Source organism: Schistocerca nitens, chromosome 2 (genome assembly GCF_023898315.1).
Source record: "Schistocerca nitens isolate TAMUIC-IGC-003100 chromosome 2, iqSchNite1.1, whole genome shotgun sequence".
Lineage (NCBI taxonomy): Eukaryota > Metazoa > Arthropoda > Insecta > Orthoptera > Acrididae > Schistocerca > Schistocerca nitens.
In genome coordinates, this window is record NC_064615.1 from 1,160,563,557 (window position 1) to 1,160,635,645 (window position 72,089).

A 72,089-nucleotide genomic window follows, 5' to 3' on the forward strand; every position below is an offset into this window, starting at 1 on the left:
TATGTCTGTAACCTGCTGTCACTCTTCAGTTGCACACAAGGAAAGAGTGGATTTGCTTATCTTGTTTTGAAAAAAATTATAGTGACATCCACACAGTTACCTTGAACCGTTCATTGGTAACACCTGCCATGATCAAGATGGTGAAACAGCTGATTGGTACAGGAAATAACAACAGTGTTTTAGTTTTGATGGTGGGAGAGATAAATGTTTTGTTTTAACATAGCATCCTGTACCATAGTAGATATCATTGTTTGAATCTGTGTTGTTCTACGAAAATTCTGTTTCTCCACATTAACCCATACTAAATGATTTAACACAAAGTTTTATCATTATTATATTACTGAAAATGTGGTCTGTGTATTATCAAAAATTTTTGAATGCTATGTATCACCATGCAGTGATCTTCTTATGGCTGACCAGATGCCTTTGAAATGGGTGCACATAGAAACAGATGTCAGAGTCCATGAATATCACTTTGTTCCAGGTCAGACAAGTGAACAGTGAATGATTTAAATGTATGACTCTAAATTACAGTGAGGAATCACTGTAGTTTGTAGTGCCTGGAATGATGTTTTCTTTTTATGACTCTTGTTAGCACCATCTTTGTACTCCTCAGAATAGCTCAGTCTATTTAAGAAATAACGCCATCATAGTCAGGTTTTTCAGTTTGTTTCAAACAAATTTTGGTATAAATATCTCTTCAGAAATTCTTCTAGTCCACTGCTGTTTCCTCTGTTTGATGCAGTTTATCTGTGATAAGGTTCCCGCATCTTTTTAGCTGCTTATAGGTTATCAAAAATTTTTGACATGGCTCAATTTTCTTTTCAGAAACCAACAACTTCTATGAATAAGGCAATTCATTTGCTGGCTATTCTTTTTACAGCTCCACAGCACACAGTCTGCACTTCTCTATTATGAGCAATAAGGGTCATAACTACACCACCCTTACAACCCTTTGTAGTGCTGGCTACAAATTAGTTTGCCATGCACCACTTGGCAACATTGGCCTCATGGTCCATAAGGACAAGGTTACATGGGTGAATTCATTCACATGTTGCAGTTGATGATGCTTAGCTCAGAAAACTTTAAGATATTATAAAAGCTTTCACAAAAATGTTGTTTTGGTTGATGATACATGACCCCCTTGACACCCCTTTCGATCTGCTCCATTGAGAACCATCTTTACAGGAAGTATATTAATGGGGTTTAGATAACTACACCCTTGTCACAGCCAATGCCTAACAGGTGGTAAGACATCAGTTACATAGACATCAGGCTGTGATAATAGTCAAAAATTGAAATGACAGTATGCTGTAATAGCAGAAACTGAAGAAAGGGTCATCCACCCAACACAGTAATTTGTGACTGTGTCGTCAGCACCATAATTCCACATTTTATACATAAATGTTTCTCCTTTCAACTAATTTTTCATGCACCATTCCAAAGCATTCTAGTGTTCACAAGCTCAATTACTTTTTCTCATATAACAGATAAACTATTATTCTAACTCTAATTTACATAATTCTTACTTTTGCTGATAAACCAGTGAGCAAGTATGTTATGTACCGGCAGTTTGAAGAGTGTACAGGTCTTGTATTTTGTGCAGACTGCAACTGCCACAAGCCAAGCAGAACTATACAGCACTATAAGCCTGTACACTTATAGTCATAATGCCGTGGAGTTCTCATTTGTGATGTTTTCTATCTACTGAAGGATTTTTTTGTGCTTTCAATTCATTTAATGAATGTAGTTGTGGGTTTAGGGTCTTATTTCAGAATGTTAGGTAATGGGTTGATAGCATATGTATAGCCTTTTCTGGACAATACAATATAGACTGTGTCAGATTATGTGAGCTGTTCCATGATGGTAGCTGGGAGACAGAATGCCTTGCCCACTATGTCACAGTTTCTACCGTTAATTAGCAATCTGATATCCTGTGAATCCATTCTGGTCATGCTCTTTGGCTTTCATTTCTTGCAACAATTTACTATCACCATTTCCTTAGAAAATATGAAGTAACTTAAATGAATGTCCATGTTCTGAAAATAAGGGTGTGGCAACACCACTTCTCTCAGGTATTCAGTTGCTTGTGCCTGCCTAGGAACAGTTATACATAACATGATTGTGTCTTAGTCTGAATCATCCACAGAGACAAACTTCTAACAATGGAAAATCCAAGATGGAATGTAAAAATACCAGAGAAGGAAACTTGCTACTCATCATATAGCGGAGATGCTGAGTCGCGATAGGCACAAAAAAAGGATTCACTCAATTATAGCTTTCGGACACTAAGGCCTTGGTCAGCAGTAGACACACATACAACCATGCACTCACACTCATGCAAACACAACTTGCACACCGTCTACAGTCTCAGAGAACTGAAACGTCTACAGTCTCAGAGAACTGAAACCACACTGCGAGCAGTAGCACCAGTGCATGATGGGAGTATGGACTGTGTGGCTGTAAAGAGGAGGCTGGGGCAGGTAGGGGGAGGGATAGTATGGTGGGAATGGCAGACAGTGATGTGTTGCATTTTAGACGGAGGACAGGAGAGAAGGTGTGGAGGTGGGGAGGGGCTAAGTAGCGTAAAGGAGAGAAAGAAAAAGAAATTAAAAGCCTGGGTGTGGCAGCGAAATGATAGCTGTGTAGTGCTGGAATGGGAACAGGGAGGGGATGGATGGGTGAGGACAGTGACTAATGACTAATGAAGGTTGAGGCCAGAAGGGTTACAGGAACATAGGATGTATTGCAGGGAAAGTTCCCACCCGCACAGTTAGGAAAAGCTGGTGTTGGTGGGAAGGATCCATATGGCACAGGCTGTGAAGCAGTCATTGAGATGAGGGATATCATGTTTGGCAGTGTGTTCAGCAACAGGGTGGTCCACTTGTTTTTTGGCCAAAGTTTATCAGTGGCCATTCATGCAGACAGACAGCTTGTTGGTTGTGATGCCTACATAGAATGCAGCACAGTGGTTGCAGCTTAGCTTGTACATCACATGACTTGTTTCACAGGTAGCCCTGCCTTCGACAGGATAGGTGATGTTAGTGACCAGACTGGAGTAGTTGGTGGTGGAGGATGTATGGGACTGGTGTTGCATCTGGGTCTATTACAGGGGTATGAGCCATGAGGTAAGGGATTGGGAGCAGGGGTTGTGTAAGGATGGACGAGTATATTGTGTAGGTTTGGCGGACAGCGGAATACCATGGGAGGAGGAGTGGGAAGGATAGCGGGTAGGACAGTCTAAACTGCAGCACTTCACTGTCCACCACTCCCACCATACTATCCCTCCCCCTCCCAGCACCAGCCTCCTCCTTACTCCCACCCAGTCACCACTCCCATGTTGCACTGGTGCTGCTGCTCACAGTGTGGTTTCAGTTCTCTAAGACTGCAGATGTGCGTGGAACTTGCACTTGAGTGAGTGTGTGAGTGCATGTGTGTATGTGTGTCTACTGCTGACAAAGGCCTTAATAGCTGAAAGCCATAATTGTGTGAATCTTTTTGTTGTGCCTATCGCGACTCAGCATCTCTGCTATATGGTAAGTGGCAACTTCCTTCTCTGGATTTGTTACATAAGGCAAACTGTGAGACTCCCTCACAATGTGGTAACTCTTCTGCTGACATCATCACATAGGTCTCCTTTCCTTCCTATATTTGCAGCACTTCTTGTGTATTTACTCAAACCAGTTTTCACATAGCTTTTTACTTCTCTGTAAAGGATGTAACATGAAGTATTGGAGGTGAGCATCTATACTCACTACTGTGAATTGCACCAAGTATGGAATGAACACAGATGAAGCAAGATTACTTCAGTTCACAAGTGGTGGAATAGCCAAAACCTTCATCCTGCAAGCTCACCTATGTGCTGCAAATCAACTGTTCAGCCATGCTGTAGTTTTTGTGGCTAGGAACTGTTGTGGTGGTAGCAGCTCAGAACCTAATCATCAGTTATTTGCATGGTGAACTGTTTTTTGTAACATTGCTACTTCAGTTCTTGTATCACTCAAACTGTCCCCCAACAAGTGTAGTAATGTAGTTATAATCAGTCTTTCATCCAAGAAATTTAGTAAAGTTTGCACCCAATCCAATTTGTTATTCAATATGCCACAACCATCTGCAAGGGTGAGGTGAAGGGTGGATGGAGCTGGGTGGGGAAAGGGGGGGGGGGGTGCAGCACTACTCCCCTCAAGGAATTTGAGAGTACAAATCTTTGCAATATAGCTGAGTTGTGAAACATACAGTAAGAAGAATTCAAAACATCTCAGTAAAGAGAAACAGAGCAAAAAAATTGCATTCCTTGTTATAGGAAATTCTTTGCTACAAAACACTGTTGTGCCCAATTCCACAATAGAAGTTTGTCCAGAAATCAAGACCCACCCCAGTTGAAGAAACACTTTAATAACATATATGGCCCATAGGATTGTTCAGCAGAAGCATCTCGTAAGAATTACAATGTTTCCATCCACATAGGTATAAATTCCCTTAGAAGCAACACTAAAAAGGAAATTGTAAGCGAAACAAGAAACTGAGTTCAAGTTGCCAGTAACCTCTACAAAATGACAAGAATCATGGTAAGTAGTGTTGTCCACAGAAGATCAGTCAGTAATCAATATATACAGAGAATAAACTGGGATAAGAACAAAAACCAACAATCGACAGGCTGTGTTTACAAATCTGAATAAGTTGTTAAGAATAAATTTTTGGGTAAGATAGTGTTCATTTCAATAGGTTATGATCCAAAATCTTCGAAAAATGTTCGCAGATACATGAAAAAAATCTGTAAAAAAGGGGAACTTATAAGAAAAGATCTGGATGAGAAAAATATTTGGTAACAAAAATCACAAGACTGAAATGGTACCCAAGAAAAAGTATGCTTGAGACCATAAGTAGGAAAGACTGTCCCTACATAATGCTCTTGAATACAAATGGTCTGAGTGTTGACATTTCAAACAAAAGTCATAAAGTGGACAAATTACAAATTATTCTGTCTGAATGCAGAAATACCAAAGTTATTTGCTTCAATGAACATTCACTTACATTTGACAATATTAAAATTCTTAAAAATGTCGAAGACTTTAAATTAGACAACAGCTTTTACTGATGCAAGAAATCACATGGAGGCTCTACCATACTTACTCATACTGATATGAAATATGAAATAAGAAATGATTTTAAGCTTTTGAATGAAGAGTGTATATCTGAAATCTGCTATAATGAGTTGAGGGAACAGAATGTCATATTAGTTTCTTTTTATAGAGCACGAGAGGAAACTACTACTGAAGCTTTTCTGGTGAAATTTCATTACCTGCCTGAAGAGCTCAGTAATGAAAAAAGGAAAAAGATAGTAACAGCTGCTGACTTCAATATTAATATCATAGCTGAAATCAATGATGTGTCCAAATTCACTGACTTTCTAAAAACTTTGGCTTCAAAGTAATCTTCATGTAACTCACTAGAGTAAACACACAGTCCATAAAGTCTACTGATAATATTCTAATAAATTATCTATTTGAAGACTTTTGTAAATTTTGCATAGATTTAATAATATATAACCACTCTGCTTTTTTCATTGAAATACCAAAAATTTACAGAAAAATTTCATCCAATAAAAGCCACATGAAAGCAACTTCTATGAAAAAATTCAGTTCCATTTAGAAATAAGTTAAGAGGGGTTGAATGGCCTTACAATGGCTGTGGTTTGAGTAATAGTAATTTTAACAAATTCCTAATTAGCTTTCTAGGAATATTTAGTGAAAATTTTGACTTATAATCACATGTGACAAAATGGCTAATCAACTCATATGGAGAACTCAGGGCATAAAAATTTCAAGTGCCAGCAAGAGGAAACTCCACTATGAACTCATATATAATAAAAAAGTTTTACGCCATATGTTCATCAACATCATTATAAAGCTATATTTAAAGAAGTTGTGAAGGCAGACACACAAATGGAGAACAGTAAGTTCATTGTACAATATAAAAGTAAGACAAAAGCAGTGTGGTCTATCATAAAGTCAGTTATGTGTTAGAGTTAGTAGTAATAAAATATCTAGGATTAACAATATTAACCCTAGCATTACCAACGTATTTTTTGTTACATGTAATACCAACGGGGGGGCCTCAAAGGCCCATAAAGAATACCACAATTTATTTTATCATAAATCAAGTTTATTTACTTCTGATACCTCTAATAACAATTCAAAATGCTTAGACATTGTTTTTGTATACCGGATAATAAAAGATGTTATTATAATAGGAATAAAATGAACAAATCAGTTTATATATTTTTTGGAATAATGTTTCAAAATAGTGTTTTCTTATAAAAACGACTTTTTTAATTCGATACACTACATGAAGCAAACAAAATTTACTGTCTCATTCTGCAACGCATTTTTCACACAACACTGTCTTCCTGCAGTGTTTCCCACAGACGTGTTTGTGGCACTGAGAGCAGGTAACAGTTGACTTTCCCAGCTTGTTGTACTTGATCTTTTTAGATGCAGCTTCTTGGCAGCATAGGTGGCACCATCCACATGTTCCTGGTTCTGCTGTTGAGGATGATGGTTCTACAGAACAGCTGAGCTTCCGTTGTGTGATGCTTTCCATTGCCATTATTACTGGCTTCTGAAGTCCATATAAATTTTGTGCCCGTTTATCTACTTGAGATCTTATTAGTTCGAGACCTAAGTTAGTGATAAAAACTCTTCTGCAGTTTAGCAAATTCTTTTTCCAATTCGGAAAGTTGAGGAGGAAGAGTGAATATGCATTTATTGCTGCTATGTCAATGAGTGTGTAGAAGAGGGACAAAGGCCATCTTCTTGTTCCTCTCTTTGTGCTGTAGTGTCTTGCCATCTGGTCTATGGTGTCCACGCCTCCCTTTGTAGAATTATAAAAAAGATTTATGTTAGTCTTTTTTGAGTCTTCATTCAACACCCCTTCTGAGTGATAAGTTGAAAGCATCAACAGCAGTCGTTTTGGCTTCTCGCGGACTAGCGTTGATGCAAGAGTAACTGGTGGCCTCTGTGTCTGAGGGTCAGTATAAGCAAAGATGAAAGAGTGTAAACTGCGGCCAGTTGTAGTCTTCAGCTCTTCAGGTATGTGTCGTCTATTAGACTGTAGGGTGCCAACAAGTGTGAGGTGAAAATCATTCCATAGAGTCTCAGCAAGCTCCACTGAAGTATAGTACCGATCTGTGGTAACATTACGGCCTGATTTTTCAATAGGTTTTATTAGTCTCTTTACAATTTCCATCGGTCCATTTGAATGCTGTGTATTTCCTGACTTGCCTGTATAGATGTCCATGCTGATCACATATCTAGTCTCAGAATCAGACAGCATTCGAATTAGAATGCCGTATTTTCCAGGTTTTTCTTTTAGAAACACCTTGAATGGACAACGACCACGGAACAAAGACAACATCTCATCCACTGTTGTATGTAGACCAGGAATGAAATACAATGGAAGTGAAGAATTGAAGCTTTCAAAAATTTGCCTCATTGGAGCAAACTTGTCAGTCTGGCAACGAATTTCTCTTGTGTTCTTATCATCAAACCTCAATATTTTAGTCAATTTGAAAAATCGGGTCCGACTCATTGATCCATAGTACACTTGTCGGCCCTGAAGCAAAGACCATAAATCTTGGACAGGTATCTTATTGTCATGATTTGAACCCATGATTAGCAAGAGTCCTATATAACAAAATAACTCATCTTCATCTGTGTGCTGAATACCTAGTCGAGAAGCCTCTTCATTTGAGTGTAGTTTTATTAGATTCATAATTTGAGGTGTAAAAAAGAGCTCTATAGCCTCTTTCGGAGACACAATTCTTCCTTGTTGTCCTAGCCCCATTCTTTCTCGCACTATATTTTGTACAGAACGCCGATATTGTCGAGATGGCTTCGTAATATACTCTCGTCCACTTTTTGCAATGAATTTATCACATTCCGTATCATTATCATCTGGTGGATTGGCTTCAACCTCATCTTCATTCTCAGACAATGAATCAGTTCTAATTTCTTCCACATCATCATCCACTTCACTTTCCTCTAAATCTGATTCGTTCAAAACTTCTTCTAGCACTCTTTCAATGGAACTATCACGTAAACGATGTCTACTCATGTTGCTGGTTCAACAGCAGCAGAAACACTGAAAATAACAATGGTCCGCTTCATAATAATATGTCTGAAGGCAACAATGGCAAAATTCGTTTCATGGTAAGAATTTGAAACGAGAGACTCAACCTCGTAAATCTTTCCTTGCTATTACCAACGGGTGGGCTTCTAAGGCCCACAGAAAATTAAATCAAGTAAATGAATTTTAATTACATTTTTATTCTGAAATTCTGTAATGACTCAATAGTACATTCAATAATGAACAATTACCTTTGCTTTCAAGTTCATATATCAAAGGGTGTGGATACAACGTAGAAAAACTGAGTCAGTGGGCCTACGAGGCCCCCCCTTGGTACTGCTAGGGTTAAGAGAAAGAAAGTTGCTACTCACCATACAGCAGAGATGCTGAGTTGCACATAGGCACAACAAAAAGACAGTGGTTTCAGTTGCCTGAGGTTAGAGTCACGTGTGTGTGTGTGTGTGTGTGTGTGTGTGTGTGTGTGTGTGTGTGTGTGTGTGTGTGTGTGTGTGTGTGTGTGTCAGTGCACATGTATTCATGTGTATGTGTGTCTATTGTTGATGATGGCCAATTATTCTAATTCTAGTTATTCTAATTATTATTCTTCAGTATCACAAGTTGTGGCTCAAGGGCCCATTTTGGGATAATCCTGATCCTGTTCTACGAAAATGACTTACCCATAAATAATAAATTCTCCATCATTTCTGTTTGCAGAGAATACATCTGTTTTAATTGAAAATGCTAATGTAGAAAAAATTCCAAGCTCCACTCTAAGCGTACTGGATAGCTTATAAAACTGGTTCCAGTCAATTGGATTTAAACTAAACATTGCAGATATTCATACACTACATTTCAAAACCAAACATTCAAAATGTATAGAACTTAAAATAAAACATAATAATCATCTTATGGAAGCTGTTGACACAGTCAAATTCCTAGGACTAACTGTGGACAAAAACGTAGACAGGATTACACATACTGACTTCCTATCAAATAACCTACGCAGTATTTGCATGTCCAATGCAAATACTAGCAAATTCCACTGACTTGAGTACACAGAAAATTGCTTGTCATAGCTATTTTGAATCTGATATTAGATGTGGTATAATTTTCTGCGGAAGTTCAAGTGGTGTATGCAAAAAAGCAGTACGTATGTACTGCAAAGCAAACAGAGTCTCATCACTCATCTTTTGGAAACTACAAATTCTAAAGGTTCCTTCCATATACATATATGAAATTATAATCTTCCTACACAGCAGACAAAATTATTGAAAGTGAATCATTTTAACGACACTTATAAAAAGAGAAGTAAAAATAATTTTTTGCTACCCACCTACCGGTTGCAATTATATGCACAGCCTTCACAGTATATGGGGATGGCAATAAATACCAAGTTAAAAGTCAAAAACATGTTTAATATGAAGTCACAAATTTTAAAACGAGGCTTCAGCAGATTCTTTGGGAGAAATGCTGCTATTTGGCAGAAGACTTCATAGAGGATGAAGTGATAATTTGAGCAATTTTATTGTACCTATATATAACAAAATTGTATTATTATTATGTTGATTGTTAATGTTAGCTATTCTATGTTTATGGTGAAATTTTACTGAAATATTGATGAGTCTCCTTTTCTCTGAATCAAATTCTTTAAATTATGTACATTATGAGACAAAGAAAGCACAATTCACTGTCACATGTTCCTACCAATGATTGCCTGTGATTCTACTACATCACAGATTTAACATTAAGAAATCACAGAAATTCCCATTATGTTGGGTAAAGTTCAACTACATCTCTACATTTAAGGTAAATAGAATACTAGTTTTTATAATTTTATTTTATTTACAATTTACACACTTTCGATTGTAATAATTTCCTTAAATTTTAGTTTTTGCTATCATACAACTGGATTTTTTTCAATTGTAGCTTGAAATACATTTTCTGTTACTGTAAGCACATTAAGCTATAATAATAATAAGTAAATCACAAGTCAATGTGACAATGACAAATATGTTTGTCATTTAAAAAAGTATATACATTTGTGTGACAGGCATAGATAATGGAGTACTGTAGTGCTCACGGTTATTATCTATGTCAATGCATTATAAAAATTATGTGTTCAGTTAATAAGTACTTAAAAACAAAGTAAAATGATATTTGTAATAAGATAATATCAAAAGGGAGTTGTTTATTCCGGATTAATAATGTAGCTTCACGAAATATAGGTACGAGGAAACACAAAAATTTGCCTATGATAGTTAAGTCTCCTTTATGATAAAAATTTTCTACAAATAGTGAGTTTTAGTGCAAAATCAGCATGAAAAATCAGAAGGTGGTTAAAAAACTGTTCAAATGACATCTCATTTTACCTATATGATTACGGCGTGTTGAGAAAAAGGGATGTTGATTTGAGAAATAATTTATGTGAATATAAATGGATTGTTTTGAGAGATAAAATAGTAAAGACTGTAGAGGATCAAATAGGTAACAAGAGTGAGGCCTAGTGGAAGTCCTTAGGTATCTCTGGAGATATTGAATTTAATTTATTAACAGAGGAAATACAAAAATGCAGCAAATGAAGCATCCAAAAGGGAACAAAAATGACTAAAAAGTGGAAGTGACAGAAAATGCAAAATGACTAGGCAGCAATAATTACATAACAAAGGCAAGTCTATAGAAATATGTATAACTAGGTGACAAATAGATACTGTTTATAGAAATTTAAAGAGGCCTTTGGAGTGAGGAGATGCAACTGTGCTTAGGCACACCTACATTTACAGTATTTTTAGATTTAAAGAAAGTTTTGATAATGTTGGCTGGAATACACCTTCTGAAATTCCCAAGGTAGCAGAGGTAAAATACTTGGAGCAAAAGGTTGTGTGCAGCTTGTACAGAAACCAGAGTAGGATATTAGATTGAAGCTTGCTTGTCTGAATTGCCCACATTTCACGTGCTGACAATGCTACACTCCAGACATGGCTACAGAAAAGACTTGCTAACACTTAAATTTATATTCGCTATTAACTAATTTCTCTTCCTCAGAAATGCTTTCTTGCATTGCTAGTGTATATTTTATATCCTCTCCACTTTCCCTATTACAGTTATTTTACCTCTGATTTTTTGTTGCCTCTGTTGTAGAATCTAATACTCCTATTTTGTTTTTGCTCTGATAAAGATGATGGGAAACTATAGTTGCAAATATTGTCTTTTACCACTCAATAGTAAGTGTAAAAGTTGTATTCAAGGAAGAAATGAATGAGCACTTATCTCTGATAAAGAATTTGGTGAGGCTCGAACATCAGTATTACTCATTCGAGTCATTCTAATTACTGTAGAAATTTTCTGTTACAGTATGTCAATGTGGAATTGGAGAGATGCTTGGGAGATTGGCGAATGAACCTGTAAATAAACAGGGCAACTTTACCAGGCTTGAGAGCGAGCAACAAAAAATGAGCCACAGCTCTTTACCAACATATTATCAGACAATAAAACACACATAAGGCAAGTTAGGTTTCAATGGACTTTCAGTACATCTTTTGAGAACCAAGAATACATGGTAATCTTGTCTATAAAACCATAAATTACAGTAAAAATAACATTCTACTGGCCAATATCAGATGTCCTATTAACACATCCCACATGCTCAATGGAGGTTGTTCTTCGGCAGTTGACATTGACAGTTGTCATCTCAATGACCTGATAAGGTTCCTGATATTGAGTTCAGAACCTCTTTGTACACTATTAGGTTTATAGGGATTCATCAATAAAATGCATTGTCCGACTTTATACTGACACGAGTTACTGACATGATGTTCCATCTGTTCCTGATGCTTCAGCTCTTTTGAATTTTGTTTTCCACCTTCAGTGACAGATTAGTGTAGTATGTTTGCAAATTTATTTACTGAATCAATATTTTCCACAAGTAGAGCTTTACTACCTCAAACACTGAAGGCATCATCCTAATGTACAGGGTAAGAGCACAATACTCCTGTATACTTTACAGTAGAATTTTATGATGGACACACATACAATTTGATGACAGTGGAAAGGTTTAGTCCTTAACTTGTGAATGTGTGTCAAATGGCATCATGGCTTCATTCTCATTGTGTCAGGAACATTGCCAGTTGTTCAGCAGGCGAACACATGGCCTCATTCAATGGTGATCTGGTACTGCAACCATTGTGACAAAATCTAAAATGTGACATATCTTGGTCAAGATTCATGGTTACCTCTGGATGTTCAATTGAAGTGTCAAATCCATTTAAAGTAGAGGAAATGGATGTTCTTGGACCAATCTCTGCAAAGGCAATTATCAGTGGATGAAATTGGCAAGTTGCATGCATGACATACAGTATTTAATATATTGTTGAGCATCCTCTCACCTTATCCTCCACCAAAATGTTTCACTTGTTGGTCAGTTGTTCTCCCACATCTATTGGCAGCCAAAACAGTGCCATATGCTTGCCTTAGTACTTCCTTTGAAAACTGCAGGTACGACAATGCATGGTTCACAGGTTGTCATTCTGCACAACAAGCTTTCATGTGTCATAAACAGCCATTGTCCTAAATACTCAGCTGTCAGTGTCAGCTGACCATGCCTCTTGCCACTCTGCAATGCTCTTATCCACCAGTCTTAATACTCCAACATTTCTACTTACTTGTGTTAAACTACTAGAAGGATATTTTGAGCCATTCAACCACTTTAGCACAGCATGGTCTGTAACAGCTTAAAATTTTCTTCTATACAGGTAACAAAGTAAGTACATCTCTTGCTGCCAAATACTTCTGTTGTGCTTCATTGAACGGCCTCGCAGCATATGCCGCCAGATTTTCCTTGCCATCCATATCACAGCTGAGAATACATCCAATAGTGAAACAGCTTACATCACATTCTGGTGGTTGCCAATGATTAAGGGTGGTAGTGTGGTACTAATGAGCAAGACTCACACTCCCCCTATGGCTGTCGAACTTACTCGGAGATACATCACCAATCTTTTCTCAGCATACTCAAAATTACTTTGAACACTGTATTTTCATAGTATATATGACACACAGCCATTTTCATACACTAAACATTTCTCATAAGATTGACACCTTGCAGACTGACAGACTCTATTACAATCATCTTTCAATCCATACAGTTTATAAATCTCTCCAAGCTTAACGAAACAACTGTCCAGACTGTATGGCAGTAAATGAGAGAGAGAGAGAATAAAAGTCTCTTTATTCAACAACTTTCAGACGTTTATGGGAACAATGTTTTTTTTTTTTTATTTCACAGAGTACAATGTGTTTACTTCTTGGGCAGAATGTGTAACTTCTCAGAGGGGCTCATTGACTGCATGCTAATGCTGATCATCCGCCCAATACACATCCATCCTGTACACACATAATTGTGGGGCAGTAGACATAGTTCTGCTTTACCACCCTTATCTCTAAAATAATGTCTGTTAGAGACAGTGAAAATATGAGTGTGTCTAGAATTTGCTCCAAATTCTCGAGGCACTACAACATGATGAATTTACTATTTTTCAAAGTTGGAACACCAGTACTGGGTTTGTTGTTAATGTTTGTTTCAAACTGTCAATCTCAGCCCAACAGTCAGTAAACTACTTCATATTTTTGCTCCTTTCCTTAATTCATGGTATACCAGATCAGTAATTTCAACGTAACACTTCACAAATTTTCCTATAATAATTAGTAAGTCCTAGAAATGGTAGAAGTAGCCTTGCTTTCTCTGGCTACAGCAGAAATTAATGTGTAATGTAATGTAATGTAGATGTGTTGATGGTCTGCCTGGGGCAAACATCTCCACTTGATGTGTCTGTATCATCCACCTTGAGAATGTCGAATTTGGCAATCAGTGAAACCTTTGGCAGAGAGACATCGTTCAATCCAAAATTATCCACATGCCCCAGAACTGAATAATCTCCTTCCATTTCTCTTGCATGTACTACACTACAATGCACAGAACACTATAATGCATTCATCTGATAATTATATTCCCACAGCTCCACAACACACATCATTTCACTTCGTACGTCATTACTCACAGTCACCAAGACTCTTTTCTCCTGCACCTCTCAAAATCATATTGTGCAAACTGAAATTTAGTGGACACATCAGCTGTTCCTTTTTGTACCATGTGTACGATTGGTGAAAGTTGTGATGATGTCAGTCTTGCAGTGGTCATTCCCAGCTGGGATAATGTCCCATTAAGCTCAATTCTACACTGCAAAAGACCAACTTTTGTGTTATGGGTATCCATAAAATGTCCAGGATTGTGTAATACCCATCACCAAAATGTGGCAATACTTTCATATGCTGCTCAAAATTTCTTACTGCAACAGTGAAAGAGAACCACGTTGACACCAATGCTGCCACATGATTGTTTTTCCTCCTTGTGTCCTATATTTTGTAGTCTTTGGCATCTACCTGAGATGTCTAGTCTAGCTTCTGACATGAGCCCCTGTCTTCACCAAAAATTTATGTTTTGTTCCTTTTACTGTGACCTGCAAGCAGCATTCTACCTCTACATATGTTTTCATGATATTCTGTTATATTGGGAACATTATCTGTCAGTTGAGGAATTCCCTCTGGCATTTGATGAACATTTGTCTCAAAGTTGTCTGTTCTGTCTAGTTTCAACACTGTTGTGCATGATGCACTACTTTCCATTCGTAATATGGAGTTTGATGGTGTTACTTCCTAACCTGGCTCACAAGTCCAAAACAATGACATTTCATCTCAGAGGAAAATGTATTTCGGTTCCTTTGTCATCGAGTAGCAGTGTCAGTGTCTTTAAGCTGGCACAGTGACTAAGTCTATTGGGTTTTCCTTTTCATTCTCCTTGACCTATATCCTGGAAATCCTCTTAAAAAACACATGCAGCATCTAGCCTCTTGTAGATTTATTCTGCCTGCTTCGGAGTTTTGCCTTAACATTGAAGGCTGTTCCTATGACTTCTGTCCTTAAATGTGCCGATCCATTAAGCTGTTCCCTAAAAATTCTTGTGCTATTCTCTAAAAAAAATCTTGTGCTGTTCTCTAAAAAAATCTTGTGCTGTTCTCTTTGCAATGCCGTTCATAAAGCCCCTTCACAAGCTGTACGAATGTCTGTGCCTTAATCTGTCCTGCACGGAACATAAGGCTTCATGTCACCAGTCAAATGATTGGTTGGTTGGTTTCGGGAAGGAGACCAGACAGCGAGGTCATCGGTCTCATCGGATTAGGGAAGGACGGGGAAGGAAGTCGGCCGTGCCCTTTGAAAGGAACCATCCCAACATTTGCCTGGAGCGATTTAGGGAAATCACGGAAAACCTAAATCAGGATGGCCGGACGCGGGATTGAACCGTCGTAATCCCGAATGCAAGTCCAGTGTCTAACCACTGCGCCACCTCGCTTGTGTCAACTGAAACTTGACCATATACAAGCATGTCTCATCCAGACAATTTTCTAACTTTGCAGCAAATTTGAAGTCACTTATAAATACTGGCACATCCTTAGTCAATTTGTCTGAAAAAGGAGGTACCAAATTAGCAACAACAAGATCTACAGAGGGGATAGGTATAGTCATCTAGGCTTTTATCTCTACCATCTCCATTTGTCCCCACACTTGAGTTGATTCAAAACATAACCATGCTACTTGCATCTTCAAAAATTTGATCCCTTTGAGGATCAGTGATATTCCTGTTCACAACGCATGTGCAATCTCCATCTAATAACACAGAAAATATGATGGATCACCACAGTTAATGTAAAACCAGGGACACAGTAAGATTAAACCTTATGTGCGATTCTTGTGGAAGCCTTGGCCATGAAGTGCAGCAGTACACTGAATCTTGCAATGCCACATTACAGCATAACTGGCACTGCTGTTGTATACGCCCAGATGGATTAAAGTATTCACACCTAACCTATCACAAATAGCATTCTTTACCATTGTTCCAAAACTGAGTTGAAGCTGGAGGCATCTGCAGGCTTTCAAAGCCAATTTTAACTCATGGGGAATATCTTATGGCTAATTGTGGCCATAACAGAAATAAAAAACCCAAAACTAAGAATGACTCAGGAAACCGTAGTGCTGGGTTGCAAGATGAGGTTGAAGATGCAATGCTACACGTCCAACACCAGCTGACTTCTGAAACCTGATATGACATCAAGGCTGGACATTAGTTACTTCAGGCTATGTTTGAGGGCTGAGAGAGATGAACAGCAGCAAAATGAGCTCTGGTGATGGCACGAGGCCTATCATTGTTCACAGCCTTAGTTACGGGATATATTCTGTGCAGGGTGATTAATGAAACATTATCTTTCTTCATGTCTTCTATTTATGTATCCTGTACAGGTTTTGAGCACTTGAAGTAGCTACCCCTTCAATCTGGTTTTGAGTATCTTCTGTGTTCTCGGCAATCAGTAACTATAAGCTGTATGGTACTTTAAGGCCAGGCCAACTCACATACGTGCACTTGAGATGGTCAGATGCTGTTTGATTATTATTTCACATATCTATTAGTCCCGGCCTGAGAACAAATCAACAGAAACAAATGTTGTGCAACACATATTTGCATAGAACAGACATCATGCAACATGAAAGGCATGCAAGCAGACCTCAAGTTAATATTGTGAGCAGTGCAAAACTCAGAGTTTTATAATTGTGGATGGTTATACTGTTGCCATAAGTAACTTAATTTTTTTCATGGCAAGAACAGCTTTGCAAATATGTGATGATTGGGAATAGGTGGTTCCGGTATGAGGTATGAATTAAAGTAAAACTGTTCATTTTTGAATGATCACCCTAGCTTTACAAACACAAAACTGAATTGTTATTAACTAATTTGTGATTCACTTTACCATTCAGTTGTTTCCTGCAAGTGTAGAATGTACTCTTACCTAAGCAGTCCTTTATCACAGTAAAAGAGTGGGTTAAAAGATGTAATATATGTTTACACTCCTACAAATTCCAGGAAGATGCGTGCAACAGTTTGTTTATTTAGGAATATTGTCACAGACTATGCATTGAGGAGATTCAAAGACAAAAGCAGCATATGCTATGAAGCTTCCATTTCATTCACTATCACAAGATGAATAAGTATATGCATTTGAAATATAAATTATGGCTGTATAATTTAATATGTGGAAGGATATAGTTTTCTATAGAGACTCCAGTTACTAAGTTAGCAAACAGCAGCTTTGGTCATGCTGCCAGTACTGAGAGTTTTGATGCATTATGCTGTATGGTCCATTGTCACTCAATAGCTTATAAAATGTAAAGTATTTGACCTATATAATCCTGTAAGGTATCATTGTAATATGTGGAAAGAGGCCTGCCTACTAATGTTGATTAAAATGAGTCTTCATTAACCCTGCTGTTCTGTTCGGGTCTATATGACCCGAAACGAATATGAACGTTATTTTACATTATGTAAATACCAATATATATTTATGAAACTTTGTGACTTTGTCTGAAAATGGATGAGCAGCATGTGTTTTAAAAGGTTTTAAAAAAGTTTAAGAAGTTTGGGCTTCAACTGTAATAGTTGCATATGTAATGTTCGGGTCATAATGACCCGACACAAATATGTTTAGTGTAACTCGTATTTATTTCTAAAATCTGGAAATGGCGAAAATTATTTTTGTTGTGTTGTGTGGGAATAGTGACTGCATCATTCCAACTTACTCTCAACAATCACCTAAAGCTCCATGCGTTCACAACAATGGGCTTGTTTGTTGCTTTCCCCAGGAAATAATAATTGGCAGTTCTCAATAATTGGAATGCTTTGTTTCTGCCCAGTTTGACTTGTGACACCATGGCGATGAGACCATTGAATGATCGTGAGTTGGAAGAAATAGTAAATGCCTCACCAGATGAAGGATCACTTTCTGAGTTTGAAGATCACATCAGCAATGCATCTGAAAGCGAGTGTTCCGATGACAGTTACGACAGTCCACAGCCCATACAAAATAGTGTAGAGACTTTTCTTTCTAAAAATGGGAATATAGAATGGCAGTTGCATCCACCAGCACAACATGGTCGCCTACCAGCTTCGAACATCATCAAGAGTACCCCAGGAGTTACCAGGTATGCAGTCAGCAGAATATCTGATGTAAAATGTTCATTTGAAGCAGTATTTCACACAGCGCTTCAAAATGAAATAATAGAGATGACAAATATTGAAGGGCAGCGAGTTTATGGTGAACAGTGGACAGATATTGATGGTTCTGTTTTCCATGCATACTTAGGACTCTTACTCCTAGCGGGTGTATATCGATCTCATGGGGAGTCTACAAAAAGTTTGTGGGATAAAGATACTGGGCGAAACATATTTCGAGCAACCATGTCTCATGAAACATTCTGTAAGATATCACGTGTCCTGCGATTTGACAAGAAATCTACTAGAGAGGAAAGACGACGTACTGACAAACTTGCCGCAATTCGTAGTATTTGGGAGAAGTGGGTAGAGGTCCTTCCTAAACTGTATAATCCAGGAGAAAATGTTACTGTTGACGAGCAGTTAGTAGCATTTAGAGGTCGCTGTCCATTCAAGCAGTATATCCCAAGTAAACCGGCAAAATATGGGATCAAAATATGGACCATGTGTGACAGCAAAACTTCATACGTACTGAAAGCCCAAATTTATACAGGAAAGGTGAGTGGAGCGGCACCAGAAAGAAATCAGGGAATGAGGGTGGTATCTGATCTCACTTCTGAGTTACGTGGTCAGAATATCACGTGTGACAACTTTTTTACGTCGTACAATTTGGGGCAGCTGCTTCTGAAAAGGAAATTGACTATGTTGGGAACTATACGGAAAAATAAGCCGGAGCTTCCACACAAAATGACCAACAAGGAGGTACACAGCTCTTCATTTTACTTCACAAATGACACTACTGTGGTTAATTATATTCCTAAGAGACACAAGAATGTTGTACTTATGAGCACTCTCCACCATGATGCGGAAATCAGTGACAGGGCTGATAAGAAGCCAAAAATGATTTTGGACTATAATTCAACCAAAGGTGCTGTAGACACGCTTGATCAGTTATTAGGTACATATACATGCAAACGAAAAAGTAATAGGTGGCCAATGATAGTTTTCTACAATATTCTTGATGTTTCTGCTTATAATGCATACGTTTTGTGGATTTCGGTTGACCCTAATTGGAATGCAAGCAAATTGACTAGAAGGAGAATATTCTTGGAGGAACTTGGAAAGTCACTGATAAAAGAACATATTGCATCAAGAACGCATTTCCCAAGAACAGAAGATTCTTTGAGAATGGTCACAAGCATCCAAAACCCGAATGATGTGGGTGGTGTGTCAGAATCGGTAACAACAAGAAAATCTACAAAACGTGCACGCTGTAAGTTCTGTCCATCAAGTAATGACAATAAAACAAACATGGTGTGTGGAAAATGTAGTAAACATATTTGCAAGAAACATGTAACCTACTTGTGTCCACAGTGCAAGCAGTAAGAAAAGAACTGTAGTATTTTATAAGATGATTGTATTGAAAATTCTGTTGTTTCAAATTTATGTGAATACTTGTGCCTAAACTACAATCAGTAAGAAGAGAGGATTCTAAAGTTGTAGTGCTTTCTATGTTGGAATGTAATAAAAAAACTGTAGTGTGTTCTGTACTGTAGTGTGCTCTAAGATGAATATCTGTAATGACAACTGTCTGTTGTTAGAAAATGTCAATACTTACGTCTAAACTGTCAACAATAAGAATAGAAGTATGGAAAAACTGTAGTGCTTTCTAAGTTGAATGCCTGTAATGGAAACTGTCTGTTGTTTCAAATTTATGTGCATATTTAAATGAAAAATATCCCTCAATAAAGTTGTATGCATTGTTATTATTATTATTATTACCATTATTATTATTATTATTATTATTATTATTATTACTAACAAGGTACTGGAATAGAACAACAATGTCGATAGCTAAAACTGTACCAAAATTTATGTTTCTAAAGCATTTTGATATGTCGGGTCATATTGACCCGAACAGTATATATGTCAAGTAAAAGTGAACAGAACAGCAGGGTTAAAATGAAACTACATTCAAATGTATCTACATTAAATTCACACACGACAGTAAGATGCACAGGTTACAAATAAGCTTTCAGCCAAAGGACCTTCTTCTGAAATAGGCAACATTCACACACATTCAAACAAACACAATTCACAGTAAATGCTTCTTGTGGGAGCATGCAGGAATATTGTGGGGAGAGCATATTGAAGCTAGGTGCAGTTGGGCAGTTATGCGGTGGAGAGACGGGGGAATTAAGCAGGCAGCAGTAAGAGAATGAAGTAAAAAGCTTTGGTTGCACTGGGAAAATAGAAGGCTGTATGTTGCTGGTGTGGGAACAAGGGAGAGTATAGGTAGGTGAAGAAAAATGACCAACCAAAGTTGAGGCCAGGTGGGTTATGGGAACATAGGATATATTGCAAGGAGAGATCCCACAAGCAGAGTTCAGGAAATTTGGTGTTGGTAGTAATGATTCAGATGGCACAGGCAATGGAGGAGTCATCAAGTGATGATTGTTGTGTTGGGCAGTGTGCTCAGCAACTGAGTGATGTGAGCACATTTGTCAGTGGCCGATTGTGCAGGCAGACAATTTGTCGGTTGTCGCACCCACACAGAATGCTGCATAGTGATTGATGATTAGCTTGTAGATTACATGCATGCTTTCACAAGAAGGCCTGAATTTGATGGGATAGGTATTGCTTGTGACCAGACTGGGGTAGGCTGTGATGGGAGGATGTATGGGATAAGATGTTGCCTCAGTCTCATATCCTTGTAATAGACATAGACACATGGGATTGGGAGCAGGGCTGGAGTACAGATATGAGGATATTGTAGGTTTGATAGATGATGGAATACCACTATGGGAGATGTGGATAGAGTAGTGGGTAGGACATTCCTCATTTCAGGGCACAACAAGAGGTAGTCAAAAGCCTATCAGAATGTGTTTCAGCTGCTCCAGTGCTGGGTGGTACTGAGTCACAAGGGGAATGCTCTTTTGTGGCTGGATGATGGGACTTTGGGAGGTGGTGTTTGACTGACAGAAATAGATCTCCTGTGTCTTACCTCTCCAAAGTTTGGGAGGGTGATATTGGTCTGTAGAAGCTGAAGTGAGGCTTTCAGCATATTTTGGGAAGACTGATTGTCACTGCATATGTGCACAACAACAGGTAACTAAGATGTTTGGAAGGGACTCCTTGCTGTGAAATGGGTGGCAGCTGTCCAAGTATAGGTACAGAAGGTGGTTGGTAAGTTTGATATGTACGCAGCTACTAATGTAGCCATCTTTGAGGTGGAGGTCAACATGAAAGAATATGGATTGTTGGGCTGACGAGGACCATGTGAAGCACATGGGGAAGAAGGTGTTGAAGTTCTGTAGGAATGTGGATAGGGTGTCCTCACCCTCGATCCACATCACAAAATTGTCATCAGTGAATGTGAACAAGATGAGAAGTTTGAGATTCAGAGTGTTTAGTAGGAATTATATTATATGACCCATGAATAGGATGGCATAGGATGGTGCCATGTGGGTGCCCATTGCCATACCATGGATTTGTTTGTAGGTGCTTCCTTCAAAGTAGTGAGGATATAGTGACCAGGAAGGAGGTTGCAAGTCTAGAATGTGTCAGGGCATTAGGAGAGTTAGTGTTCAGTAGGGGAAAGGCCATGGGCATTAGGGATGTTAGTGTAAAAGGAGGTGGCTCCAGTTGTAACGAGCAGGGCACTGTGTGGTAAAGGAACAGGAACTGTGGACAGGCAGTGGATGGAATCGTTAACATCTTTTATTTAGGATGGTTGATTATGTGTAATAGGTTGAAGGTATTGGTCGAAAGGAGCAGATATTCTGTCAGTGGAGCACAGTAACTGACCACAATGGGGCATCATGGGTGGGACATCAGGAAGTATGAAGTTAGGGGCACAGGCGTCGTAGGAGCAAGAAGGGGTGGGGGGAGTGGGAGTGAAAGAGATAGAGATAGAGGGAGATAGATTCAGGGGAGAGGTTCTGGGATGGGCATGAGGATTTGAGGCGAGACTGGAGATCCTACTGGATTTCTGGAATGTGTCAATGTGGCTGGTATTGTAGGTAGCTTTTCTGACAGCTAACAGGGTCCTCAGACAGATAATCCTTGCAGATCAGTTATCATGTGGTGGATTGTGATTCTTTCTGCATATGTAAGGTTAATTTGTATGTTATTTTTGGAATGATAGTGAGACAAGGCTCAAGGATAAGAAATTCTGGAATATTAACATGTGGTGATTTGGATGCAGTGGGTGTGGGTCACAGATGTCTCGAGGAGTGAACTGAATCAGGTGTGGTTCAAGATTGGTTTTGGATTGAATGTGATAGGCAGGTGTCAGGCAGCATTCAAGATTGGTTTTGGGTCAAGTCTTACAGGTAGGATTGATAGGGTAACATATATCCACTGTAGTGAATGAGACTAGGAGACAAGGTCTATAACGAGTACAGCTTGATTGAATCTGGGAGTGGGGCAAACCTGTCTACCAACTGCAATACCCCCACTTTGACAGGTGCCACCTATTCTATACCCAGAAGTCCTATCCATACAGGCTGGTCCCTCTCAAAATGTTCAGAAACAGATCTCCCATGCCTTATCTTTCCAGGCACCAACCACCTACCCAAGTCCCACTGTACAGCCAGAAAGAAGCATTCAACTCATGACTCAGTACCATCCAGGACTGGAGGAACTGAATCACATTCTCTGCCAGCATTTTGACTACCTCTCATGATGCCTTGAAATGTGGAACATCTTACCCACTACTCTTCTCACACCTCCCACAGTAGTATTCCTCTGCCCACCAAACCTACACAATATCTATGTTCATCCCTACTCCAGCCATGCTCCTAACCCTTTGAGAAAATTAAACCTAATGCCTTATTATTGTAGCTTTTTGCAAATAAGATTTCAGAGCTTGCCAAAAGCATTAGATACCCACCAACTCACAGGCAGCAATGTCGCTTCCAGTTTGTTCCTTAGTGGGCCACAAACGTTACAGTGTAGGGGGAAGCAAGAGCTTTGCCACTACATGCCTTTTACATGAGGGTAGATGAACATTGCTCACTTCAGACGGGCTCTCTGTATCTGCTTTAAGACTGGGAGAAGTTAAGTTGGTACTCCAAGCCGACACCGCTATACTAACCTCTGGCTCTAATGGAGCATGTTTGAAAAGAACCTGCAAACCTGGTTAATTTTCCACACTCATACAATAGGAAAAGAAGATAATGAGGGTAAGTTGCAGTAGAAAGGAACTAGTTATACACAAGGCATTTTCCTTCACCTTTGGCCGTGCGACAAAGTTCCATTAGTACAAGAATTAAATGCAGTTAGTTGCTCAACAAATTGGGGTGCATATTGTACACAAACACAACAAACACTATGAAAGTGGGACATGACTGAGGATCTGGAGGTGGTCAGCCAATATGGCTCACCCCTCGTAATGACGTACAGCAACTGTATATTGCCAATGGGAACTGGAGACCCTCACAGTGGAAGGCAGTGGCAGTCACAATAGAGTCCTTCAATTGGTCCTCTGGTCAGAAATACCAGAGTGTATGAGGGTTGAATTAAAAGTAATGCCTCCACCTTTCTTAATTGAATTTGGATGGGAATATTTTAATAAATCAAACACAGAAATAATCCTTAGAATGTGATCTTTAATTAAGAATTTTCACTTATGCACATAATCACTAGCCAATTGGATACATTTCTGCCAATGATGAAGAAGTTTCCTGAAGCCATCGTGGAAGAAGTGAACACTCTGTTTCCACAACCACAGTCTCACAGTTCTTTCAACATCTTCAATAGATGGCTAGTGATGTCCCCACAGATCATCTGTCATTGTTGGCCAATGGCATTGGGCCCAATTTGCTACAGAATGGCTGATGATTCTTCACTTCATCTTTATGAATGCATCCTTTGATCACATGAGGTGTTTTTGAAAATAGATTGGTGTAACATCTTAATACTTCTACCAGTTAATCTGGTACAGGTTTGGGCATGGTAGCTAATGTTTGAATCTTGTTTTGAATTATAGCCTGTTAATGATGAAGATGCTTTTTCTCCTGGAGGCCAGCATATTCCTCAGAGCTATTTAACATTGAAGTTCCCTCCTTTCATTGAAAACAAATCAACCTCATATTGACAAATGCAGCACCACAATGACCTCCACACACAAATACTTACTATTTCCTCTTCGCTCTACTATTCTGCTTAGATACATTGACAAAGCTCTTCACAATCAAATAACTAACCTGATGTTATGAAATCCAATTATTAATACACTCTGCCTATATTCACCTTCTTGAATTCCAAAATTTAATAGTGCCTGAACTCTAATGGGTTTACTTTGATTAGATGCATGCCACTAACAAGAAATATAGAATTTTCAACTGGGTTTTATTCCGTAGTGAAAGTAGATTTTCTGAATTAGCACTGAATTCACTAATGCACCCATAATAGTATGCATATATCCATTTGTACACAAGGCATCAAAATTTCTTTATCATCCTCTCCTTCCTCTCCGTATAAATCTTTCACATCAGTGACATGTTTACAATTTGATAGTGTTTATTGTGACTTCTCACCCATTTCCAGCTTTAGTTTCAGAGCTGATCATTTCCAAACCTTCATTTAGATTACCGAATCACAGCTTTTCAGATTACAGTCATGGTTTCTGACACATTCTGGCAATAGGTTTTGCTCTGTGTCTCTGGCGTTGGGTGGAATATTTTGTTTTGTACCAACTGTTTTTCCCAAGACCAAAATTTATTTAAGGGTGTGACTTCAAATTCTTCATTTTTGGATGTCTTTTGGATACACAAATATCCGAGACATGTGCTTCACATTTAATGTAGTTAATGCACGTATCTTACTTTATCCTATTCTGTTTAATGTCTCAGAAATATGTGTTGGGACTGTTTGATTAAGAGTGTGACTTGGAAACCTTGTTTTGGTTAACGATCTTGAAAATTTTTGCACTCATTCCATCATCTACAATTATTTGAGTTGTGTTAACAATGTTGTCATCAAATTTGGCATTTTGTGGAGTAATCTCATCCAGTAGAGGCTCTTTACTTATTCCATCTATGACTGTCCAGCATATTTCATCTGATTGAATGCCCAACTCTTTGCATTGCATATCTACACCAACAGTTAATTTAAAAAGTGACTCTTTGTTAACACGACAGGTATTCTTGACTTTCTCAGTTCCATCATTTTGCACCTGAATTTTATCATGAGTCTTTCTAGCTAACATTGTGTTTGCTCTCACTGTTCATTAAGCTGTGTGTTAAATTCATGAATTTCAGTTTGAATTCCTCGGGTCTGATATGGCACCTACTCTGGAGTTCATACTGCTTTTGATGAAATGTATTACTAAGATTCACTTGCAAATTACCTATGGCATCCAATAACTTACTCTAGTTGGCCTTCATTTTTTCCAGAATTTTTCTGTGTAATGACTAATTTTTGCACTTTCTTGACACCCACCTAGGGTCCTGCTGCTCTTTCACAGATTCTTGCTCTGCTACTGTGAGGGCACAAGCCATTGCAGCATCTTTTTCCTTCTGTACGCATCTTTATCTTCTTGCTGTTCTTTCTCTCCTGGGAGTCTCGTCAACACCCTACTAAATGTGTAACCTGTGGTAGGGATGCTCACGAGGGCGAACATCTGCCTCCTCATACCCACTGCATCGACTGCAATGCGACTGTGCCACCTCATCACGCGACTGTCCCACATATCCTGACGACTCGACGAATGGGCTGATTAGAGGTGAGGGTGAAGGAAAAAGTGCCTCACCCTGTCACTTGCAAGTTGTTGGCTAGCCGGAAAACCTTCATTCTACCATCTGGCACGTACAGTATTGTTCTCACCACATTGTGCTCCACAAAGGATGTGGCCACACAGACGTACGACCTCAAATTTAGTACTGCAGTTGTGAAGTTTCTCAGTGTCACGGTAGCATCCCTGTCTCCTTCTCCAGCTGTGCAACTCTCCAGCTGGTGTGCACCACTGATCATTTTTCTGCACCGGACTCTGCAGGCTGACAGAAAGAGAAATCTGACGTTTCTGTAGACTTCATGGAGCAGCACCTTCCTGTCTCCATGGCCTGTAGCAGCAAATCTCTGAAGACCGGTACTCGGCAGCTGCCGAGGTGATACCCGTTCAGTTTTTCCTCATCGTGACTCCCCTCCAGTGGAACATTTGTGGTATTCGATCTGACAATTAGGATTTATGACTGCAATCAGAATAGCAGCGTCCACTCATTGTCTGCCTTTGGGAAACAAAATTGCATCCTCACAACGGCTCAGAGCTCTCACATTTCTTTACGGTCCATTTTGACCTCTACCCCCCACCCCCTTCCCTCTTAGGATGGCTTTTCATCTCGTGGGGCAGTTGTGCTACTCAATATGGAATGATGTTCACAGTTGACCCATCTCCCTGACTACTTGCCCTTGAGCTGTTGCAGTCCACATTTCTCTTCCTCACTTGACCTTTTCCGTTTGTATCGTTTACATCCCTCCCTCATACAGTGCAATTGGGGCAGACTTCCTCCAGCTTATTGGGCAGCGACCTCGTCCCCTTTCTGCTGCTCAGTGGCTTAAACGCGTGCCATCTCCTTTGGCATTCTCCCAGAACCTGACTGAGTGGTGCTCCCTTGGCTGACCTTCTAAATCAATTTAACCGCTTCTGCCATAACACGTGAGCACCCACATTCCATTCAGATCCACACACACCTATTTCCATGTGGACCTGTCCCTCTGCACTGTCCTGCTTGCCTGTCATCTCTAGTGGCCCATTCTCTCTGACACATACTCGAGCTACCATTTCCTGTGTGCTATAATTTTGTTGACTCCTACCCCGTCTTTGAACTCACCCAAATGGCTGCTTACTAACGTTGACTGGAGGCTTTATTCCTCCCTGGTGACCCTTGATGAACAAGATTTCCCCAGTTGTGATGACCAGGTAAAATATCTTACAAACATTATCCTTACTGCTGCAAAACATTCCATTCCTCAGACATTCTCATTACCAGGCTGTGTTTTGGTCCCTTGGTCAACTGAGGTGTGCTACAAAGCAATTCTCACATGGAGTCGTGCTCCCCACATTTTTAACTGTTGCCAGATGCTACCACAAAATTTTTTTCTGGTGCTCCCAAGCTGCTAGATTTGTGCATGTGGAAAGCGTTATGAGTTGTAGTGGAGAAGTGGTAGCCTCCACATGACCCATGTTTACTTTAAGTGATTTTGCTGTTTCCTCTTCATTTACAGTTCTCACGTTAAATGAAAACAAAATGAATTTCTGTGGTGGGGAGCTATCAAGTGAATTAAAATACATTCACATAATTACAGGAAGCTAAAGTGTGCTATTAGCTCCAGTTTTCTGATTTCACTTTATTTCCACATTTTTGGCAGTCAAGCATTAATCACCTTGCAGAACAATGAAGTTGTTTTTGTCACTCTGCTAAATAAATTTGGCTTTTATTATTTGTTTCCACAGGAGCAGTCAATTTATTTGAAATGAAGTGTTTCATTCCACTTTTTACTGAATTTCAAGTGTACTTCTTTATTGTCCGGTACATATGGCATTATGCCATAATATAGAAGTAAACATGAGATAATACAGTATTAGTACTCCAAGAAAATTTGCACCCTGAAAACCAGACTGAAAAGCTTAACATCAGATTCGGGCATATTTCATTGTGAATCTGGACATAAGAATGTATACTTAAGCCAAATTATGCATTTTGGTATGGTATATGAAATTCCAATGCACCTGGAGTATCCTCTGATGTCCTGTTTCCTTTATGACTTAATGTCAGATCTCTTAATGCTTTATATACAGGCTTCCTACATCATTGTAGGTCTACATGACTGTTTCTGGCACTCTCTGGCAAATGCTGAAAAGAACCTACTGCTAACAGGTCATGGGAAAATATCATGAATCAGTGACTGAAAATCATTATTTTCAAAATAAATCTTCTTTTGGCAAGATGAATTATGTTACATGTTAGAATGTGTAATGAATTTCTTAAATCACAAAGCATTTGTCTCCCATTTAAAACGTAACACTTTGAAGAAGAATCTTGAGGCCAGAAGATGAGACATTTATGTCATAATTAAAAATTTACTGGCAATTTTTTGTGATGTATCTTAAATGGTAATGTGTGCAGAAAAAGGCCATTATTACAATATTATATGTGAAAGCTTCACTTTTCTTGTAGTTTGTCAATCTTCAAGACAGATCTTTTATGTGAAAGCTTAGCTTTTACTTTAGCTACACTGTGTGTATTAATGTAAAACATTACCTTTTCTTATTTTTGTGTTTGCACTATTTAACAATGATGTTGCTATTGGCTGACTATGTCATGTGTCCTAAGCTCTCAATACCTGCTGTCATTAGCTGGTCATATCAAGTAACATGAGCTATGACCAACTTACAAAAGCAGATCACAATCACATTTTCCACTCTTCGAATACTAATGTGCTGTGTTTGGTGTAATTTGAATGTATACTTTCATAATACAAAATTATGCTGCATATCGTAATGTGAGAAAATACAGTGTACATGTTGCTGCACATCGCAGATATATCAGAAACAGGACTTTCCTTCCCCTCTTGTTTCATTTTCAAAAGTGCCAGCAAGTTATCTGCTGGAACCTTACCAATCAATTGAATGGTTACATTTTCCAGTTCTGGGGAAAAGTACACTGTTACTTAACATGTAAAAAGTGTATTTTAACCAGGGGGAAATGTATTTTTAACTGTGAAATCAGGAAAAAATACGTTTTTTTCCCCCTGTATACACCCTGTTTCTATTGTGGGAAAGCACTTTCTGCTTTATACATACAACCACATCTGGGCAGAGGGCACTTATCCCACAGACTGGAATGAATCCACTGTTATACCCATCATACCTAAGCCGGGTATGGACAAAAACCTTCCTTCTAGTTACTGCCCCATTTCTCTCACCAGCTGTGTTTGCAAGGAGATGGAATATATGATTCATGCCCACCTGAAAGGATAGCTTGAGTCTCACAAATCACTAACCACTGCACAGTTGGGATTTTGAGCATGCCGGTCTTCAATTGATCATCTAATCATTTTCTCCATCCATGTCTTGTACGGCTTTCTGCAGAAATCCCAGACTATGGCCATGTTTTTTCAGTTTGGAGATAGCGTACGATACATGCTGGAGGCCTGGTATCCTCTGTACTCTCTACATCTAGGGCTTCTGTGGCTGCCTGCTCTGTTTCCTTCATGAATTTTTAAAAGACCAAGTTTTCAAGGTACATGTGGGTTCTGCCTTGTTGGACACCATTATCCATGAAAACAGTGTGCCTCAGGGTTCCATCCTGAGTGATCGTCATCCTCTTTGCTGTCACCATTAACCATATAATGGCCTGCCTCCAGCTGGGCGTCTGTGGCTCCCTTACCCTTGACAATTTTGCCATCTATTGCAGTCCTCCACAGACCTCTCTCATTCAGTGGTGTCTTCAGTGGTGTATCAATCATCTTTACCCATGCAGCATTGGCAATGGCTTTGGTTTTTCAACTGACAAAACTGTTTGTATATCTGACGGGGCAATTGGTTTTTTCCATCGCGCATGTTGTTCATCTATCAGTTGACACTAGTAAATTCCCGGGGCTCATGCTTGGTCCTCCAACACGACTTACATGGCAGCCCACTTATGTAGTCCCTCAATGTCCTGTGTGTCCTCAGTGGTACTTCCTGGGGAGTAGATCGAACCACCTTTCTCCATTTGTACTGGTCCCATGTCTGTTCGAAACTAGACTATGGATGTTATGTTTATTCATTTGCATTTTCATCCCACTTATGCAATCTCAATACTCTCTACCATTGTTGTATCTGTTTGGCCACTGGAGCCCTTAACACTAGCACAGTTGACAGTCTGATGGTGTTAGGAAGCAGTAGTTTGGCAGCTTCTGCATACACTTTCTCCTCAGCAGATATGCATGACATTTTTCTGCCATGCATGGCCACAAACTCTATGCCTACTTCTTCTGTGACTCCTTTGATCACCAGTATGAGGTGAGTCCCTCTTCTCTGTTACCTCCTGGAGTTTGCTTTCGGCTCTTGCTCCAGCAGTTTAACTTCATGCTACCTGCAACTTTCCCAATGTGTGTAAACCCTCCACCATCTTGGCTTGTGTGGCAGCCCGTGTCCACCTTGGCCGTCATTCGCTTCCTAAGGACACTACTCTAGCCTCACTTGATCGCCTTCAGTTTCATGACCTTCAAACGGAACTTCACAGTATTACCTTTGGGTACACTGATGGCTTTCAGAATGAGCATGGCATCGGGTGTACATTTGTGATTGGGACCAACATTTTTTGATATTGGCTTCCCAAACACTGCTCAGTATTTACAGCAATGCTTTTTGCCCTGTATCAGGCCATGAAGTACACCTGGTAACACAGGGTTTTCAATCGCGTCATCTGCTCCAACTCTCTCAGTGACCTTCAAAGCCTCTGTGTGCTGTACACCATCCATCCGTTAGTGCAATGGGTTCAGGAGAGATGTCACTTCCTCACTCTTGATGGAACCACTGTAATATTCATGTTGTTCCTGGTCATGTTGTTCTGACAGGAAATGAGGCTGCTGATGGTACTGCCAAGGCAGCAATCCTCATATTTCAGCCCACTAATTCTTACATTCCCTCCAGTGATATCTGTGTTATCGTCTATTAGGGGTGGCATCACTTTGGCATCACCACTGGTCCTCCTTTCATGGAAACAAGCTCCGGGTTATTAAGCCTTTCCTAGCAGCTTGGAAGACCTCCTCTCAGCTCTCCCACCACAAGGAGATCATATTAAGTAGGTAGCATATTGGGCACTGTCTTTTCAACATCACCATTTTCTGCACATTGTGCTCAACTTTGGATGGTCTGCCATTTCCTAACAGAATGCCCTTTCTTTAACTGCTTACATTCTCGTGTGCATTTGCCGTCTGAGTTATCGGCCATTCTAGTGAATTACACACTGTCTGTTGACCCCATTTTACTTTTCATCTGTTGTAGCAATATGGTGAAGGACATTTAATTTTTAGTTCATGACCTCCATTTCTCTATGGCATATTTTATAGACCTTTGTTAAGAGAGAAGTTAAAAATGACTACAAGTATAACATGAATATTATACAGGTTTCACATGGGTGCATATGATGCTACTTGTTTTTATGCCCTAAAACAAACAAAAAAAATTTCTTGACAAGATCGTTAAATTTTCTTGCGATACCGAAACAGTAAATAATTGCTAAAAATAGCCAGCCCCATTTCATGATTAGCTGCGAGGTTTGAATCATGCATTGTCGGTTCTCGACTGCAAATCTTACTATCTTCTGTTGCATTAATCATGGAATCCTCAAGTCTAAAATCTTGTTCTACAATAACTGAGTCTGCAAATTATTCCTCCTCATCAATGCTAACACTTCTGTTTTTACCTTGTCTTCCACAGTAAAATGTTTCCAATAACTTCTGTAATTGCTGTTTGTTATAACTGATGACTACATGTAACTTAAAAGTTCTATTGAAAATTAAACTGAGCTCAGCAGCTTTTGCATCAAGAATGAAATGAACTGTGAACTATCTCTTCTCCATTTGATGCATGTGATGTTTCCAGTGTAGTTTGCAGTCTTGTGTGAGTGCCCAATGAGTTGGTGCTGTCAGCTCTCCTAACTCCTGGTTGTATAGGGTCACTGAATATCCCTGTGGATTTATGTGACTTTTTCTAAACTGCATTAAATGTATGTTGCTTAATTTGGCAGAAAGGGTGTTAACAGTCAACAAGTTAAAGAGTTTGGGTTAAATGTTGTTTTTGAATGTGTTTTACACATATTCTGTTACAATGCTGGTGTCATCTGCAAACATGGAACATTTGTCTGCACCATATAAACAGATAAAGGCAGGTAATAAGCATGGGGCTATTGAATCAGGTAACTTGCAAAGGAAACCAATTTGTGCAAATTCTGGAGTAGAAGCCTTGACTTTATTAAGTGATTTAAGCTGCTGCATTACACCAAAAATATGTACCTCCAAGTTACTATTTTTGGTGATTGTTCTCACTGCAAGTTCTGGAATTTTGATTAGTCTTCTTTGATGAGGGAATTTGCAAAAGTAATGTTTAGTACCGCTGGTTTAGTAGCACTTGATCAGTAACATCACCATTGTTATCACAGATCAAAGGTATTGATTGCATTGTACCACAGGCGTATTTTCGATATGACCGGTATCTCTGTGAGATTTATGCAGAAATTCGTTGTGGAAACTATTAAAGGCATTTGCATTAAAGTACATGCCAAAGTTTGAACTTCTATAAAATTTTGCCAATCTTGTGTGCATGTAAGTTTGGTTTACTTGTTTCCATTGCTTTTTCAACAGTGATCTAACCTGTTTTGTGTATCATGAGTGATCAGTGCCATCTCTTATTAATGTATTTGGTATATATCTCCCAACTGTCATCAGTACTATTTCTTTCTAATCCAAGCTACACTTGGTGTATGCTTATATAGTCAGATTGGAAGGTGTGGAAACTGTCACTCAGGAAGGTGCTAAATTAATTTTTAACTGTATTTTTTGTTTAAGTAGATGTATTGTGTGTTTATTTTAGGTGGATTGGGACATATTCACTCTCTCAACGAATGTTGAGGTCACCAATGCCTGTATCAGTCGTGATGCTCCCTACTTGCTCATGATTGTTTCTTGCTAAGTGGTGAAGTATGTTTTGGCAACCATTTGCACTTTGAGTAGGCTCCTGAACTAATTGTTCAACATAATTTTCTGAAAAAGCATTCAGTATGATTTTGGATGATGTTTTATGCCTACCACTGACTATAAATGTGGATTTTCAACAATATATCAAGGGTAGATGGAGGTCACAACCAACTATAATGGTACGAGTGGGGCACCTATTTGAACTCAGTTTTCTTTGAACTGTTCAGTAGCTGTACCATCTGATTCATAGGTTCCCTAAAACAGACCAGTTATTAATTTATTCCAATTGTCAACTATAACATCTACTCATACTAACCACAGGAACTATCTACTTCAATTTATGTAATAGAGACACTACCTCTGAAAGCAGAACCCAGAATCCCACCACTCGGTGGTGCAAGTAGATGAATCTACAACCTACATGGCCACAGAACCATCTTAGTATCTGGTACAGAGATGAGTGGAGGCACTGAATCAAAGGACCTCAGTCATTTCTGTCGATAATGCTGCAGATGGTGAGCTCGATCTTCATCTCGCAAGCAAGACTGCAGTCTTTATGGCTTCAGCTAGCCACCTGAAACCAGAGAGAATCTCTTCTGGTCCAAAGCGGCACACATCCTTGGTTACAACATGATCCAGCCCACTCAATTGGCTGCACCCTGTGCTGTTCATGCCATCTGGGAACAACGTTCACACATCTAGATTGACTTCTCCTGGTATGCACACAGTGAGTACTCTGGATTGCTTCCCCTCTTTGGTATCCATATCCACAAAGGGCCCCATTATGTGTGTAACACTGGTGCTTGCAACTGCACGTAATCCCAACTTCTGTGAAAGACCTGACCTTGCAGGCCAAGAAGCTACCTATGGTGTAGGGTGACTGCACATGACTCAGGGTCTTTGACGAACAAGTTTTGAGTGATGTCTGCAGTTGACAGACATACTGTGCAGGCACTGTGATCGACTCCTCAGAAAGTCTTTTGCTGCCCACATCAACTCAGAACCACCTCCTACCCAACCACAAGTGAGAGGTTAACCTCGGTGTGGGCAGCACCCTCGGCAGCCACCGTAGTGAACCAATTGGGGGACACATGTCACATGCTGGACATACACAGATCCCCATGTCGGACCCTCCTCCCCATAGTAAGCCGATTTGCAACACCCTCAAGCTGTGTGACTGAAGCCAAGACTCCTGGAGCTGTGAGTAGTGTCATCAACTCAGCTGGAATCTGAACACACAGCAGTCAAAGTTGCTATCCACACTATGGAGGGTGGTGATACAATATAGTTAAATAACTTTTGTGTGTGTTTGTGTATGTGTTAGGTGCAGTTCCATGTTTCATTAAGTGTCTAAAGAGCACAGGGGAAATTCAGAAAAAAGTCACACCTAAAGAGAAGCTGGGTACGCTTGTAGGACAAAACAGTTTACTTTGGTGTACTGCTGCAGTTATGAAACTGGCCACTTGACATGATACACGATGATTAAATATCTAGGCATAATGTTGCAAAGCAATATGAAATGGAATGAACACAGGTAAGCTAGTAAAGAAGGCAACTTTTTGATTTGGATTTATTGAAAGAATTGTAGGAAACTAGTTCGTATGTAAAGGAGACCACATATATAGTACTTCACATCATGAATGGTTTTCTGTGGAAATCCCAGACTGTTGCCATGTTGTTTGAGTTGGAGAAAGCCTATGACACCTGCTGGAGAACTGGTATCCTCTGTACCCTCTACACATGTGGTTTCTATGGCCACTTGCCCCGTTTCCTTCAGGAATTTTTAAAAGACCAAATTCCCAAGGTACTTGTGGGTTCTGCCTTGACGGACACCTTTCTCCTCGAAAATGGTGTGCCTCAGGGTTCCATCCTGTGCATCGTCCTCTTTGCTATCAGCATTAACCATGTATTGGTCTGTCTCCCACCAGGCATGACTGACATCCTTTTCATTGGCGATTTTGCCCTCTACTGCAGCTCTGCATGGACTTGACTCATTGAATGGTGTCTTCAGTGTTGTTTCAATCGTCTTTACTCATAGAGCATTGACAATGGCTTTTGTGTTTCCACTGACAAAACCATTTGCAGGAATTTCTGGTGGTACAGTTGGTTTCTTCCACTGTCCTTACATCTTGGGACAGTTGCTCTTCTGTTTGCTAAAACTATGTAATTTCTGGGGCTCATGCTTAATAACAATCTCTCTTGGTCCTCCCCCATGTCTTAACTGGCAGCCCACTGTATTTGATTCCCCACTGTCCTACGTGTTGTCAATGGTAATTCTTGGGATGCAGATCCGACCACCCTCCTTTATTTGTACCGGTCCCTCGTCCGTTCAAAACTAGACTATGGGTGTTTCATTTATGCATCTGCACATCTGTCCATCTTACGCCATCTCAATGTTATCAACCATCATGGCATGCATTTGGCCACTCCTCAGGGGCTCAGCATTTGTCTGCTGAGTGTGGGCTTGGTGATCCGAAGTTTCCTAGCTGGAGACTAGTAAGTGCCACCAGCACTCTATCACCACAGCTCTGGGCATGCTTCTGCAGCCACCATGTGGTGCAGGGGTGGAATGTTGTGTGTTTTGGATAATAGGGGTCTTGGCTTCACCACCTGGACCATGAGGAAAGTACACACCTCTATAAGAAAAAAAAAAACATCGCCCTCAACATGTGTTACATCCTGATGAGGTGAATGGCTGTTGAGGTAAAACAGTCACTAGCAGGCAACTTCTGGGACACCTGCTGCTGCCCAGTTGTATAAGGCTTGCTCTGATATGCAGGGCACTGCCTGTGTTGACAGTTGTTTCCCTATAGCATCCTGTGGGATCCCTATAGAATGGTCTCGTCAAAATATTACTCCTGACAGGATAGGTGTACTACCAGGTAATACACACACCCACTCATCAAAAGAGCTCAGTTGGTCAGTCCTCCCAAAAAGAAGTCTCATTTTCATATGAACAGGGCATTAGTGTGTCATAACACTTCCACTGTTATCAAGTGAACAGGAGGAACCTTTCAGAAGGTCTCCCATTTCTATATTCATAAGGCATTGCAAGGTACTGCTGGGTTCCAAAAAGTGTCAAACAACTTTGCAATAAAACAACTGCTAATTGAAACTGCTATTTGGAACCAAGTATCTAAGATCCTGGGATGTAAGTCATTACCTGTCTACCCAGTCAAGTCTGAGTTACATAACACCCCTAACTTTAGTAGGGGTGTGGTAACTTCCTCTGATATTTTGGAGGTGGAACCCACAGAGTTACATGATGAATAGAAAAATATGGGCATCACAGAAGTGCATAGCTGCAAGAAGAGAGTCAATGGAAAATTGGAAAAATGAGCAACATTTACTCTAATGTTTAGTACTCCAGAATTAGCTGAACATTCATTGCAGGCTATATCTGCCTTAAGGTTTGCCCATTTGTTCCTGACCCAATGTGATTCTACAAATGTCAACAATTTGGCCATACCACTATGGGGTGTTATTGGCAATTGTGGAGGCTCAGCTTATAAATCAGGCAATTCTTGTACACTTCCTCTGAAATGTGTAAACTACTCCAGGGGTCACCCAGTGTGAAGCAGAAAGTAATAGGTTTACAGCGAGGAAAGGAAAATTCAGGAGTTGAAATTCAAGACACATACTCTATTGTGAAGCTCCTCTGGTCTTTGCTACTTCTGTTACTTCAGCCCTTAAGATGACAGTCACTAAGTGTGATGCCTCCATACTAATTCAGACCATAGGTTCAAGTACGAGAACATGCACTTGCAGGTGTACCTGTGGGGGAAATGCTCCACTTGAAACTGAAGTTGTTTGAAAGCCATCAGCAATGGGATTGCCACCTAAGCCACATAAGAAGTCAACTAAGCCGTCCCAACAACCCAGGCAACCACCTTCTGCCACCAGTAAATAAAAATGAAAAGTCGTTCCAAATCCAAGAAAGTGTACTTACAACTTTGGATCAGCAAGCTCCCCTCCTCTCTGATGGGTACTATGCTCTGGAGGATATGGACTTCCAGTCAGAGGAACCAGAGAGCCGTGAACCGGCAAAAGTTCCCCCTGACCTCCCCAATAAATCACTACCTCTGACAAAGACAGAAAAGGACAACCATTCCTAAACAATGGCTTCCACAGGAAATTCTGTGTTGCAGGGGAATTTAAATGGATATCATTCTGGAGGACAATTATAGAAATGGAAGAGAATGTAGATGGTGATGAAATAGGAGATATGATACTGCATGAAGAGTTTGACTGAGCACTGAAAGACCTAAGTCGAAACAAGGCCCCGTGAGTAGAGAACATTCCATTAGAACTACTGACAGCCTTGGGAGAGAAGGCCTAGCAAAACTCTACCATCTAGTGAGCAAGGTGAATGAGACAGGCAAAATACCCTCAGACTTCAAGATGACTATAATAGTTCCAATCCCAAAGAAAGCAGGTGTTGATAGATGTGAAAATTACTGAACTATCAGTTTAATAAGCCACAGCTGCAAAATACTAACATGAATTCTTTAAAGACGAATGGGAAAACTGGTAGAAGCCAACCTCAGGGAAGATCAGTTTGGATTCTGTAGAAATATTGGAACACGTGACGCAATACTGACTCTACGACTTATCTTAGAAACGTAGGTTTGCCTTTCCTTAATCTTTCTTCTATCATTTGTAGACTTAGAGAAAGCTTTTGGTAATGTTGACTGGAATACTCTCTTTCAAATTCTGAAGGTGGCAGGGGTAAAATACAGGTAGTGAAAGGCTATTTACAATTTGTAGAGGAACCAGATGGCAGATATAAGAGTCGAGGGACGTGAAAGGGAAGCAGTGGTTGGGAAGGGAGTGAGACAGGGCTGTAGCCTGTCCCTGATTTTATTCAATCTATATATTGAGCAAGCAGTAAAGGAAACAAAAGAAAAATTAGGAGTAGTAATTGAAATCCATGGAGAAGAAATAAAAACTTTGAGGTATGCCGATGACATTGTAATTCTGTCAGAGACAGCAAAGGACTTGGAAGAGCAGTTGAATGGAATGGATAGCGTCTTGAAAGGAGGATATAAGATGAACATCAACAAAAGCAAAATGAGGATAATGGAATGTAGTCGAATTAAGTTGTGTGATGCTAAGGGAATTAGATTAAGAAATGACACACTCAAAGTAGTAAAGGAGTTTTGCTATTTGGGGAGCAAAATAACTGATGCTCGTCAAAGTAGAGAAGATATAAAATGTAGAATGGCAATGGCATGGAAAGTGTTTCTGAAGAAGAGAAATTTGGTAACATCGAGTATAGATGTAAGTGTCAGCAAGTCGTTTCTGAAAGTATTTGTATGGAGTGTAGCCATGTATGGAAGTCAAAGATGGACGATAAATAGTTTGGACAAGAAGAGAATAGAAGCTTTCAAAATGTGGTGCTACAGAAGAATTCTGAAGATTAGATGGGTAGATCACATAACCAATGAGTAGGTGTTGAATAGAATTGGGGAGAAGAGGCATTTGTGGCACAAATTGACTAGAAGAAGGTATCGGTTGGTAGGACATGTTCTGAGGCATCAAGGGATCACCAATTTAGTATTGGAGGGCAGTTCGGAGGGTAAAAATCGTAGAGGGAGACCAAGAGATGAATACACTAAGCAGATTCAGAAGGATGTAGGTTGCTGTAGGTACTGGGAGATGACGAAGCTTGCACAGGATAGAGTAGCATGGGGAGCTGTATCAAACCAGTCTCAGGACTGAAGACCACAACAACAACAACAACAACAACAACAACATTTCTCAGATTAGTCAGAATTACAGCTCCTGCTTCAGGAGAAATTGTTCTGAATCTGCTTACAAGAAACACATCGTAAAATCACCAACACACCTGTATTACAGGGTTACCACTCATACATGAAGGACAATACAGGGCTAAATGTGGAGTCACTTTCTCATTGACAACAAATGCTGCTCCTTTCCTGTTTCCCTTACCATGATCATGCAAGCAATTTCCATGAAAGTTCTTGCACCCTTTAATATCGCAGTGTGTTCTCTATACCTTCCACCTAATGATGCACTGGGATGCAAAGGCAGGGGTAGAATTCTTCCAGACACTCCGAATCTCATTCCTCCTTGTGGGAGACCTCAATGCACACAACGTGCTATGCCACTTGGCTACTACTTTCTCAATGGTATGGATGATGGAGCATCTCATCCATTCCTTCTGAATGCGAGTCAGATGACACACTTTCCCACAGGTATAGGGTCTCTTTCAGCCACTGATCTTGGTTTTTGTTCCCCAGCTATTGCAGACTCAGTTCAGTGGGAAGTGGCTTCAGATTTACATTCTAGTGACCACATCCCAGTGTGGACCTGCCTACCAAGTAGGATGTTGGCTAACAGGAGACCACGCAGATGGATGTTACAAAGGGCGAACTGGTTGCTGTACAGTACAGGAGATGGCGACCCATATCATTTGTGAGATATAATCCACTGCTGCAGAGCCCATCCCTGGGTCTAGTAACCACCTCAGACATTGGCCACAAACTTATTGGAATGATGACTGTCGATTGGCCATCAGGGCCAGACGAACAGCTCTGCAGAACTTCAATTACCGTCCAACTACAGAAAACCTTAATGCCTTTAGATCTGCATGAGCACATGCCAAGTGAATGATAAAAGAACAGAAGAGCTTCCTGAAGGGAATTCACGGCTCCCATTAATCAGTCCACTTCCACTGTGCAAATTTGGGAATCAGTAAGGTGAATTTCATCAAGGGCAGTACATGTCCCCTTATGGCCTTGTTAAGTAATGGTGTCTTGGTGGACACGCCAGAAGACTTAGGAAAGAATTGTTCAGCTGAAACCTAAGCTGTTACTATGTTATCCAGACAAGCTTCTGCTTTTCGAGTATTCTCTAGGGCTGCAGAGATGAGGAAGCTCAGTTTCTTCTTGCATAATGAAGAAATCTACAGCCTACTGTTCTCCATGTTGGAAGTGAATCAGCTTTGTCTGCAGTCAGAGACACTCCTACAGGACCTGATGAGTTCCATTATGCCATGATTCGTCATCTGTGCCCTGAAGTGAAAGGAGAGCTTCTCTCTTGTTTCAATCAGATCTGGTTTGATTCACAGTATGCTACGACTTGGAAGGAGAAAACATTAATTCCTTTCTGGAAACCAGGCAAGGACTGTAGCATCCTTATGAGTCACCGGAGTGTACCCCTTATCACTCTGGATTTGGCAACGTATCCTTGTGGCTCGACAGGCACTGAAAATCTCAACGTCACCTCGGTCATCACCTATAGTTCAGTGGTCCAATGAAACATTAAATGGCTGTTCAGGAATTGGCTTCATGCAACCAAGCCAGGGAAGGAACTCATTGCTGCCTTGGCATCTACAGAGGCCCAAAGTGATTTTTAGCTTGACACAGTACAAGAAAAATTGTACTCCAGATTTTGTTTTTACAACTTTGTTTCTGTCCATTTTAAGTATGTACCATAGTTAAATCTTAGTTTATACATATGGATCCCAGCAAGATAATGTCCTCAGTTGTTCTGCTGTTTTCCCTGATAGGGTTTTTAAAGTGTGCCTTTCGGAACAATTTACAAATTATGAATTGGAATTATATGATAATGGCTGTGAACCCTCTACAGCGATATCATAATGCCATATAAGTTTTCTTGTCTGTTCTGACTCATTTACTGCACTGCAAGGATTTCACCAAATGTATCCAGTCAACCAGCTCTTCAGGTCATCCATGACTCATTTCAGTGGCTCCATCACTGTGGTACAGAGGTAGCCCTTTGCTGGATACCTGGACACATTGTGATACAGGGCAACAACATGGCCAACAAAGTCACCAAGGAAGCATGTTGGGATTGTGCTGTCCATCAATGTCCCACCTGTTGCATGCCACCATCTCATTTTATGACAGATGTATCATGCATCAGCGGGAGACAGAATGGTTGCATGTGACAGAAAACCAACTGTGGTCTCTCAGATCAACCTCAAATGCATGGCAGACTTCATGTTAGCCTCACTGCTGGAAGGAGCATGTACTTACCAGACAGCACATTGGACATAGCCCTTTAGCACATGGCTTCCTCCTCCAGTGGGAGGATCCACCAATCTGTGAGGTTTTTAGCGTGTGCCACTTTCAGTTCAGCATATTATGGCAATTGTGTCCTATATACTGATATTAGGGTAGTCCGCAGTTTCAATGCAGATCTGCCCACCATCCTCGCACCTATTGATTCCAGTGTTACAAGGGTGGGCAAGGTGTTGGGGGGGTGGGTGGGGGGTGGAAGTGGGGGGTGGTGGAAGTGGGTGGTGGTGGAAGTGGGGGGGGGGTGGAAGACTTTAATGCATTATAAACTTCTCAGCATGTCGAAATAGCCTTTTCTGGTTTTTATCATGTTGAACTTCTCTGTGTGTTTGAGTGTGAACTGAAAATCTCAATCTAAACAGTGTCAGAGTGTTGGTTTGTGAATGCCTTGGGTGTTAATTAAAAACACTGGCACACAAAACTGCTATTTATTGGTAGTTTGTTCCAACAATATGTATTATCTGGGTGTGTACAGTGTGTCTACAGCAGGAGGTGGAGTAGCTCACAAGGTGCATTGGATAGGTTGATGACCGGTGGTACAGTGTGCTGGGAGGAGCTTGCTTCATCCACTATACATTTTTTTTTTGCTCCCAGGGCAATATAGTTCCTTCACTTTATCTACTTAGTGGTTTCTGTAGCCTCACTTCTGCTTTATTCAGAACTTCAGTCTTAATTCAGTTTACTGTGTCCGTATTATGTTATCAGTAGACTGTACATTTCATTCTGTATGTTATGTAATTCTTTCTCACTTCTGAGAATAGCAATGTCAGCAGTGTATCTTACCACTGATATCCCATCATCTTGAATCTTAGGCCCACTCATAAACATCTCTTAGCTCTGTCACAGATTTTTCAGTGCACAGATTGAACAGCGAGGAAGGAAGCTCACTTCCTCATCTTTAGAGGAGGCCACATGGCAATTGAACTTTTGTCATTTTTATACTTGTTATGTGAAGTTTGTATCTCAAATTCAGTTGGCAAAAGCAGTTCAATGCAACTCTCAAAACGTCTGGAGACAATAAAGTTTGAAGGTCTCCGACCTCCTTTAATAAGTTGAAGTGAGGTCACTTCTTTTTGACAGGTTGTGTGACTGTGTAGTAGAATGCTTGCCTACACTGTGTTTGTCTAAAATTTGAGCAGAGCAAGGGGTTGAACTTGTGCCAAAGTTGCAAATTTCTTGGACATCCCATGGAGTATAAAATACATAAGGATGAAATCAAATTTAATTATTAATGCTTTTCTTTAATTTTGGGAATCTTTTACAACGTATCAGTAATTCTTTTATAAAAGATCAGTAATTACAAAAGTATATTTGCAATGAAATATTTTGTGTGTGATATGTAATTATAATATGGAGGTTTGCATTTTTGACAAAAATAACAACTCGATATGATACCTTGCAGATAATTGCTGATTTTAATATTTAAATGACTTAGTGATTCAAAGTGAATGGAAAAAAGGGAAACAATGAAAAAATAATGCCTGAAATGAGACGCGAACCAATAATTACGAGACTCACACACTGATTTTTTTTTCATTTTTGTGAATTTTAAGTTCATGTAACTGCTGGTAGGACAGGAGCCTTCATTTAAAAATTTGCAAGTGGGTGTTGAACCTGAAACACCTACATGGTAGGTTAGCATCCTACTGCATGACCTGTTGAAAGAGAAGGACCTCACTATACATATTAAAGGCAGCCAGTTAACATAAAAGTAGATTTCTTGAGAATTATTGACAACTGCACTGAATTATTTTGGGAAATTAATAATGGATTTCAGCACATCAGCTACAGTAAACATAAAAAATTGCAAAAACTCATTCACCACACTGTCCCCCTATTAGACCCTTTTTAATTGGAGCACTTCATTCTTGGTGTTCCATTCTTACTGTTTCTTCTGGGTTGTTGTACATATTTCCTCCATATGGTAATTGTATGGCATGTTATGATCAATGAGGGGCTTTATCTGTATATCACATATCTGGGAAACTTGTGTGCATGTGTGCCCATATTGGTTAAGCATGATTTGTCATTCTGGGAATGAGAGGTCCAACTCTCTCCTCTCTGCTGGCCAATGGAAGATGTACACGAGTTAAGGTAGTTAGCAAGCAGCAAGCACCGCACTTTCGGGAGGTGTTTCACAATCTGTGCAGATCAGAGTGGTACCGATCCTGTGCTGTCAGAGAGGTGGTTCACGAATGGGCACTTCTACATGCTGTGTTGAGTAATTCTGCTCTGTGGTGCTATGGATGAAGGGCAGGGAGAAAATGTGACCACAGTGACATTGATGAAATGCTTGCCATGATATGATGGATGTATATTCTCTTGTCTGACTGGAATACATGCAGATGTTGTCCATCTGTCATCTAAAATTGTATGTTACAAGCAATACATAGAGTTCAAACTATCTTGGTGTCTTACTCCAGAGGATACATTGAGCAGCAGAAATCTCTTTCAGCACCTTTTGACACAAGAGGAAAAAGTAGTGAGCTCAGAAGAGCTGATCCACACAGATAGGCAGAACCCTTCCAGCACAAGAAATATGGTGACTAATATACATACTGCAATTACTTTGCAGAATTAACCTATGAAAATTCTACTGATTGACTGACCGATTTTTACCTATTGACACCTATCAGTGAGAAACTACTACTTCTTTTCCTTCAGTGTTTGTCCCGCGTGCCTGTGGGGTCCGCTACATGGGTCCATTGTCTCCATTTTGCTCTATCATGGGCTGCAATCTGGGTGGATGTTAATGCATTTAAGGTCTTTATGAATCATATCAGTCCATCATTGCTTAGGTCATCCTTTGAGTCTTCTGCTGATGACTTCAAGTGTCTAACCCACTTTGTCAATAGAGTCATCACTGGCCTGTAAAAGCTGCCCAAACCATTGAAGACGACTCTAATGCATCTTGTGTTGGATCAGTGCAACACCAAACTGTTTCCAAATGCTGTTATTGTAAATGTCATCTAACTTAGTGCAGCCCACTGTCCAACTTAGCATCTTCGTTTCCATTACACTGAAGCAGCATTCTGTCTCAACTGTAGTTGGCCAGCACTCAAAACCATACAAGGTGACTGGTCAAATGACAGATAATTTAAAATCAAAAATCTATCACACTTTCATCCTGCGGTTGAAACTGACTCCAGTTGTTGTTTGCCACTTCATCCAGGCTGCCTGATTTCTAGTGTTGACCTCTTCGGTGAGTTGGTCAGCAACAGTGATCGTGGGATGAAGGTACTTAAACTTACTCACACGATTCAGATCTTCACCAGTAATCAAGATGATTCTCATTTCATGTCTGTCTGCGATCATGTACTTGGTTTTCTTCAAATTAAGGCACAAACTGTGTTGTATCACCCGGTCACTCCAGGTTTGAGTCTGGCTCTGCAGATCAAGCTTCTTTTCTGCTGCCAGTATCACGTCTGCAGCATCAAGAAGGGTCCATGGTAATGCCTGGTGCAGGTCAGCTGTCAAGGCGTCCTATCACCAAGAAACATTTCACATAAATACATTAGCATGTGCATCTGGAGGAGAATGTTCCACTTAGTTAATAATTATTTATGTATTGCCATCATAAAGGCTCTCCTTTGTGGCTAAAGTCGTTAGTAGTATGACACATCAACATGTGTAAATTTCTCTACATAGTAATCTACGTTTTCTCTACTAATTCTCTAATTCTCACTATCAAAATACTTTATAATTCAATAAAACTTAAGAATAGCTCCAAATGTGATTACATACGAAAAAAGAAATACAGACAAAAGTAATGAAACAAAAACAAAAAGGAAAACTCTACTAAGTAGCTTCTTAAGTAAATTTCTCAAGGTACTTGCTGTTTGTGCTACCTGTGTACATCTTTGAGTTTTGCCTACACTGAGCGAAAAAAATGACTACAATTAAGTCATTTGTAATTAACTGTCCTGTTGTTACCTCATTTAGCAGAAGCATAGTTGCCATTGTTGTTAGAACCTATAACTAAAATATTCCAGAATGAAATTTTCACTCTGCAGCGGTTTGTGCGCTAATATGAACTTCCTGGCAGATTAGAACTGTCTGCCGAACTGAGACTCGAACTTGGGGCCTTTGCCTTCCTAATATTCCAGTAAGTTTCAGCACTACTGCCATCCTTTCATAGCACCTCCTTATTCGCATATTGTCTCTCACCCATCTTCTCTATTCTGCAGTTCTTACTAACAGCCATATTTATATATGCAGTAGCTTCTAAGAACTCATTCAGTTCATTGCTAAAAATAATGTCTGTGAAGGAGAATGTAAGAATGTGGTGATTGCCCCCAGCAGCAGGTGTGCCCTTGCATGAACAATGCAACATCTGAGCACAGCTGGAAGCAGCAGCCACAGATGGTGACAGCAGTGTAGACCTGAATGGTAACATCGCCAACAGCATACCTGGGTATCTACAAGTGGCTCCAGGAGATCATCCCACAGACAATAGATGCGATGGCCTCCAGGAACCTCGGTGAGGGCGTGGGGTGGTGCTGACAGAGTGCGAAAAATCCTTGCCGTGCCGGTGCCTAGTATCTCCACTGAAAATCAGAATGTCAACTGTGCTGGTGCCTTAGGATATGGAGTGTGTGTGTGTGTGTGTGTGTGTGTGTGTGTGTGTGTGTGTGTGTGTGTGTGTGTGTGTGTGTGTGTGTGTGTATGTGTGGGTGTGGGTGTGGGTGTGTGTGTATGTGTACTGAATCACTCATATACAGAGTTGCTATTCATGGGTGCTTTATTCCCACAACATATAATATGAATAATGCCAGATATAATTTTCAAACAATCTTGGAATACATAGTATACGCACTTGTACTTATGCTCTGCTCTGTCACATAAAAGTACAGTGCCGATGGGTCAGTACCTAACTGCTCACACCCTACTGTCTTTCCATTAAAAGTTCTGGATGACTTGTGCAGTTATCATACAGGACACACTTAAAAATTTTACACATGGGATTTCACCCCTGCAACTGGCACTGTTCATTCTCTCCTGAATACACTTCTCATCTTTCTTGTCTGGTGTCGGTCATGACTGTTTGTAGCCTTTCCATGAGATGCCAAACTGTAACTCTGTGATTTGTGTGCCAATAACAAGAAAATGATAGATTAATGAATAATAGAAAACAAGAGTATCATAAAGGGAATCAAACTTGGTTTTCAGGACTAATTATTTCATGTTCCAAATGATTTGTATCTGCATTTTGCAAAAGCATGATGATTACTCTTTTGATATCATAACTTCAGTTTCATCAAAACTGTTCCAATTTCCCATTGTCACCATTTACAATTTATTTTAAAATACTTTAAACTTCATATAAATCCTTACAATTGCAACATATTTGAAAGTACGAATATCACCTGTTCAGAAAATTTCAGGCTTCAACTTTATCAACACAGATTTTAAAAACATGATAGTATAAAAATGGGTTGCTTGAAATCATATCTTCATCAATAACTTTTGAAACACACAAATTTATGAAATATTATTTTTCTGAAACAAGAACAACGGGTCTCTCAAACTGACAAGGTTGTTGGATCTTAGGCTTTAATTTTGACCAGTCTGTTTTTGGTTAGCAGTGAATTTGATATTGGATGGGACTAGTTTGTTTAAGGGCACAAAAACAACTGGGGGTCATACGCACCCAAATCAAAACTATACAATCTGAAGACGGAGAGGAGTCAAAAAATGACTACACATCAATCCCAATCAATGTAAGAGAAGTCAGTTAAAAATGGGGACTTGGGCAAAGGTCTATAAAGTACACCAAAGAGAAACACAGGTCCAGAACTAAAATTAAATGGCCTTTGCCATATTGCTCCCGTGAGATCACCGAAGTTAAGCGCTGTCGGGCGTGGCCGGCACTTGGATGGGTCACCATCCCGCCGCCACGTGCTGTTGCCATTTTTCGGGGTGCACTCAGCCTCGTGATGCCAATTGAGGAGCTACTCGACCGATTAGTAGCGGCTTCAGTCAAAGAATACCGTCCTAACGGTCGGGAGTGCGGTGTGCTGACCACACGCCCCTCCTTATCCGCATCCTCCTCGGAGGATGACACGGCGGCCGGACGGTCCCGGAAGGGCCACTTGTGGCCTAAAGACGGAGCTTTTTTTTTTTTTTTTTTGCCATATTGCTATGATGGATAAAAACTAAAATGAGGTTCACAGCTCACCATTAACTCAAATGGGAAACCCATTTTGGAACGTAAACCATTAAAAAAAATGGGAATTCCATCAGGAAATGGCAGCCAGTTAAAACTTTGGTGGAACAACTGCAATAGATGGTAAAATCTTCAAAGGAAAAGGAAGCCAGAGACACCCAGTGGGAAGAAGGCCATTACAGGGTCAATGGTGATGGCAAAGAGGACGACACTCATGGCAGAGCACTGAGGCACACCAGTTTCCTGAACAAAGGTGTCTGACAAGACAGAACCCACACACACCTTGAAAACTCTGTCTTTTAAAAATTCCCTAAGGAGATGAGGCATTGGGCCACATAAGCTCCATATGTAAAGAGTACAGAGGATACCAGTTCTCCAGTAGTTGTTGCAGGCCTTCTCCAAATCAAAAAATATGGCAACACTCTGATACTTCCACAGAAAAATGTTCATGGCATGGGTGGACAAAGGAACTAGATGGTCAACTGCAGAATGGCACGCTCAAAATCCACACTGTGCAATCATTAGTAATTTGTGAGATTAAAGCCACCATTCCAGCCAGGCATGAATCATATGTTCCATGAACTTGCAAACACAGCTGGAGAGAGATGGGGCAGTAGTTGGAAGGTTGGTTTTTGTCCTTACTGGGCTTAGGTATGGGTATGACAGTGGGTTCATGCCAACATCTGGGAAATGTGCCCTCTGCCCAGATGCGGTTGTATGTTTGAAGGAAAAAGCACAACAAAAGTACAACAGAAATGTTGTGCAACATCTATATGTGGACAGCGTCTGATCCTGGGGTGGAGGATCAGGATGAACTGAGAGCTTGATCTAGATGCCCCATAGTAAAGGTGGCATTGTAGCACTCATGATTCTGAGAAGAGAAAGGTATTGCCAGGCCTCCTCCACTCGTTCCCAACAGAGGTAGGCAGAGTGATAGTGGGAAGATCTCGAAATTTCTGCAAAATGGCGGCGACCCAAGGTATTGGAGATAGTTGCAGGCATTCTCATCATAGACCCTATTGCTGTTAGGCTGGAAATTGGCGACGGATCTTGGTCCCAGAGAGCTGTCAGAGGTTGGCCCACACAACAGAGGAAGAGGTAGAACTGTTAAAAGAACTAGTAAACAAAATCCAGCTAGCTTTTTTGATATCCCAAAGAACACAACAACAATGTGCAGACATTTGTTTATAATGAATGCAACTTGCCACTGTAGGATGACAATTAATAATTTGGAGAGCACATGTCTGCTCATGAATTGTGTTGGGGCATACCTTAGACCACCAATGGACTGGGTCATGGTGTGGTAAAGAGGAGGTGAGAGGAATGGAACATTCTGCAGCAGCCATAATAAGCTCCCACTTGGGTGTGCACGCAGGTAGGATAGGAGTCAGTAATGGATGGCACATGGGAAATGATTTACCAAGTAGGTTTCGGAAAGAACAGACCACTCAAGATGATGGGCAAGCTGGGCAGTGCACAAGGATACATTCAAATGGGGATAGGTGTGTGAGGAGTCAGAAAGGAATGTGAGTGCTCTAGTTTTTATTTTGTTTTATTTATTTATTATTTATTTATATATTTATTTACGTATTTTTCATTATGGTTTTAGGGTGTAAAACAAACATTGTAAAAAAGTGCCCATTCTGTGGCTTCTTGAAGCATAAAAACAAGAAGGTAAATCAACAAAAATGGGAGTGAACCTGAAGCAGGAGGGAAACTAAAATCCAAAGGAGACCTGAGAAAAGTGCTATTGAAGGGTGTTTTTTCCTGAAGAGAGCTTCAAATGACTGTCGTCATCTCACTAGCACTTATAAACTCAAGGATGGGATCAGCAGAGTGCACGTCATCTGTTAAAAGGGAAGATATATTAGGCAACAGCTGTAAACAGGCACATAGCAGATTAAACTAGCAGCACTGAAGTAAAAGGTGTCTCACCATCCACAAATGAGTAGGGACAAAGCAGGAGATAAGCACCACTCAAAAGATGTCAATGGCTAAAAAGACAGTGCCCAATCTGGAGTCTAGTGAAAATTACCTCCTCCCAATGATGAGGCTGGAAGGAAGAGGTACAAGAACAGAGAAGAGGTTTAATGTCCCATAATTTATTGTCCTGGAGTGCAGACCAATGTGTGTGCCATAAAAGAGCAGCACAATGACATAAAATGCTCTGTAGATCGGCAAAGGGAACCATGCGAACAGTGGGCCAAGGGAGAGAGACTGCAGCCTTTGCCGCTACATCATCTGCCACATTTCCACGTATACCAACATACCCTGGGATCCAGAGGAATGTCACATAGATGCCCTCCAAGTAGAGCAAGTGGAGGCAGTCCTGAGTGTGGTGGACCAGAGGGTGAATGGGGTAAAGAGCTTGGAGGTTGAGAAGAGAACTTAGCAAATCCAAGCATATAATATACTGTATTTCTAGATGGTGACGAATTTATTGGACAGCATGGTGAACAGCGTAAAGCTCCGCAGTAAAAACCAAACACTAGTCGGGAAGCTGAAACCTAACCAGGGTGTTGCCAAGGATATACGCACTCCTGACACCAAAGGTGGCCTTGGAGCCATCATTGTAAATAAATGTGGCATCCTCTATTTGTGTGCATAGAGCAGCAAATGCCCGATGATAAACTATAGGGGGCACTATCATTGGGAAGCTGATAACGTTTATGGAGGAGGCAGGTCCGGGGGTGAAGGCAAGATGGTGTCATGCCCCCATTTCTGAAGAAAGCTTTAGGAAATTGGAAGGAATGTGAATGTAGCAGTTGACAGAAGTGGACTCCTGGTGGTGGTAGTAAAGAGGAAGGGCTTCCTGCATACCCTAAATCCAAGGAGACATCGAAAAAATGGCATGGGTCAGATGAGCAGGTACGGATGACAAATGACAAGCATAATGACTCATGACAACTCGCCAAGTTGACAGCAGATGTTCAGTAGTCTTAGAGTAAAGGCTCTCCTCAGGGCTATTGTAAAAAGCTCCAGACACTAAATGCAATCCATGGTGGTGGACAAAGTCTATGTGCCAAAGAATAGTTGGCTGTGCACAGGAGTAAACTATGCTTCCATAGTCCAATTTTGAGTGCACTAAGGTACGATAGAGGTGAAGGAGGTCCACTAGGTCCACTCCCTAAGAGGTACCACTCAGAACACGCAGGGTGTGAGGTATCTCAGACAGTGAGCCAAGTGATATGAAACAGCAGTTTTCTGTCAAACTTAAGTCCCAAGAATTTGGCAATGTCCCCAAATGGAAGGTCAACAGGGCCTAGATGTAGGGAAGGCATATAGTACTCCATATGATGCCAAAAATTTGCACAGAAAGTCTTACTGGGAGAAAATCGGAAGCCGGTTTCGATGCTTCATGAGTGGAGGTGATCGAGACATCCATGAAGATGTCATTCAAGAAGGCTGATCCATTGAGAGCTGTAGTAAATTGCAAAAGAATCAAGAAAGAGGGAGCTTGAGTCATCAGGAAGGAGATAATCCATAATTGGATTTATGGCATTGGCAAACAGTACAACACTTGGCACAGGGCCTTGAGGCACCCCGTTTTCTTGGAAGAAAGTGCGGGACAGAGTAGTGTTCACCCGCACCTTAAATGTGCGCTCTGACATAAATTCATGGATGAAATGGAGTGGCCAACCTCAAAAGCCCGAAGAGAACAGTGTGCAGAGGATGCCTGTTCTCCAACAGTATCGTAAGCCCTCTGCAGATCAAAAAATATAGTTACTGTTTGGCGTTTCCTGAGAAATTTGTTCATGATATAAGTGGCGAGAGCAAAACGACGGCCAACTGCAGAACAATGCTTTGAGAAACTGCACTGGGCAGTTGGTAAAAGGTTTTGGGACTCCAGCCACCAGCCTAAATGGCAATTTACCATATGCTCCAAAATCTTACATACTCTACTCGTGAGAGAGTTTGGGCAATAGATGGAGGGGAGATGTTTTTCCTTTCCAGGTTTTGGAACAGGAATGACAATAGCTTCCCGCCAATTTGTGGGAAAGTTACTGTCAACCCGAAGTCGGTTATAAAGGTGAAGGAGGTAGCACAGACTAGGGTATGATAGGTGCAGCAACATTTGGATGTGGATACTATCCAGTTCCAGAGCAGCGGGAGGAGGAGAGTGCGTGTATGAAAAATTGCTTTGTAGCTCTCACGATTTTGAGAGGAAAAGTAAGAGGTTGCTCTTCTGCTACCAATTTCTTTGAGAGAAAGGCTGGTGGTAATTAGAAGAGTTTGAAATATCAGCAAAATATCGCCACAATAAGTTAGAGATTACGACTGCATCCACTAAGGTATCCTGTGCACCAGTTAGTCGAGAGATAGGGAAATAACTGGATGTGCCAGATAGCCATCAGAGCCAACTCCAAACTGATGAAAGAGTGAAGGTATTGAAGGGGCTGGTAAAGAAGTCCCAGCTTGCATTCTCACTACTGCGTATGATGCGACGGCATCACGCTCGTAACTGCTTATAGTGGATACAGTCGGCCAATGTAGGATGATGGTAGAAAATGTGAAGAGCACGTCTCCACTCATGGCATGCCTTGTTCCACCAAGGAGGCTGAGGGCAGCTACCACTGGGTAGCACTGTAGCGGAGAAATGCCGTGACGGAGAAGGAGAGGAACTGTGTTTCTTATGAGCCTCCTCGGAAGCAAGACATTGAGAGGAAGGAGGAGTTGACAGTTGTGACATCTGGGTACGTAAAATCTCTTTATGAGTAGTCTCTTTTTTTTAATACCGGGAGTCCAATTTTGGAGCTGATGATTTAGCAGGAGCCGATGAAGGTGGAGCCTTGATGATGATGATGATGATGATGATGATGATTGGTTTGTGGGTTGCTCAGTTGCATGGTCATCAGTGCCTGTACATATTCCCAATCTGTACGCAGTTCAGTGTAGCCACTTTCCTGAATGATCAGGGCAACACAAACACCCAGCCGCGGGCAGATAAAATCCCCAATGTGGCCAGGTATCGAACCCGGGAGTCTGTGTTACAGAGGTAGCAATGCAAGGCACTAGACAACGAGCTGTAAACTGGAGCCTTAGAGTGAGCGGGTAATAGTGGGGAGGTCAAACAGTGGATCTTCGAGCTGGCCGATTGGACAATTGTGCTGCTAAAGGTCAGATCATAATTCTGCATGGCTATCTCCTTAGTAGGTAGAGGAGAGTTGAGGTCAGTGATATATTTACCTGCCGGAAGTACAATGGGTTTTCTACTGGTGAATAATTTACGAGCACCAAAGGCAGACACCTTTCCCTTCACTGGATTTCCTGAATAATTTATTCATCTTTAAAAATGGGGCAAACTCTAGAGGAAGCAGCATGGTTGTCCATGCAGTTGATGCTGTGAACGGATGGGGGTGGACAATCATCCTCATGGGTATCCCTCCCACAGATATCGCATTTGGCTGTATTGGAACATGACTGGCCAGTGTGATTAAACCTCCGACACCGAAAGCAACACATAGGGTTGGGGTTGTAAGAAAAAAAAATGGCTCTGAACACTATGAGACTTAACATCTGAAGTCATCAGTCCCCTATAACTTAGAACTACTTAAACCTAACTAACCTAAGGACATCACACACATCCATGCCCGAGGCAGGATTCAAACCTGTGACTGTAGCAGTTGCGTGGTTCCGGATTGAAGCACCTAGAACCACTTGGCCACTGTGGCCAGCTGGGGATGTAAGAGCAAACTGAAATTGTCTCATATCCCACTTTAATATTCGATGGAAGTTGAACTCCATCAAACGCAAGAAGAGAGTACAGGTCGGTACCAATTCCTTTTCGATGCTTTTCATAACTTGATGTACAGCAATTACACCCTGATCAGACAGGTAATTTTCAATGCCCTCTTTGCATAATCTGTCGAGTTATAAGGTATAAACCACCCTGTGTGATAAGTTTAACAAATGGTGCCCTTCCACCTGGCAGGTGTGTAGCAGTGTAGTTCAAAGCAATTCTTGTGTCTGGCGGCACTGTCTGTTTCTAACAACAAGGTTCCATTTCGTAACTGGGAACAAGACTTTTCAGGATCTGAAACTGCATCAACACCTTTCTGAATAATGAAAGGGTTTACTGTTGAGAAGTCTTGACCTTCGTACGACCAAGAAACAACTTTGAAAATTGTCACTGATAGAAGAATTTTCTGTGTCTGATACTCATCTAGCTTTCTCTTGTGAGCAGAAGTTGTAGATGTAGAAGAAACGACTGCAAAAGTATCCCCCATGATTACAAGCATTTCTGATGGTGCACCACGTCCTCGTGAGGGCCCTCTCTGAGGGCAATACCGTCTTACGTGACTGTCCACACCTCAGGTCAAGCCTACTGAGAACTGGGCGGAGGGACAAATTGGCACATTTGAAAGGTACCAGATCAGGTAAGCAGCCCTTGCTGGGCCTGGCCTTTACCAGGGTGTACGTACATGTCCTACTTGTCTACCCTGGGCACGGAATTACGAATTACCCCATTACCAGCTACACATGGGAACGAATGAGTCAGCCTTCAGACATGTACAGGGAGGAAAGAAAGAAAAGCAGAAAAACAAAGATAAGGAAAGAAGAGAAGAATTATCAAATGTTTCAGCGGAAAAGAAGGTAAAGAGAAGAATCAAGGAAAGAGAAGGACAAACTACAAGAGAAACTACTTCATTCATTCACACATGTCCGCCTCCAGACTTAGGTGCAAAACATTCTCCCATAGAGAGGAAGACAGTGATGGGATTTGGGGGGGGGGGGGGGGGGAGGGGCAGGGAGTTATGTGAAAAGAGAAGGCATGCAGCCCAGAAAGGAAAGAGGGCTGCATGAGCTGTGGTCCCATGCTCACCATGCACACATCCACAAAAAAAAATTGTGGACCACCTTGGGAAGTGCTCCAGTGTTAATGCAGAAGACGCTGAGTTGATTAAGATCAGCCAAGAGGGCACCTCTCTGACAGATTCTGGGAGAACCCCAAATTGGATGATGTTCATTAAAGTCACTGAGTAGCAGAAAAGTGAGAGGTAGCTGTGCTATAATGAAGTAAGTCTGCCCTTGTGACATCGAGGAATGGAGGGATATAAATAGTACAGAGCGAAAAATTCGGATGAGGAAGGAAAAGGCGAACTCCAACAGCTTGAAGACGGGTAGGATGGTTGGTTGGTTGGTTTAAGGGGTTAAAGGGACCAGACTGCTACGGTCATTGGTCCCTTTTTACAAAACTGAAACACCCACACAGAATATAAACAACAATGGAAAGGACGACAGACTAGACAAGACAAGAATGACTTATGCAGATACAAGACAAAACGAATTAAAATCACACAGAGTGTGATGGTGTTCGGACGACCAGAGAGAAAAAAAAAAGGAAAAGCCAACCACCGAGAACACATTAAAAACTCAGTTTAAAAGCGTAGGCCAAAGGCCAGAATCAAAACAAAAAGGACATAACAAACATTCAGATTAAATGATAAAAACCCCCTGCCCGAATAAAACGCAAAACTAAACCCGCCATAGCAGAGTTATCAGTTAAAATGGGGGGTGGGGGGACGTATCAGGCAGCCCAAACGTCTGCCTGAGCAGAGCTAAAAGTGGACAATCCAACAAAATGTGGACCACTGTCAATGCCGAGCCACAGCGACATAGAGGGGGTCCTCAGAGTGCAATAAGTGGCCGAGGGTCATCCATGTGTGCCCAATGCACAGTCGGCAGAGGACGATAGACTCCTTGCGAGAGACTCACAAGGAAGAGTGCCACACAGTCGTCGTCTCCTTGACGGCACGGAGTTTGTTAGGGGTGGTCAGACCGCGCCATTCAGTGTCCCGAAGCGAGATAACTTTGCGGCGTAAGGCTGCCCTCAAATCATTCTCTGGGAGGCCAATGTCCAGAGATGGTGTACTGGTGACCTCTTTCGCCAGGTTGTCAACATTTTCATTGCTGGGTATCGCACCATGGCCTGGGGTCACACAAAGACCACAGAGCGGCCGCAATGGCCAAGAGTATGCAGGGACTCCTGGATAGTCATCACCAGACAAGAACGAGGGAAACACTGGTCGAGAGCTCATAAACCGCTCAGGGAATCGCTACAGATCACGAAGGACTCACCTGAGCAGGAGCGGATATACTCTAGGGTATTAAAGATGGCGACCAGCTCAGCAGTGTAAATGCTGCAGCCAGCCGGCAATGAACGCTGTTCGGAATGGTCCCCTAGAGTTAGCGCATAGCCGACATTACCAGCAACCATTGAGCCGTCAGTGTAAACAATGCCAGAGCCCTGATACGTTGCGAGGATGGAAAGAAAGCGGCAGCGGAAGGTCTCCGGAGGGACTGAGTCCTTTGGGCCCTGTGCCAATTCCAGCTGAAGGTGAAGGCGAGGCACACACCACGGGGGTGTACGCACAGGTGACCGGAAAGGAGGCAGAAGAGGTAAAGCCCCGGAGAGAAGCTGGCAGACGCGGACCGCAATAGTACAGCCAGCCCTGGGCCGACGTTCTGGAAGATGGACGTGGAACTGTGGGAATAGTAGACGATAGTTAGGATGCCCGGGCAAGCTGAAAACGTGGGCAGCATAAGCGGCCAGCAAACGTTGGCGCCGTAACCGCAGTGGAGGGACACCCGCCCCCACAAATATTCTGTCCACAGGGCTGGTCCGGAAAGCACCAGTGGCAAGGCGTATCCCGCTGTGGAGGATTGGGTCCAGCACCCGCAATGCAGATGGGGATGCTGAGCCATAAGCCAGACCGGACTGGATTAACGCCCGGTAGAGCCATAAGAGCGTAGATCGGTCGGCGCCCCAGCGGGTGTGGCTCAAGCATCGCAGAGCATTAAGATGCCGCCAACACTTCTGTTTAAGCTGCCGAATATGAGGCAGCCAATTCAACCAGGCATCAAAAACCATCCCCAAAAACCTATGTGACCCTACCACAGCAAGAAGTTCGCTGTCAAGATAAAGCCGCGGCTCCGGGTGAACAGTGCGTCACCGGCAGAAATGCATAACGCAGGTCTTGGCTGTCGAAACCTGGAACCCATGAGCTACTGCCCAAGACTGCGCCTTACGGATAGCGCCCTGTAGCCGACGTTCAGCAGCTGCAATGCCAATTGAGTTAGAGTAAAGGCAGAAGTCGTCAGCATACAGGGAAGTGGAGACAGAATTTCCCACTGCTGCAGCGAGCCCGTTTATTGCAATTAGAAACAGGCAGACACTGAGGACAGATCCCTGTGGTACCCCATTCTCCTGGACTCGGGAGGCACTATGGGAGGCCGTGACTTGCACGCGGAAGGTGCGAGACGACAGAAAATTTCGGATGAAGATCGGCAGCGGGCCCCGAAGACCCCATCCATGAAGCGTAGAAAGGATGTGATGACGCCATGTTGTATCGTATGCCTTCCGCATGTCGAAAAAGACAGCGACGAGGTGCTGACGGCGGGCAAAGGCAGTACGGATGGCCAACCCCAGGCTCACCAGACTGTCGGCGGCGAAGCGGCCTTTACGGAACCCACCCTGAGACAGAGCCAGAAGGCCGCGACACTCCAGTACCCAATTCAAGCGCCGGCTCACCATCCGTTAAAGCAACTTGCAAAGAACGTCGGTGAGGCTAACGGGACGGTAGCTGTCCACCTCCAAAGGGTTCTTGCCAGGTTTCAGAATGGGGATAACAATACTTTCCCGCCATTGTAACGGAAACTCACCCTCGACCAAGAGACAGTTGTAAAGGTCGGGGAGCCGTCGCTGGCAGTCCACTGAAAGGCGTTTCAGCATCTGACAGTGGATGCGGTCTGGTCCAGGAGCGGTATCAGGGCAAGCAGCTAGGGCACAGCGATATTCCCACTCACTGAATGGAACATTGTACGATTCTGGATGGTGGGTGCGAAACGAAAGGCTCCGACGTTCCATCCGCTCTTTAATGGAGCGGAGGGCCAGAGGGTAATTCGCAGAAGCGGAACTCAGAGATAAATGCTCTGCCAAGCGGTTTGCAATGACGTCGGAGTCAGTACAAACTGTTCCATTCAGTGAGAGCACTGGGACGCTGACAGGGGTTCGATAGCCATAGAGGCGTCGAATCTTGACCCAGACCTGCGATGGAGAGACATGGAGGCCAATGGTGGAAACATACCGCTCCCAGCACTCCTGCTTGCGTTGGCGGATAAGGCGGTGGGCCCGCGCACGGAGCCGTTTGAAGGCGATGAGGTGCTTTATGGAGGGATGTCGCTTGTGACGCTGGAGCGCCCGCCGACGATCTGTAATCGCTTCAGCGATCTCAGGCGCCCACCAACGCACAGTCCTCCGCCGAGGGGACCCAGGAGAACGTGGAATGGCAGATTTTGCGGCAGTAACGATGCTGGTGGTGACTGAGTGAACCACCGCATCAATGTCGTCATTAGAGAGAGGCTCAATAGCGGCAATGGAGGAGAACAAGTCCCAGTCAGCCTTATTCATAGCCCACCTGCTGGGGCGCCCAGAAGAGTGACGCCGTGGCAGTGACAGAAAGATCGGAAAGTGGTCACTATGACACAGGTCGTCATGCACACTCCATTGGACAGACGGTAAGAGGCTAGGGCTGCAGATCGAAAGGTCAATGGCGGAGTATGTGCCATGCAACACACTGAAGTGTGTGAAGGCACCATCATTTAAAATCGAAAGATCGAGCTGCGCCAATAAATGCTCAACGGTGGCCCCTCGACCTGTTGCCACTGACCCGCCACACAGAGGGTTATCGGCATTGAAGTGGCCCAGTAACAAGAAAGGTGGCGGCAATTGCGCTATCAGGGCAGCCAGGACATGCTGCGTGACATCACCATCCGGCGGAAGGTAAAGACTGCAGACGGTAACAGCCTGTGGCGTCCACACCTGAACAGCGACAGTCTCTAAAACTGTTTGTAGAAGGACAGACTCGCTGTGAAGAGAGTTAAGGACATAAATGCAGACGCCACCAGATACCCTTTTGTAAGTTGCCCGGTTCTTATAATAACCCCGATAGCCATGGAGGATGGGGGTTCGCATTGCAGGAAACCAAGTTTCCTGCAGAGCAATGTAGAAGAAAGGGTGAAGGCTGATAAGTTGTCGGAGCTCAGCTACATGGTGGAAGAAACCGCTGAAGTTCCACTGGAGGATGGTATTGTCCATAGCTGAGAAAGGCGTGAAGGGACTGGGAAGGCAGATTACGCCGCTGGATCACCTGCTGCCTCCAATGGAGCACCTCTGCTAGTACTATCCATGGCGTCTGAGGGACCGCAAGATCGAGGTCCTCAGCACACGCCAGAATCTCCACCTTGTCCTCAGACGCAGAACTTGTAGGAAGTGGTGGGACGGGTGCCACCTCAATGTCGTTATTTTTGGGGACGTTCTTCTTTTTCTGCTTCTCTCGCTATGCCTTCGGTGGTTCAGGCTTGGAGGGCTTCACAGGGTCAGTCTCAGGGACGGACGGATGACGACCGTGAGGCCCTATGACCAGGGACTGGTGGTTGTTTCAGCCACTTGCGGGTGTCTGCTTTTCCGCTGGTCGGAACTTGTGAAGGGAGGTCCCAAAGGGACCCATTCCTTGCGAGAGTAGCCGAAGAAATCTTACTCTTCTCCGGCTGGGAGGGGGAACTGATGTCCCCGATGGTTGGGAGGTTGTTGCTCCTGAAATCGATGGAGCAGGAGCAACAGGGTGTGAAGTGTCCCCCACAATCAAGGGGGCTGGTGGATTTTGACCAATCATAGATCCAACCAGACGGGACGACACAGGAGATGGGAGAACCATAGTTGCAGCAGCGGTGTAGGTCAGTGTCATTGCCACAGGATGGAGCTGCTCATATTTATGCCTTGCCTCAGGGTGGGTCAAGCGGTGCAGGGTCTTATATTGCATTATCTTCCTTTCTTTCTGGAATATCCTACAGTCCAGTGAGCAGGGGGAATGGTGTTCTCCGCAGTTAACACAGATAGGAGGTGGGGCACATGGAGTATTGGGATGCGAAGGACGTCCACAATCTTGACACGTGATACCGGAAGTACAGCGAGATGACATGTGCCTGAACTTCCAGCATTTAAAACACTGCATCGGAGGAGGGATATATGGCTTCACATCACAATGGTAAACCATCACCTTAACCTTTTTGGGTAAGACATCACCCTCGAAGGCCAAGATTAAGGCACCGGTGGCTACCTGATTATCCCTCAGACCCCGATGGACGCGCCAGACGAAGTGAACACCTCGTCATTCTAGGTTGGCGCGTAGTTCATTGTCGGACTGCAGAAGAAGATCCTTGTGGAATATAATACCCTGGACCATGTTGAGACTCTTATGGGGCATGATGCTAACTGAAACATCCCCCAACTTGTCACAAGTGAGCAACCTCCGTGACTGGGCAGACGATACTGTTTTGATGAGTACTGGCCCAGAGCACATTTTGGACAAGCCCTCCACCTCCCCAAACTTGTCCTCTAACTGCTCCACAAAAAACTGAGGCTTGGTTGTCATAAAAGATTCACCGTCAACCCGCGTACAGACAAGGTACTGGGGTGAATAATCTCCATTGCTGTCTTTAGCCATGTGTTCCTCCCATGGAGTGGTCAGGGAGGGAAATGATCTTGGATTGTAATGCTTGCTGTTGAGGTTAGACCTTGATCGCTTAGAGACTGCTGGTGGAGGCCCACCAGCGAGAGATGATGTACAACGCTTCATTGCGGGTCATCCGCCCTGATGCCGCCCACTCTGGCCAGGGACTCTCCCCACGGGCACCACCCAGCTGCAGCAAAGACCACTTGGCAAGATGGCCGTTGCCAGGAGTCCTGATGCCCCAGAGGGATAGGCATCTACTCCTCGGCATACGTGGGGAGGTAGCGGCTCAGGCATCAGCAGGGCGATCCCTGCGTAGTCAGGGGGCTACCGCCAAGGGGGTACATGACGGCCCCACCACAACAGACTGGCTACCGTGCTGGTTGTCAAGTTTCGAATACCCATTGATAAAGGGAGCAAAGATGGAAGTGCAGAATGGAGGGAATGTAGGCTACCCGGAACACACTGCAGCTGATTTGGTCGGAAGCTCAGTGTAAGTCCAACTCCATGACAGTAGCAAATATGCCAGATCTTAGGGCAAGATGGATATAGAATGCACCATGTAAGGCATCCTTCCCCAAATGGTACGCTCTAATGGGAAATTTTGGAAGGTAGTGGTCAAACCCTGTAGGGGACCATCACATTAAGGCCGAAACGTTTGAGACTCCTTTTAGTCGCCTCTTACGACAGGCAGGAATACCATGGGCCTATTCTTACCCCCGAAACCCAAAGGGGATGGGTAGGAAGGCAGAGGAGTTGACTAAGAACATCACCTGTATGAGCAGCATGAAGGCCCCATGAGATGGAATGCCGGCCTATGGGGGAAGGTCAAAATGAACTGGGAAGAAATCTGAAAGCTCAAAGCAGTCGTGATGACACAATTTTGTTTCCTGAAGGCTGAGTACAAGGGGACGCTGCAATGCTAAAAGCATCTGTAAATCCTCTTTGTGTGACCAAAGGATACGAACATTTCATTGGAGGAGAAAGAGTCACAATGAGGAAGAAATGAAGTGTCACATTGGCAGCTGCCAAGAGACAGCCTGCAAAGACTCCCTCCACTTGCCACAGAAGCAGGAGGATCCTGCTCTACATCTACATACATATTCTGCTAGCCAACATGCAGTGTGTGGCGGAGGGCACTATTTGCGCCAAAGTCATTTTTCCCCCCGTCTGTTCCACTTGCGGATCGCACGAGGGAAAAACGACTGTCTGAAAGCCTCAGTACGAGCTCTAATTTCGCTTGTCTTTGAATGGTGATTATTTCATGACATGAAAGTTGGTGGTAATGATATACCCTCTACATCCTCAGCAAAGATCGGATTTTGGAATTTAGTGAGCAGCCCCTTCCATTCAGCATGTTGTCTATCTGCAAGTGTGTCCCACTTCAAACTTTCTATGATATTTGTAATGCTCTTGCAATAGCTAAATGTACCACTCATAAATCTTGCTGCTCTTCTTTGGACGTTCTCAACCTCTTAAATCAGACCCAAATGGTAAGGGTCCCAAACAGTAGAACAATACACTTAGACTGGAAGAACTAAAGTATTGTAAGCAATTTCCTTTGCTGAAGGACTGCATCACTTCAGGATTGAACCAATAAACTGCACTCTAGAGTTCGCCTTACCCGTTACTTGTGTAATCTAATCATTTCATTTGAGATCATTTTGATTAGTCACCCACAGATACTTGATGGCAGATATCGCTTCCAAAGACTGGACATTTATTTTGTACTCATACATTAATGAGATTTTCGTTTTCTTTTCCACAGTAGGTTACACTTACTAATATTGAGAGAAAACTGCCAGTTTCATTTATATTTTGCAAATCATCATTGATTTGTTCAGAATTTTTGTGTGATATTACTGTCCTGTAGACTACAGCATCATCATAAACAGTCTAATGCTGCTGTCAATACCATCAACCAGTTTGTTTACGTAAATTGTAAAAAGCCACAGATCTATTATGCTGCCATGGGGCACACCTGATGTTACGCTTGTTTCTGTTGATGTTTCCCCATTCAGGACGACATATTGGACTCTGTGTGTTAGAAAAATTATTGTGATTCTTTCATAAGCTTTGGTTACTGATAATAACTTGACACCAGTGCCTACGAGTTTAATTATAACACCACAGCTCTGAAGATGTTCAAGTTGAACAAATATAGTTCAAGGACGATGCAATACATGAAGTCACAGTTTAAGTAAAAAGAGTAAGACGTGTGTACACTTTAACAGTCAAATCATAACTGAGTCCAAGTCTATCGGCCACTGGCTGGCTGGCCCCTTAGGTGGCACTGCTGCTGCATGGCTGGCACACAGTGCCGCATGTATAGGCATGCGTACCTGCGCGGCGGCACTTTGAAAGATTGACGAGTCACAACACTTTTCCACCCTTTGAAGTTTTTGCACAGGTCTTGATGGAGGTGGCCTGTAGATTTCTAACGTCCATAGGCGTTGTTTGACTGGCCGTAAAGTCTTGAGGAGGAGGCTTCCCATACGGACGGAAGTGTCCCTGATAATAAAGAGTCAAGATGACAGGAGACGTGGGGGTCAAATCTGCTTGGGCCCCGTGCCCCAATCTGCCCGTTGTGGCAGGTCTGGTTGTTATAGCAAGAGAGATGCGCAATGTGTCGGTGTCCGTAGGAGAAGGAGGCGAGTAGAGTTGCTCCGACAGATGATGGTAATCTGGTTCCTGCATGGGCACATATCCTGGTGGTGTCAGTTCCTCTGCTGGCACCAATATGATGGTGAGAAGACTGCCTTGTGGGTAATGAGAGATTCCAGTATCCTGAGCATCAGGCAGAGGTGACGGTGTTGTAGCGCATCTGGAATAGGCGCTGTCAGCACACGAGGACAAAGCTGATCCAAATGTTGCACTGCAACACCCGTGTATGTCTGGATTTCATACAGGTGTCAGCCATGGTGTCGTAAGATGCGGCCAGGACTCCATTTTAGCCACCTGCCATATCCCTGTACCCATACAAGGTCGGCGGCGGAGAACTGGACAAGCAAAGGCACCTGCGGCCGTGGGGTGGGACACTGCAGAAGATGAAGTAACGTGCGGGGCTGTCGGCCATGTAAGAGCTCAGCCGGGCTGTGGTCGCCCATGGGGGTGAAACAGTATGAAGCCAGAAATTGGAGAAGTGCATCATGAGCAGCAGAAGAAGTCAGGAGTTTCCTGAACTGAGCCTTAAATGTGCGGACCAGTCCTTCAGCCTCACTGTTTGACTGTGGATGGAACTGAGGGGCCGTGACATGCATGATGCCATGATGGGCAAAAAAATCCACAAAATCAGAAGAGGCAAATTGCGGACCATTACCAGTAACAAGAGCACAGGGAAGGCCTTCCAAAGAGAAAATGCAAGCTAGGGCATTGGTGGTTAACGCGATGGAAGGCGATGCACAACGGACAATGAAAGAAAGTTACAGTAGGAAACAATAACGAGAAGCCAGTAAGTACCTAAAAATGCCCTGCAAAGTCAGCATGAATACGCTCCCAGGGCTTCTCAGGTGAAGGCCAAGGTGACAAAGATGACTTCGGGCCGGTGGCCTGTGACGCACAAGGGCCGCAGGCAGCGACCATGTGTGCAATTTCAGAGTCGATGCCGGGCCAGTACAGATGACGGCGCGCCAGATTTTTTATGTGAGAGAAACCCCAGTGCCCTAGGTGAAGGAGCCACAAGACCGAAGCATGCAAAGACGCAGGTACCACAATACGCGGCGAAGCATTTTCAGGAGGAAAGGAGGATAACACCATCCCTAGACGTGAGGCGGTAATGCAAAGCGTAGTAGTTCCACAACGGATCAGAAGCCTTAGGGGATGGATGATCTGGCCAACCCTTCCGAAAACACCGTAAAACCTGGGAGAGGATAGGGTCAGAACCCTTAGCAGCTGCCAGGTGGTTCCCGGTGATGGAGAACCTGTCCACAACCCGCTGCTCGGCAAAATCCAGATGGAAACACAAAAGTTCGTCCCTATCGAATGCCAGATCAGGACCCATGGGAAGGTGAGAGAGTGCATCAGCATTCGCATGTTGAGCTGTCGGCCAGAAATGAATCTCATAACTGAAACGAGACAAGTAAAGAGCCCAATGCTGGAGGCGGTGTTCAGCCTTGTCGGGATGTGACGTTGATGGATGAAACTTAGAAACAAGTGGTTTGTGATCCGTAACAAGATGAAATTTGGATCCATAGAGAACAACACCAAACTTATGAAGAGCATAAATAATGGCCTAAGCTTCTTTTTCAATTTGGGAATACTTTTGTTCGGCATCCGTGAGCGTTTTGGAGGCATAAGCAAAGGGTTGTTCCGAAGTGTAAGAAAAACGGTGCACAAGGACTGTACTGACCCCGTATTCAGTGGCGTCCATGGCAAGACCAAGATGTTGGCCAGGTCAATAAGTAGCCAGGCACGGGGCCTGTTTCAGCATAGTCTTCAATTTCTGGAAAGCTGCATCACATGACGCGGACCAGTGAAAAGGCACGTTTTTATGCAACAGGTGATGCAACGGCCGAGACACCGAAGAAGCAGACGGTAAAAAGCTGTGATAGTATGCTATTTTCCCCAAAAAGGCCTGCAGTTCCTTAACAGATGTAGGGTGAGGAAGGGCATCAATCACAGCGACAGTTTGCTGAAGGGGACGAATACCATCCAAAGAGAGTTGAAACCCCAAGTACGTGATAGATGCCTGAAAAAATTTTGATTTCTGAATGTTACACATAAGACCAGCAGTCTGTAAGACATGAAAAAGTGTGCAGAGATTTTGAAGATGTTCTTCAGTGGTGGAGCCAGTGACAACAATGTTGTCCATGTAATTTATACACCCAGGGACTGTGAGCAATGATTGTTCCCAGAATCGCTGAAAGAGAGCAGGGACGCTGGCAACCCCAAATGGCAATCATTGGTATTGATAGAGGCCAAAAGGGATGTTAAGGAACAGAAACTTCCAGGAAGCAGTGTTGAGAGGAAGTTGATGATAAGCTTCTGACAGGTCAAGTTTAGAAAAATACTGGCCTCTAGCAAGTTTAATGAACCATTCTTCAGGTCAAGGCATAGGGTAAGTGTTGATAAGGCATTGAGCATTTACAGTGGATTTGAAATCGTCGCAGAGATGAATATCCGCATTTGGCTTAGCAACGACGACAGGAGAGGACCACTCACTGGAAGTGACAGGAAGCAAGACCCCCCAAGCAGTGAGACAATCTAGCTCCCGTTTTACCCAATCACGAAGGGCCACAGGAATGGGCCGAGCCGAAAAATACTTAGACTGAGCAGTGGGTTTGAGTGTGATATTAGCTTCAAAGTTGTTCGCACGGATTAACCCAAGAGAAAAAACACACGAAAATGTCGTCGACAAGGAATCCAATTGAGCATAAGGAATAACATCAGAGACGATATTGACGGAGTCATCTATGGAGAACCCAAAAACATGAAAGGCATCGAAACCAAAAAGATTCTCCACATTGCTATGGCTGACCACAAATATGGGAACAGTGCAAACGACAGATTTGTAAGATACCTCAGAATCAAACTGTCCCAAGAGAGAAATCTTCTATTTATTGTAAGTCCATAATTGCCTAGTGAGAAGTGACAGGATTGGAGAATCCAACTCAAGATATGTCTGAGAATTGATGATAGTGGCAGCAGAATCAGTATCCACCTGCATGCGAACATCTCGACGAAGTATTTGGACAGTGAGGAATAACTTCCCTGAAAGGGAAGTAGGACAATTGACAGACAACACAGAATTAGAATCAGCGTCATGTTCATGACCCACACGTATACGGTCGGATTTGCAAACAGGTGACACATGACCCTTTTTTTGCATTTGTGACACACGGCCCAATGTTATGGACAATCCTCTTGTGAATGTTTCGTAAGACACTGCGGACATGAAGGAAGTTGCCTTGGGGTTTGCTGCAGTTTCTTAGATGTTTGTTTATGGTTAGGCTGAGGCTGTGCTTGGGAGTGTACTGCGGCCATGTCAGTGGGCGGGGACATGCCACACGCATTGTCAACAACGCACAGAGGTTGTACTTCCCCGACATCACCCCATGCCTGTATTTGCACTCCAGCGGTGCAAGAAATTTCAAAAGACCGAGCGTTGGATAGGACTTCATCTAGAGTCGGATTTGCCAACTGAAGGGCACGTTGCCTAACCTCTTTGTTGGGCGCCGACCAGATAATAGCATCCCGTACCCTGGAATCGGCATAGGATTCTTTGTGAACTTCAGTAACAAATTGAAATTTTCGACTGAGATCGTGAAGTTCAGCAGCCCAAATGCTATAGGATTGATTCAGTTGTTTTTGACAACCATAAAAGGCACCATGAGAGGTTACCACATGCGTATGCTTTTGAAAATAGATGGACAGAAGTGAGCACATTTCAGCAAAGAACGAAGATGCAGGGTGTTTCAAAGGAGCCAATTGTGACAGCAACCGATACATTTGAGGTGAAATCCATGACAGGAACAGACACTTACATGTTTGGTCATCCGCGACATGAAATGCCAAGAATTGCTGTCGAAGACGTTTTTCGTAATCAGACCAGTCTTCCACGGTCTCTTCGTAAGGAGGAAAAGGAGGTTGAGACAATAACAGGAGACACCCTGCATTGGATGCCATGATGAAATCATGAATCACATTTGTGAGAAGTGTTTGCTGTTCTATGAGACCTTGCAAGAGTTACTCTAAAGTAGCCATGGAAACATGTGGGTCAACGATTAAAAAGAAAAATTCACTACCTCATCGTCAATTTATATAACTTCAAGTTGAACAAATATATTTCAAGGATGACGCAATACATGAAGTCACAGATCAAGCAAACAGACTAAAACGTGTGTACACTTTTAAAAGGCAAATCATAACTGAGTCCAAGTCTAGCGGCCACTGCCTGGCTGGCTGCTTAGGTGGCGCTGCTGCTGCTGCATGACTGGCAGACAGCGCCACATGTAGAGGACACATGTAACTGTGTGGCAACACTTTGAAAGATCGGCGAGTCAGAACAATCACTATGTGATTGAAAATCGATTTTGCTGTCAATAAACCATCAATATTACTGCCGATGCTGACCACCTCTCTAATTTCACTTATATGGTCATTGTGGGCACAGCACTCTATGGAGTCGCCAATCAACATAAAACTTTCTATCCAACTGCTTATGTCATCAGATAGACAATAAGCACGCATTTTTTGGAGCATGTGTCAGTGTGGAACTGAGTCGAACACCTTTGCCTTTCAAAAGTCGGGGGATATGCCATCAGCCTGCGAACTGGTACCTAGAGCCTGTTGTTTATCATGCACAAAGAGTGCCAGCTGTGTCTCACATGACCGCTCTTTCCTAAAACCATGCTGGTTACTGCAGATGAGCTTCTCAGAGTCTAGAAAGGTCGTTATGTCTGAACACAAAATATGTTCCATGATTTTAAAACAAATCAATATCAATGAAATTGGCTGGTAACTATGGATATCTGATTTTTTTACCCTTTTTATAGATTGCTATGACCTGGGCCTTCTTCCAGTCCTGTGGAACTTTCCACTGTTCCAATGAGCTCTGGTAGATGATGGATAAGAATTGTGCTATATTTGTAGCATAGTTAACATGAAATCTTATGGTGATATGGTCTGGGCCAGATGCCTTCCAGGCATCTAAAGATCTTAACTGTTTTGCAATCCCAGATACACTAGACACTATCTCAGCCATCCTTGCATTTGTTCGATAATTGAAATATGGAATGGTGCTGCAGTACTCTACCATAAATGAGTTTTTGAAAGCTAGGTTTAGAATTTTGTCCTTTGGTTTGTCATCAACCGTTACATTACCCACATTGCCAGCAAGAGAAGGTATTGAATTATTTGTGGTTTTCATAGATTTTATGTATGACCAAAATTTTTTGGGAATTCTTATAGGATCTGTAGATTAAATATTGCTTTAAAATTCATTAAAAGAATCTCTCATTGACCGTTTGATAGCTGCTTTAATTTCACAAAATTTCTGTTTGTCAGCGGTGCAGAGACTACATTTAAAATGACTGTGCAAAATTCTCTGCTTTCTCAGCATTTTCCTAACATGTTTGATGAACCAAGGTGGATCCTTTCCCTCCCTTATATTTTTGCTAGACACAAATTTCTGTAGCACATGGTGGACAATAAATTTAAATTCTGACCAAAGATGCTCAATATCTTTGTGTCCTGTGGTGAAAGCTTGGAGCTGACTATGAAGATATTCATTAATGACACTTTTATTTTCTTTCCCAAACAAGAAGACAATATGCTGTTTCTTTGGTTTCTTTTGCAACTTCCACTGACATAAAAGCCACAATGAATCTCTTCTACATTAGCTTCTTTTCTTTTCTTCTAGATTAACTTCCTCAAAAAGATCAGTTCTGTTTGTTGCCAAGATATCTAATATGTTCCCATCTCAACTTGGTTTTCTGACCAACTGCTCAAGGTTGTATGTTGAGAGGGCACCTAGAATAACTTCACATGAGTCTTTGCTTCTGTCCCCTGTGATAAACATGTAATTTTTCCAGTCAATGGACACCAGATTAAAGTCTCCACCTGTGACTAACGGATAATTTGGATATTTATTTCCTATGTACTCAAGATTTTCCCTGAAATTTTCTGTGACGTTTGTTGAGGACGCTGGTGGTCTATAAAAACATTCTAATACAATGGTCACTCCTTGTCTGATTGACAGCTTTATCCAGACTGTTTCACAGTCTGACCCAATATCGATCTCAACTGCATTGAAACAGCTTTTAACTGTAATGAATACACCACCTCCCATAGCAGCAGTCCTATCCTGCCTAAACATTGTCCAATCTGAGTTCAAAATTTCACTTCTATTTAAATCTGGATTCAACCAGCTTTTGGCACCTAATACAATATTGGTATTACTACTGATTATTTTGGAGAGTAACTTGGGGATCTTGATACAGACTCAATTTACTAACATCAGATTTAGCATAATCTTTTGGAATGACCTGTTCAGGCCAAATAACAATTTTTACAGTTGGCACACCCACATCAGTGTCATGAACTGGTAATTTTTCAGGCCAACGGTTTGTTTACCATGGGAAAGAACCAAATCTAAAAAGCTCCCATGTGATTGCCACAAGTACTGTGCTAACCATGTAGCTGCTTCCTGTGTGTAGTGCACCCCTGATCTATCAAGGGGAGTCCTACAACCTTACACCCCATAGCTTAGGTCGAGGAATCTACAACCATTTTCATCACAGAGGTGATGTTGCCTTGGTTTGATTCTCCACTCGACTCCAAACCAGAGGACCCCAGTCCACCCTGGCTACAATGCTGCAAATCGTCAGCTCAGCTTCCACTCTTCGAGAGATGGAGACCTCCTTTGCCAATTTAGCTATCCATCGAAAGGACCCAATGATTTACTCGGAACACTGATGACTGGCATCGTTGGTGCTGACATGTGCAACAATCTGCATCTGTCTGCACCTCCCACACTTGATAGCCACTGGAAGAGCATTTTCCACATTCTGGACAAGGTCCCCCAGCAGGCATACTGAGTGAATGTGGGACTTCTTCCCGATCCTAGCTGCTAAGTTCCTGAGGAGCTCCACGACCCACCCTAATATTGGAGCTCCCAAGAACTAACAAAGTCCTATCCCCATGTGCCTGTCCAGACCCTGCTGAAGGAGCAGCCACTATCCTGGCAGAAGGTGCATTCTGATGCATCAGATGGCACACTGAATCTATTAGCAAAGTGCATGGGATTTGGCACGAGTCTGCATCCCCCATGCAGCCTTCACCTTGAGGCACAAGACCTTAACACAGTCTGCCATCCACACTGAAGTGAGAGTGGGCCAGCCAGATAAGTCGCACCTGAGGATGGCTCAGTGACAGTGAGCTGTGACATCCCCCCCTGCACATCTAGTACAGCAGAGGCTGCCCCAGGCACCCCACCTCCACCACACCACAAGGTGGCACTATGGACCCTGTTGTCTGTGGCCACGAGGTCCACAAAAGCATCAGCTTGCTTGTGCTGTCGGTCTGTGAAGTGCAGTGCAGAGAAATGGTTGGCGGTGCATACTACCGACACGGGGGCTGGCCAGGCTGAGGCATCACGTGGCAACACAGTTGAAGAGGATCTTCAAGTTGGCAAAGTGAAGACTGAGTGCCTCTGTTGGACTACTTTGAGCCTTACAAGTTAGCAGAGGAAGGCTCAGGTGGTGTTTGGCTGGAGGGACAAAGGAAGTTTTGTCGGGAGTACTCCTCCTGTCCTTTCAGGTCTGCCAGTTGTGTAGTTGGTGCCTTTGCCTCTCGATGTGAGAGTTTGAAGGCTTGTTGCACAGCTGGACGGGGTGTGGTGATGTTACCTTGACACTGGGCGATTTCACAACCTCAGACTCAATTTGAGGTCGCATGTCTGTGTGGCCGTTTCCTTCATGGAGTGAGGGATAACAAGAAGAGAACGGTAAGTGTCAGATGGAAGAACACATGGTTTCTGACTAACCAATAACTTGAGCTCAATTGGGTAATGCACTTTTTCCTTTACCCAGATCTCCAGGACAGCCCACTCATCAAGATATGTGGGACAGTCCAGAGAGGAGATGGCATGGCTGCCATTGCATTTGATACAAAGGCGAGAAGGAGGTGGACAGTCACCCCTATGTTCATCCCTACATTTGGCTGGGTGTCAGAAAGATGTTCTAGTGTAGTTGAAATGAAGACAGTGATAGCAGTGCATCAGGTTTAGAATGTACAGTCAGACTAATAAGTTCATAGCCTGCCTTGATCGTGGGCTGAAGCACCACTCTATAAAAGGTGAGAATAATAGTGCTTGAGGGCACTAAGGAGGAATCTACCTTTATCCTCATCTGACAGACGGGAATGACACCCTGATCAGAGAGGTAAGACTGGATTTTGACCTTGATCAGACTGTCGAGCAGCCTACTATAAATAACAGTGCGGGAAGAATTCAGAGTGACATTCCATAAACGAGAGCAGGATTTTACAGGGCCGGCAATGGCATCAACATCTTTCTGAATAATAAATGGATTTGTCATTGCAGAGGCCTGACACTCTTCAGTACGAGAGATCATGAGCAACTATGATGCAGCTGGAAGAAGAGTCTTTGAATCATTAGTCTAATTCTGTTTATGTTTTGTAGACGTTGATTTTGAAGATGATTGGCTCATTGCCAGAGAATCCCCACAATTGCCAGCATCTCTGTTGGTGCACTCCTCCCATCTGAGGGACAACTTCACAAGGGGTTGCACCCCCCATGGTGACTGTTCACTCCTCAGGTCACACCTCCCAAACAACTGGCAATTTGGGAAGGTAGCAGCTCAGGCATTCACAGCTGTCTGGGCTGGGCCTGTACCTGGTGGTATGTGTGAACTTTACCTGTTGATGTGGGGCTGGGAATTATGCATTACCCAGTCACCTGTTATGTGTCAGATGTGGGTGCCAGCCTTTAGGAGCACACAGGCAGGAGGAGGAAGAAGAAAAAGAGTGACCTCAAATGCCAAAGCGGAGAAACGAAAAGAAAAGGGGAGAGGATAATCAGGTGTTAACTGTCAAGGGGAATTGAGTTCTTCCTGAGATTCAGGGCAGGAATAATGTCTGGCCACTGTCATGGGAAAGCACCCATGAGCAAATGTGTTTGAAGACCCGGAGGAGATGTTGCCTCTTCGGAACAACCATGTCTTGGATCATCTAACTGTGGATGGAATCCAAGTCTTGGGGCCATGTCTCTTTAAGAGGTAAGAGCCTGCAAGAATTCTTGTTCACTGGATGGTTCATTATAGGGCTCAGCATGGTGCGAGTTGAAACAGATGGGGGTCTGCTAAACTTGGCGTTTCAGCTGGAGAAATGTAGCAGGGTAGGAAGAAGATGCTGATTCCATCATGAAGTGTGTCGCAAGGTGTTCTGCGAAGACCAATTGATCATTGCACAGAGCAAGTTGGAGGTTAAGACCCTGGAGAGTTGACTGACAATGGCAGCTCAGAAGGCTATGGAGCATAGACAAAACCTGCAATGAAGAGAGGTATGTCCCCAGGGAAGAAACAAAGTGCTCCCAGTATTCCTTTTTACTCTGCTTAATAAGGTAATGACCCTTAGCATGCAGACACTTAAAAGCAAGGAGCTTGGTCTGTGAAGTGTGTCATGTAAATTGCTGCAGCACACAACAGTGGTCCTGGACAGTGACTGCTATGGATTTGGTCCATTGGTTGATGACGAGAGGGAGCTGTGGATAGGGGAACAGCAGTGAATAGTGACAGATGCCTTGCAGAGCAGCATCAATGCCATTTAAGAAAGAGGTGTCTAAGTGCTCAACCGACTTATATAAAGGACAATTGGCCTTTCAGAATGCTCAATATGGGAGCCTGTCTGCGTGGCAACACCAGGGAATGATAGGATTACCGGAAAGTGGTCACTATCACAAAAGTCCTCACGGGATGACTAAT